Raw genomic sequence first — 65,562 nt, 5'->3', positions numbered from 1 at the left:
ACACATAGAGACACACAGAGACACACAGAGACACACAGTGACACACACAGACACACACAGACACACAGAGACACACTTAGACACACACACAGTGACACACACAGAGACACACTGAGACACACACAGAGACACACAGAGACGCACACACACAGTGACACACAGTGGCACACACACAGAGTGACACACAGTGACACACACAGAGACACACACACAGAGACACACACAGTAACACACAGTGACACACACAGTGACACACAGAGACACAGAGACACTCACAGAGACACAGAGTGACACACAGAGACACACAGTGACACACACAGTGGCACACAGACACACACAGTGACACACAGTGGCACACACACAGAGACACACACAGTGACACAAAGATCCAGAGACACACACAGTGACACACACAGTGACACACACACAATGACACACAGTGGCACACAGTGGCACACAGACACACACACAGTGACACACAGTGGCACACACACAGAGACACACACAGTGACACACACAGTGACACACACACACAATGACACACAGTGGCACACAGTGGCACACACACAGAGACACACACAGAGAGACACACAGAGACACACACAGACACACACACAGAGACACACACAGAGACACACACAGAGACACACACACAGAGACACACACACAGTGATACACACACAGAGACACACACAGAGACACACACACAGTGACACACACACAGTGACACACACACACAGTGACACACACACACAGAGACACACACACAGAGACACACACAGAGACACACACGGTGACACACACAGACACACACACACAGAGACACACACAGATACACACACACACACAGAGACACACACAGAGACACACACACAGAGACACACACACAGTGACACACACACAGAGAGACACACACAGAGAGACACACACACAGAGACACACACAGAGACACACACAGAGACACACACAGTGACACACACACAGTGACACACACAGAAACACACAGAGACACACACAGAGACACACACAGTGACACACACAGACACACACACAGAGACACACACAGACACACACACACACAGAGACACACAGAGACACACACAGTGACACACACACAGTGACACACACACAGACACACACAGAGACACACACAGTGACACACACACAGAGACACACACACAGAGACACACACAGACACACACACAGAGACACACACAGAGACACACAGTGACACACACACACAGACACACACTTAGACACACACAGAGAGACACACAGAGACACACACAGAGACACACACAGAAACACACAGTGACACACACAGTGACACACACACAGAGACACACACAGAGACACATACACAGAGACACACTGAGACACACAGAGACACACACAGAGACACAGAGACACACACAGAGACACACACAGTGACACACACACAGAGACACACACACAGAGACACAGAGACACACACAGTGACACACTGAGACACACACAGTGACACACAGTGACACACACAGTGACACACAGTGACACACACAGTGACACACACAGAGACACACACACAGAGACACACACTGAGACACACAGAGACACACAGAGACACACACAGAGACACACAGTGACACACACACAGTGACACATAGAGACACACAGTGACACACACAGAGACACACAGAGACACACACAGTGACACACACACAGTGACACACAGTGACACACACAGACACACAGAGACACAGTTAGACACACACACAGTGACACACACAGAGACACACAGAGACACACTGAGACACACACAGAGACACACAGAGACGCACACACACAGTGACACACAGTGGCACACACACACAGTGACACACAGTGACACACACAGAGACACACACACAGAGACACACTGTGGCACACAGACACACACACACAGTGACACACAGTGGCACACAGACACACACACAGTGACACACAGTGGCCCACACACAGAGACACACACAGAGACACACACAGTAACACACAGTGACACACACAGTGACACACAGAGACACACTGAGACACTCACAGAGAAACAGAGTGACACACAGAGACACACACACAGTGACACACACAGAGACACACACATAGAGACACACACTGAGACACACACAGAGACACACAGAGACACACACAGAGACACACAGTGACACACACACAGTGACACATAGAGACACACAGAGACACACAGAGACACACAGTGACACACACAGACACACACAGACACACAGAGACACACTTAGACACACACACAGTGACACACACAGAGACACACTGAGACACACACAGAGACACACAGAGACGCACACACACAGTGACACACAGTGGCACACACACAGAGTGACACACAGTGACACACACAGAGACACACACACAGAGACACACACAGTAACACACAGTGACACACACAGTGACACACAGAGACACAGAGACACTCACAGAGACACAGAGTGACACACAGAGACACACAGTGACACACACAGTGGCACACAGACACACACAGTGACACACAGTGGCACACACACAGAGACACACACAGTGACACAAAGATCCAGAGACACACACAGTGACACACACAGTGACACACACACAATGACACACAGTGGCACACAGTGGCACACAGACACACACACAGTGACACACAGTGGCACACACACAGAGACACACACAGTGACACACACAGTGACACACACACACAATGACACACAGTGGCACACAGTGGCACACACACAGAGACACACACAGTGACACACACAGTGACACACAGTGACACACACAGAGACACACACAGTGACACACACAGTGACACACACACACAATGACACACAGTGGCACACAGTGGCACGCAGACACACACACACAGAGACACTGAGACACACACAGACACACACACAGAGACGCACACACAGTGACACACAGTGGCACAAAGACAGAGACACACACAGTGACACACACAGAGAGACACACAGAGACACACACAGTGACACACACAGAGACACAGAGACACACAGAGACACACACACAGAGACACACACAGTGACACACAGACACACAGTGACACACAGTGACACACACAGTGACACAAACAGTGACACACAGTGGCAAACACAGTGGCACACAGTGACACACACACACAGAGACACACACAGAGACACACACACAGTGACACACAGTGACACACACACAGTGTCACACACACAGAGACACACTTAGACACACACAGAGACACACAGAGACACACACAGTGACACACACACACAGTGTCACACAGTGGCACACACACAGTGATACACACAGTGACACACACAGAGACACACACACAGAGACACACTGAGACACACACAGTGGCACACACACAGTGACACACGCACAGTGACACACACAGACACACACACAGTAACACACAGACACACACACACAGTGACGCACACAGTGACGCACACAGTGACACACACACACACACACAGTGACACACAGTGACACACAGACACACACAGTGACACACAGTGGCACACAGACACACAGTGACACACACAGTGACACACACAGAGACACACAGAGACACAAACACAGTGACACACACACAGAGACACACACAGCACACAGTGACACACACACACAGACACACACACACAGAGACACACACAGCACACAGTGACACACACACACAGACACACAGTGACACACAGTGACACACAGACACACACAGTGGCACACAGACACACAGTGACACACACACAGACACACAGTGACACACAGACACACACAGTGAGACACACACAGTGACACACAAACACACAGACACACAGACACACACAGTGACACACACACAGTGGCATACAGACACACAGTGACACACAGACAGTGACACACACAGTGACACACAGACACACACAGTGGCATACAGACACACAAACAGAGGCACACAGATACACACAGTGACACACAGTGGCACACAGACACACAGTGACACACACAGTGACACACACACAGAGACACACACAGAGACACACACACAGAGACACACACACAGAGACACACACAGCACACAGTGACACACACACACAGACACACACACAGAGACACACACAGCACACAGTGACACACACACACAGACACACAGTGACACACAGTGACACACAGTGGCACACAGACACACAGTGACACACACAGTGACACACAGTGACACACACACACAGACACACAGTGACACACAGTGACACACAGACACACACAGTGAGACACACACAGTGACACACAAACACACAGACACACAGACACACACAGTGACACACACACAGTGACACACAAGAACACACAGTCGCATACAGACACACAGTGACACACAGACAGTGACACACACAGTGACACACAGACACACACAGTGGCATACAGACACACAAACACACAGACACACACAGTGACACACACACAGTGACACACAGACACACACAGTGGCAAACAGACACACAGTGACACACACACAGACACACACAGTAACACACAGACACACACAGTGGCAAACAGACACACAAACACACAGACACACACAGTGACACACACAGTGACACACAGACACACACAGTGGCAAACAGACACACAGTGACACACACACAGACACACACAGTGACACACAGACACACACAGTGTCACACACACAGTGAAACACACAGACACACGGTGACACACAGTGGCATACAAACACACAGTGACACACACAGTGACACACACACACAGTGACACACAGACACACACAGTGACACACAGACACACACAGTGACACACAGACACACACAGTGACACACACACAGTGACACACAGACACACACAGTGACACACACACACACAGACACACACAGTGACACACACACACAGACACACACACAGACACACACACAGTGACACACACACACAGACACACATACAGACACACAGTGACACACACAGTGACACACAGACACACACAGTGACACACACACACAGACACACACAGTGACACACACAGACACACACACACAGACACACACACAGTGACACACACACAGACACACATACACAGACACACAGTGACACACACACACAGACACACACACAGTGACACACACACAGACACACATACAGACACACAGTGACACACACAGACACACACACAGACACACACAGACACACACACACAGACACACAGTGACACACACAGTGACACACAGACACACACAGAGACACACACAGAGAGACACACAGTGACACACACAGTGACACACACACAGTGACACACAGACACACACAGTGACACACACACAGACACACACAGTGACACACACAGACACACACACACAGTGACACACACACACAGACACACATACAGACACACAGTGACACACACAGTGACACAAAGAGCCTCGCGCGCGTGCGCGCGAGGCACTCTGGGTAGAGCTGTCAGCATCAGCACCAGCGAGCAGCAACATCAGGAGGAGAGACGGGGTGAGACACACGGAGACACAGAGACACACACAGAGACACGGGGTGAGACACACGGAGACACAGAGACACACACAGAGACACACACAGAGACACGGGGTGAGACACACGGAGACACAGAGACACACACAGAGACACACACAGAGACACACAGAGACACGGGGTGAGACACACGGAGACACAGAGACACACACAGAGACACGGGGTGAGACACACGGAGACACAGAGACACACACAGAGACACGGGGTGAGACACACGGAGACACAGAGACACGGGGTGAGACACACGGAGACACAGAGACACACAGAGACACACAGAGACACGGGGTGAGACACACGGAGACACACACACAGAGACACACGGAGACACAGAGACACGGGGTGAGACACACGGAGACACAGAGACACACAGAGACACGGGGTGAGACACACGGAGACACACACACAGAGACACACAGAGACACGGGGTGAGACACACGGAGACACACACACAGAGACACACAGAGACACGGGGTGAGACACACGGAGACACACACACAGAGACACACAGAGACACGGGGTGAGACACACGGAGACACACACACAGAGACACACAGAGACACGGGGTGAGACACACGGAGACACACACACAGAGACACACAGAGACACGGGGTGAGACACACGGAGACAGACACGGGGTGAGACACACGGAGACACAGAGACACACGGAGACACAGAGACACACAGAGACACACACACAGAGACACACAGAGACAGAGAGACGGGGTGAGACACACGGAGACACACACACAGAGACACACACAGAGACACACAGAGACACACAGAGACAGAGAGACGGGGTGAGACACACGGAGGCACAGAGACACACAGAGACACGGAGTGAGACACACGGAGACACAGAGACACACAGAGACACGGGGTGAGACACACGGAGACACAGAGACAGAGACACACAGAGACACGGGGTGAGACACACGGAGACACAGAGACACACACAGAGACACACAGAGACACGGGGTGAGACACACGGAGACACAGAGACACGGGGTGAGACACACGGAGACACAGAGACACACACAGAGACACACAGAGACACGGGGTGAGACACACGGAGACACAGAGACACGGGGTGAGACACACGGAGACACAGAGACACACACAGAGACACACACACGGAGACACGGGGTGAGACACACACACAGAGACACACAGAGACACGGGGTGAGACACACGGAGACACAGAGACACACAGAGACACACACAGAGACACACAGAGACACGGGGTGAGACACACGGAGACACAGAGACACACAGAGACACGTGGTGAGACACACGGAGACACAGAGACACGGGGTGAGACACACGGAGACACAGAGACACACAGAGACACGGGGTGAGACACACGGAGACACAGAGACACACAGAGACACACAGAGACACGGGGTGAGACACACGGAGACACAGAGACACACAGAGACACACAGAGACACGGGGTGAGACACGGAGACACAGAGACACACAGAGACACACAGAGACACGGGGTGAGACACACAGAGACACGGGGTGAGACACACAGAGACACACAGAGACACGGGGTGAGACACACAGAGACACGGGGTGAGACACACAGAGACACACAGAGACACGGGATGAGACACACAGAGACACACAGAGACACACAGAGACAGAGAGACGGGGTGAGACACACGGAGACACACACACAGAGACACACACAGAGACACACAGAGACACACAGAGACAGAGAGACGGGGTGAGACACACGGAGGCACAGAGACACACAGAGACACGGGGTGAGACACTCGGAGACACAGAGACACACAGAGACACGGGGTGAGACACACGGAGACACAGAGACACACAGAGACACGGGGTGAGACACACAGAGACACAGATACACGGGGTGAGACACAGAGACACACAGAGACAGAGACATTTGGTGAGACACCCAGAGACACAGAGACACACAGAGACACACATAGACAGAGACACACAGAGACAGACACGGGGTGAGAGACACACAGAGACAGACACGGGGTGAGACACACAGAGACACAGAGACACACAGAGACACACAGAGACAGAGACACGGGGTGAGAGGCACAGAGACAGAGACAAAGAGACAGAGACACAGAGCCCCGGGGTGAGAGACAGAGACATAGAGACATAGACACAGAGACATAGAGACAGAGAGACACGGGGTGAGAGACACAGAGACATATACACAGAGACACAGAGACATAGAGACAGAGACACGGGGTGAGAGACACAGAGACATAGAGACAGAGACACAGAGACACGGGGTGAGAGACATAGAGACATAGACACAGAGACACAGAGACACGGGGTGAGAGACACAGAGACATAGAGACAGAGACACGGGGTGAGAGACACAGAGACAGAGACACAGAAACATAGAGACAGAGACACAGACACACAGAGACATAGAGACAGAGATACAGAGACACGGGATGAGAGACACAGACACAGACACAGAGACACACAGAGACACAGAGACACGGGGTGAGAGACACAAACACAGAGACATAGAGACAGAGACACGGGGTGAGAGACACAGAGACACGGGGTGAGAGACACACAGAGACAGAGACACACAGAGACAGAGACACGGGGTGAGAGACACAGAGACAAACAGAGAGACAGAGACAGGGGGTGAGAGACAGAGACACACAGAGACAGAGACACAGAGACACGGAGTGAGAAACACAGAGACACGGGGTGAGAGACACACAGAGACACACAGAGACAGAGACACGGGGTGAAAGACAGAGACAGAGACACAGAGACACGGGGTGAGAGACACAGACACACACAGAGACACGGGGTGAGAGACAGAGACAGAGACACGGGGTGAGAGACACAGACACGGGGTGAGAGACACGGAGACACAGAGACAGAGAGACAGAGACAGGGGGTGAGACACACAGAGACACAGAGACACGGGGTGAGAGACACAGAGACACGGAGTGAGAGACAGAGACACAGAGCCACGGGGTGAGAGACACAGAGACACAGAGACACACAGAGACAGAGAGACAGAGACACGGGGTGAGAGACACGGAGACACAGAGACAGAGAGACAGAGACACAGAGACACGGGGTGAGAGACAGATACACAGATACACACAGACACAGAGACACGGGGTGAGAGACACGGAGACACGGGGTGAGAGACACGGAGACACAGAGACAGAGAGACAGAGACACGGGGTGAGAGACACAGAGACACGGGGTGAGAGACACAGAGACACAGACGGGAGACACGGGTAGACACATGGAGACACGTGGAGACAGAGAGGCACAGGGAGACACAGGGAGACAGAGGGAGACAGAAGGAGACAGAAGGAGACACGGGAAGACAGTGGAGATGGCGATTCTGATGGTGATTCTGATGGTGCTGGTGATGGTGATGATGATGGTGGTTATGATGATGATGGTGGTGGTGGTGATGCTGGTGATGATGATGATGGTGGTGGTGATGATGATGATGGTGATGATGATGATGGTGGTGATGATGATGATGGTGGTGATGGTGGTGGTGATGATGATAGTGGTGTTGATGGAAATGGTGGTGATGATGGTGATGGTGGTGACGATGATGGTGATGATGATGGTGGTGATGGTGGTGGTTATGATGGTGATGGTGATGATGATGGTGATCGTGGTGATGATGATAGTGATGATGGTGATGATGCTGGTGATGATGATGATGGTGTTGATGGTGGTGGTTATGGTGATGATGATGATGGTGGTGATGGTGGTGATGGTGTTGATCATAGTGATGGTGATGATGCTGGTGATGATGATGGTGATGATGATGATGGTGTTGATGATGATGCAGATGATGATGGTAATGATGGTGATCATGGTGATGGTGATGATGATGGTGTTTCTGGTGGTGGTTATGGTGATGATGATGGTGTTGATGGTGATGGTGGTGATGGTGGTGATTATGGCGATGATGATGATGGTGGTGGTGATAATGGTGATCATGGTGATGGTGATGATGATGGTGTTGATGCTGGTGGTTATGGTGATGATGATGGTGATGATGATGATTTTTGTGATGATGATGATGATGGTGGTGATGGTGATGGTGGTGATGGTGGTGATTATGGCGATGATGATGATGTTGATGATGACGGTAGTGGTGATGATGGTGATCATAGTGATCATGGTGATGGTGATGATGCTGGTGGTTATGGTGATGATGGTGTTGATGCTGGTGGTTATGGTGATGATGGTGTTGATGATGATGGTGGTGGTGGTGATGATGATGATGGTGGTGATGATGATGATGGTGGTGGTGATGATGATAGTGGTGTTGATGGAAATGGTGGTGATGGTGGTGACGATGATGGTGATGATGATGGTGGTGATGGTGGTGGTGATGATGGTGATGGTGGTGGTGATGATGATGGTGGTGATGATGATAGTGATGATGGTGATGATGCTGGTGATGATGATGATGATGGTGTTGATGGTGGTGGTTATGGTGATGATGATGATGGTGGTGATGGTGGTGATGGTGTTGATCATAGTGATGGTGATGATGCTGGTGATGATGATGGTGATGATGATGATGGTGTTGATGGTGGTGGTTATGGTGATGATGATGATGATGGTGTTGATGATGATGCGGATGATGATGGTAATGATGGTGATCATGGTGATGGTGATGATGATGGTGTTTCTGGTGGTGGTTATGGTGATGATGATGGTGTTGATGGTGATGGTGGTGATGGTGGTGATTATGGCGATGATGATGATGGTGGTGGTGATGATGGTGATCATGGTGATGGTGATGATGATGGTGTTGATGCTGGTGGTTATGGTGATGATGATGGTGATGATGATGATTTTTGTGATGATGATGATGATGGTGGTGATGATGGTGTTGATGGTGATGGTGGTGATGGTGGTGATTATGGCGATGATGATGATGTTGATGATGACGGTAGTGGTGATGATGGTGATCATAGTGATCATGGTGATGGTGATGATGCTGGTGGTTATGGTGATGATGGTGTTGATGCTGGTGGTTATGGTGATGATGGTGTTGATGATGATGGTGGTGATGGTGTTGATGACGATGATGGTGATGATGATGATGGTGGTGATGGTGATGGTGGTGATGGTGGTGGTGATGATGCTGGTGATGATGATGATAATGGTGATCATGGTGATGGTGATGATGTTGATGGTGGTGGTTATGGTGATGATGATGATGGTGTTGATGATGATGATGATGGTAGTGATGGTGGTGATGGTGATGATGGTGTTGATGATGATGATGATCAGAATCAGAATCAGAAAGGGTTTTATTCGCCATGTAAGTTCACACCGACACGGAATTTACTTTGGCAGGATGGTACATACATTCAACATATAGGAATCTAAAATCTTAAATAAGTTTTAAACAAGTCTTACTATAATAAGGGTTAAAAGTCTAACACCAAGGGGCTGAAGTATATAAAATTAAATAAATATCGAATATAAAATAGCTTTAAGATATAATTTTAAAAATAAAAAATACAAATAGGGTAACATAGTTAATATTGGCAAGGTGTCGTTATGTAGATCAAATGTTAAAAACAGTGTTAGCCCTTGGCCTTGTTTAACAGGCCAGCAGCAGATGGGAAGAAACTGTTTTTTATGGCGTGAGGTTTTGTTCCTGATGGACCGAAGCCTTCTGCCGGAGTGGAGTAGCTGAAACAAAGAGTGTCCAGGGTGGGAGAAATCGGCCACAATCTTCCTCGCTCGCCTCATGGACCTTGTCGTGTGCAGGTCCTCGAGGGTTGGTAGATTGCAGGCAATCACCTTCTCAGCAGTGTGGATGATACGCTGCAGTCTGCTCTTGTCCTGGGCAGTGGCAGCAGCGTACCAGACGGTTATTGAGGAGGTGAGGATGGATTCAATGATCGCTGTATAGAATTGCACCATCATTGTCCACCATCATGATGATGGTGGTCATTGTGATGGTGATGATGGTGTTGATGGTGGTGGTTATGGTGATGGTGTTGATGATAATGGTGGTGATGGTGGTGATGGTGGTGATTATGGCGATGATGATGATGTTGATGATGATGATGGTGGTGTTTATGATGGTGATCATGGTGATAGTGATGATGCTGGTGGTTATGGTGATGATGGTGTTGATGATGGTAGTGATGGTGTTGATGATGGTGGTGATGGTGTTGATGACGATGATGGTGATGATGATGCTGATGATGATGATGGTTGTGATAGTGATGGTGGTGATGATGCTGGTGATGATGATAATGGTGATCATGGTGATGGTGATGATCTTGATGGTGGTGGTTATGGTGATGATGATGGTGTTGATGATGATGATGATGCTGGTGATGGTGGTGATGGTGATGATGGTGATGATGATGATGGTCATGGTGATGGTGATGATGATGATGGTGTTGATGGTGGTGGTTATGGTGATGATGATGGTGTTGATGATGATGGTGGTGATGGCGGTGATGGTGGTGATTATGGCGATGATGATGATGATGTTGATGATGATGGTGGTGGTGATGATGATGGTGATCATGGTGATCATGGTGATGGTGATGATGCTGGTGGTTATGGTGATGATGGTGTTGATGATGATGGTGGTGATGGTGTTGATGATGATGGTGTTGATGCTGGTGGTTATGGTGATGATGGTGTTGATTACGATGATGGTGATGATGATGCTGATGATGATGGTGGTGATGGTGATGGTGGTGGTGATGATGCTGGTGATGATGATGGTGATGATGATGGTGTTGATGATGATGGTGGTCATGGTGGTGGTGATGGTGATGATGATGATGGTGATGATGGTGTTGATGAGGGTGGTGATGGTGGTGATGGTGATGATGGTGGTGATGGTGATGATGGTGGTGATGATGGTGATCATGGTGATGGTAATGATGCTAGTGATGGTGTTGATGATGATGATGGTGGTGATGGAGGTGATGATGGTGGTGATGGTGATGATGGTGATGATGGTGGTGATGGTGGTGATGTTCACAGTTGGACAGCAGACACCATGGCTCATACATCTGGGGACAAAGTGAAGGTACGTGTCTCTGTCTGTGTGTCTCTGTCTGTGTGTCTCTGTCTGCGTGTCTCTGTGTGTCTCTGTCTGTTTGTCTCTGTGTGTCTCTGTCTGTGTGTGTCTGTCTGTATCTCTTTCTGTATGTCTCTGTCTGTGTGTCTCTGTGTGTCTCTGTCTGTGTGTCTCTGTGTGTCTCTGTGTGTCTGTGTGTCTCTGTCTGCGTATCTCTGTGTGTGTGTCTCTGTGTGTCTCTATCTGTGTGTCTCTGTGTGTCTCTGTCTGTGTCTCTGTCTGTGTGTCTCTGTGTGTCTCTGTCTGCGTGTGTTTGTCTGTGTGTCTCTGTCTGTCTCTGTCTGTGTGTTTCTGTCTGTGTGCCTCTGTCTGTCTCTGTCTGTGTTTCTGTCTGTGTCTCTGTGTGTCTCTGTCTGTGTGTCTCTGTCTGTGTGTCTCTGTCTGCTTGTCTCTGTCTGCGTGTCTCTGTCTGTGTGTCTCTGTCTGTGTGTCTCTGTCTGTCTCTATCTGTGTGTCTCTGTCTGTGTGTCTCTGTCTGTGTGTCTCTGTCTGTCTCTGTGTGTCTCTGTGTGTCTCTGTCTGTGTGTCTCTGTGTGTCTCTGTGTGTGTCTCTGTCTGCGTGTCTCTCTCTCTCTGTGTCTCTGTCTCTGTGTCTCAGTGTGTCTCTGTGTGTACACCAACGCTGTGTGCAAAAAATCCCAGTGGGATGCAAGTCAAACAACAACAACCACAAGAAAACTTAGATTAAAGCCATCAGTCTAACTCCGTACTACAACAAAACAAACAAGTCCAAGCCAAAAAACTTTTCCAAATCACCAAAAAATAAAGCCATAATTGCAACGTAACAGTGATCACAAGGACTGTGACCGAATTTTTACAATAAACTACATAAATAACACGTAACACCAAATCCCTAGAGCCATAGCTGGCTGCATGAGTTACTCCACAACAACAGAAGCATCGGTCGGAGTGTCAAATTTTTCAATGCACCTTGAAGATCAGCACGCTAAATCAAAATACGGATAATACTTTGCAGCGTCAACCGGAGCGAAACATTTTATTTTATTTTACGCCAATGAATAGCAGTGGCAGCTTGGGGTGTACAGCTCCTCTAGAGCAGTTTTGAGAGATCTCATTGGTAGCGATTCAAGTTGCAGTTTATTGGCAATAGCATTCCAGACCCTGGGGGCATCAATAGCAAAGGCCCTTCCTCCAGTTTTTGTACGGCAATAGGGAATGTGAAGCTGGTAAATGAGCGAAGACCTGAGGTCAAATTTGTTCTTTGAAACAGAGAGGAGATCCAGCAGGTAGTCTGCGGATTTTTTTGTAAGCACATCGTGAATAAATAAGATCTGGTGCACAAGCCGTCGAACATTAAGAGATGTTAAGTTTGACCCAATGTAGAGATCACAGTGGTGAGTCCTATATGGGCAGTTCAATGCAAATCTTAAGGCCGAGTGATAGATGGAATCAAGCTTCTTCAGTACAGTACTTGGGGCTGATTCATACACGATATCACAGCAATCAAGTAGAGGCAGTATGGCAGCTTTTATCAGTTCCAAACGGAACATTGGGGGGAAGCAGTGCTTGTGTCGATACAGAAAACCAATTTTTATTTTTGTCTTTTTACCAATATAATCAATGTGATCTTCAATATTCAGTTTTGAATCCAGGATGACCCCAAGATACTTATAGATCTTGACTTGCTCTATTTGACAATTTTTTAAGGAATGTAATTGGGGAAAAATAACTTCCTGCTTTAGTCCTGGTGAGAAGCATAGCACCTTGGTTTTGGAGGTATTCAGGACTAGTTTAAGAGCAACTAGCTGATGTTGTAGTTTGTGGAAATCACCCTGTAGCTTAGCAATCACGTAATCCGGAGAGTAGCCAGCAGCAATCAGTATCAGTCGACCCGTGGCACCTGCTGGGTCTGCCCCGTGACCTCCTGCCCGCGGGCGTTCGACACTTCACGTGGCCTCAAGGTGCACATAGCCTGGCACAAGCGTCGTGGTGACGTCACCGCCACTTAGTGGCGAATGGCGGTTGTTGTTGTTGTATCTGTGTGTCTGTAGCTGTCGGAGGGAACCTACCTGGGCTTTGCCAATTTGCCCAATCAAGTTCATCGCAAGTCTGTGAAGAAAGGATTTGAGTTCACACTCATGGTGGTTGGTGAGCCAACAACAACAACTGCCTTAGTCTGGCTCTGTGAGCCTCACTGATTAACACTGAACCCTGTGGGAGCCTTAGTCTGGCTCTGTGAGCCTCACTGATTAACACTGAACCCTGTGGGAGTCTTAGTCTGACTCTGTGAGTCTCACTGATTAACACTGAACCCTGTGGGAGCCTTAGTCTGGCTCTATGAGCCTCACTGATTAACACTGAACCCTCTGGGAGCCTTAGTCTGGCTCTGTGAGTCTCACTGATTAACACTGAACCCTGTGGGAGCCTTAGTCTGGCTCTATGAGCCTCACTGATTAACACTGAACCCTGTGGGAGTCTTAGTCTGGCTCTGTGAGCCTCACTGATTAACACTGAACCCTGTGGGAGCCTCAGTCTGGCTCTGTGAGCCTCACTGATTAACAGTGAACCCTGTGGGAGCCTTAGTCTGGCTCTGTGAGTCTCACTGATTAACACTGAACCCTGTGGGAGCCTCGGTCTGACTCTGTGAGCCTCACTGATTAACACTGAACCCTGTGGGAGCCTTAGTCTGGCTCTATGAGCCTCACTGATTAACACTGAACTCTGTGGGAGTCTTAGTCTGGCTCTATGAGCCTCACTGATTAACACTGAACCCTGTGGGAGCCTCGGTCTGGCTCTGTGAGTCTCAGTGATTAACACTGAACCCTGTGGGAGCCTTAGTCTGGCTCTGTGAGCCTCACTGATTAACACTGAACCCTGTGGGAGCCTCAGTCTGGCTCTGTGAGTCTCACTGATTAACACTGAACCCTGTGGGAGCCTCAGTCTGGCTCTGTGAGCCTCACTGATTAACACTGAACCCTGTGGGAGCTTCAGTCTGGCTCTGTGAGCCTCATTAATTTATGATGATGTAGATGCTGATGATGGTGATGATGTTGCCTCACTGATTAACACTGACTCTATGAGCCTCACTGATTAACACTGAACCCTGTGGGAGCCTTAGTCTGGCTCTATGAGTCTCACTGATTAACACTGAACCCTGTGGGAGCCTCGGTCTGACTCTGTGAGCCTCACTGATTAACACTGAACCCTGTGGGAGCCTTAGTCTGGCTCTGTGAGCCTCACTGATTAACACTGAACCCTGTGGGAGCCTCGGTCTGACTCTGTGAGTCTCCCTGATTAACACTGAACCCTGTGGGAGCCTTAGTCTGACTCTGTGAGTCTCACTGATTAACACTGAACCCTGTGGGAGCCTTAGTCTGGCTCTGTGAGTCTCACTGATTAACATTGAACCCTGTGGGAGCCTCAGTCTGACTCTGTGAGTCTCCCTGATTAACACTGAACCCTGTGGGAGCCTCAGTCTGACTCTGTGAGTCTCCCTGATTAACACTGAACCCTGTGGGAGTCTTAGTCTGGCTCTATGAGCCTCACTGATTAACACTGAACCCTGTGGGAGCCTCGGTCTGGCTCTGTGAGTCTCAGTGATTAACACTGAACCCTGTGGGAGCCTTAGTCTGGCTCTGTGAGCCTCACTGATTAACACTGAACCCTGTGGGAGCCTTAGTCTGACTCTATGAGCCTCACTGATTAACACTGAACCCTGTGGGAGCCTTAGTCTGGCTCTATGAGTCTCACTGATTAACACTGAACCCTGTGGGAGCCTCAGTCTGGCTCTGTGAGTCTCACTGATTAACACTGAACCCTGTGGGAGCCTTAGTCTGGCTCTGTGAGTCTCACTGATTAACATTGAACCCTGTGGGAGCCTCAGTCTGACTCTGTGAGTCTCCCTGATTAACACTGAACCCTGTGGGAGCCTCAGTCTGACTCTGTGAGTCTCCCTGATTAACACTGAACCCTGTGGGAGCCTTAGTCTGACTCTGTGAGTCTCACTGATTAACACTGAACCCTGTGGGAGCCTTAGTCTGGCTCTGTGAGCCTCACTGATTAACATTGAACCCTGTGGGAGCCTCAGTCTGACTCTGTGAGTCTCCCTGATTAACACTGAACCCTGTGGGAGCCTTAGTCTGACTCTGTGAGTCTCACTGATTAACACTGAACCCTGTGGGAGCCTTAGTCTGGCTCTGTGAGCCTCACTGATTAACACTGAACTCTGTGGGAGTCTTAGTCTGGCTCTGTGAGTCTCACTGATTAACACTGAACCCTGTGGGAGTCTTAGTCTGGCTCTGTGAGCCTCACTGATTAACACTGAACCCTGTGGGAGCCTTAGTCTGGCTCTATGAGCCTCACTGATTAACACTGAACCCTGTGGGAGCCTCGGTCTGACTCTGTGAGTCTCCCTGATTAACACTGAACCCTGTGGGAGCCTTAGTCTGACTCTGTGAGTCTCACTGATTAACACTGAACCCTGTGGGAGCCTTAGTCTGGCTCTATGAGCCTCACTGATTAACACTGAACCCTGTGGGAGCCTCGGTCTGACTCTGTGAGTCTCCCTGATTAACACTGAACCCTGTGGGAGCCTTAGTCTGACTCTGTGAGTCTCACTGATTAACACTGAACCCTGTGGGAGCCTTAGTCTGGCTCTGTGAGTCTCACTGATTAACATTGAACCCTGTGGGAGCCTCAGTCTGACTCTGTGAGTCTCCCTGATTAACACTGAACCCTGTGGGAGCCTCAGTCTGACTCTGTGAGTCTCCCTGATTAACACTGAACCCTGTGGGAGCCTTAGTCTGACTCTGTGAGTCTCACTGATTAACACTGAACCCTGTGGGAGCCTTAGTCTGGCTCTGTGAGCCTCACTGATTAACACTGAACCCTGTGGGAGCCTTAGTCTGGCTCTGTGAGCCTCACTGATTAACATTGAACCCTGTGGGAGCCTTAGTCTGACTCTGTGAGTCTCACTGATTAACACTGAACCCTGTGGGAGCCTTAGTCTGGCTCTGTGAGCCTCACTGATTAACACTGAACCCTGTGGGAGTCTTAGTCTGGCTCTGTGAGCCTCACTGATTAACACTGAATCCTGTGGGAGCCTTAGTCTGGCTCTATGAGCCTCACTGATTAACACTGAACCCTGTGGGAGCCTTAGTCTGGCTCTGTGAGTCTCACTGATTAACACTGAACCCTGTGGGAGCCTTAGTCTGGCTCTGTGAGTCTCACTGATTAACACTGAACCCTGTGGGAGCCTTAGTCTGGCTCTGTGAGTCTCACTGATTAACACTGAACCCTGTGGGAGCCTTAGTCTGGCTCTGTGAGTCTCACTGATTAATACTGGACCCTGTGGGAGCCTTAGTCTGGCTCTATGAGTCGCACTGATTAACACTGAACCCTGTGGGAGCCTTAGTCTGGCTCTGTGAGCCTCACTGATTAACACTGAACCCTGTGGGAGCCTCGGTCTGGCTCTGTGAGTCTCACTGATTAACACTGAACCCTGTGGGAGCCTTAGTCTGGCTCTGTGAGCCTCACTGATTAACACTGAACCCTGTGGGAGCCTTAGTCTGACTCTGTGAGTCTCACTGATTAACACTGAACCCTGTGGGAGCCTTAGTCTGGCTCTGTGAGTCTCCCTGATTAACACTGAACCCTGTGGGAGCCTTAGTCTGACTCTGTGAGTCTCCCTGACTAACACTGCACCCTGTGGGAGCCTTAGTCTGACTCTGTGAGCCTCACTGATTAACACTGAACCGTGTGGGAGCCTTAGTCTGGCTCTGTGAGTCTCACTGATTAACACTGAACCCTGTGGGAGCCTTAGTCTGGCTCTGTGAGTCTCACTGATTAACACTGAACCCTGTGGGAGCCTTAGTCTGGCTCTATGAGTCTCAGTGATTAACACTGAACCCTGTGGGAGCCTTAGTCTGGCTCTGTGAGTCTCACTGATTAACACTGAACCCTGTGGGAGCCTTAGTCTGGCTCTGTGAGCCTCACTGATTAACACTGAACCCTGTGGGAGCCTCAGTCTGGCTCTGTGAGTCTCACTGATTAACACTGAACCCTGTGGGAGCCTTAGTCTGGCTCTGTGAGTCTCACTGATTAACACTGAACCCTGTGGGAGCCTTAGTCTGGCTCTGTGAGTCTCACTGATTAACACTGAACCCTGTGGGAGCCTCAGTCTGGCTCTGTGAGCCTCACTGATTAACACTGAACCCTGTGGGAGCCTCAGTCTGGCTCTGTGAGCCTCATGAATGTATGATGATGTAGATGCTGATGATGGTGATGATGTTGTTGACGATGTAGGTGAGTCTGGCCTGGGCAAGTCGACTCTCATCGACAGCCTCTTCCTCACTGACCTCTACCCAGAGAGACTCATCCTAGGGGCGGCCGGTGAGAGAAGTCCTCACGGGTACCACGTGGGTGTGAGGGTCACACACAGCGTGGTGGGTGTAGTGGGTGGGTGTAGTGGGTGGGTGTAGTGGGTGGGTGTGGTGGGTAGGTGTAGTGGGTGGGTGTGAGGGTCACACACAGCGTGGTGGGTGTAGTGGGTGGGTGTAGTGGGTGGGTGTAGTGGGTGGGTGTGGTGGGTAGGTGTAGTGGGTGGGTGTGAGGGTCACACACAGCGTGGTGGGTGTAGTGGGTGGGTGTAGTGGGTGGGTGTCAGGGTCACACACAGCGTGGTGGGTGTAGTGGGTGGGTGTAGTGGGTGGGTGTAGTGGGTGGGTGTGAGGGACACACACAGCGTGGTGGGTGTAGTGGGTGGGTGTAGTGGGTGGGTGTCAGGGACACACACAGCGTGGTGGGTGTAGTGGGTGGGTGTAGTGGGTGGGTGTCAGGGTCACACACAGCGTGGTGGGTGTAGTGGGTGGGTGTCAGGGACACACACAGCGTGGTGGGTGTAGTGGGTGGGTGTAGTGGGTGGGTGTGGTGGGTAGGTGTAGTGGGTGGGTGTAGTGGGTGGGTGTGGTGGGTAGGTGTAGTGGGTGGGTGTGAGGGTCACACACAGCGTGGTGGGTGTAGTGGGTGGGTGTAGTGGGTGGGTGTAGTGGGTGGGTGTCAGGGTCACACACAGCGTGGTGGGTGTAGTTGGTGGGTGTAGTGGGTGGGTGTCAGGGTCACACACAGCGTGGTGGGTGGAGTGCGTGGGTGTAGTGGGTGGGTGTCAGGGACACACACAGCGTGGTGGGTGTAGTGGGTGGGTGTGAGGGTCACACACAGCGTGGTGGGTATAGTGGGTGGGTGTAGTGGGTGGGTGTGAGGGACACACACAGCGTGGTGGGTGTAGTGGGTGGGTGTAGTGGGTGGGTGTCAGGGACACACACAGCGTGGTGGGTGTAGTGGGTGGGTGTCAGGGACACACACAGCGTGGTGGGTGTAGTGGGTGGGTGTCAGGGTCACACACAGCGTGGTGGGTGTAGTGGGTGGGTGTCAGGGTCACACACAGCGTGGTGGGTGTAGTGGGTGGGTGTCAGGGACACACACAGCGTGGTGGGTGTAGTGGGTGGGTGTAGTGGGTGGGTGTCAGGGTCACACACAGCGTGGTGGGTGTAGTGGGTGGGTGTCAGGGACACACACAGCGTGGTGGGTGTAGTGGGTGGGTGTAGTGGGTGGGTGTAGTGGGTGGGTGTAGTGGGTAGGTGTAGTGGGTTGGTGGGTGAGCCGGTGAGTGAAGGAGCAGGTGGGTGAATGGGTGAGTGAGCGGTTGGGTGAGTAAGTGAGCGGGTGAGTGAGTAAGTGAGCGGTTGGGTGAGTAAGTGAGCATGTGAGTGAGCGGTTGGGTAAGTGAGCAGGTGAGTGAGTAAGTGAGCGGGTGAGTGAGTAAGTGAGCGGGTGAGTGAGTAAGTGAGCGGGTGAGTGAGCAGTTGGGTGAGTAAGTGAGCAGGTGAGTGAGCGGTTGGGTAAGTGAGCAGGTGAGTGAGTAAGTGAGCGGGTGAGTGAGTAAGTGAGCGGCTGAGTGAATGGGTGAGTGAGTGAGCGGGTGAGTGAGCGGTTAGTTGAGTGAGCGGTGGGGTGAGCGAGCAGGTGAGTGAGTGAGCGGGTGAGTGAGCGGTGTGTGTGTGTGGGTGAGCGTATGGGTGAACGGTGTGTGTGTGCATGTGTGTGTGAGTGTGTGGGTGTGTGGGTGCGTGGGTGTGTGTGTGTGTGTGTGCGTGTGAGTGTGTGGGTGTGTGGTTGCGTGGGTGTGTGTGTGTGGGGGTGTGAGTGTGTGGGTGTGTGGGTGCGTGGGTGTGTGTGTGTGGGGGTGTGTGTGTGTCAGAGCGGCTGAATCGCACCGTAGCGATCGAGGCCACAACGGTGGACATTGAGGAGCGGGGGGTGAAGCTTCGCCTCACCGTGGTGGACACTCCGGGATACGGAGACTCACTCGACAGCTCCTCCTGGTGCGCTCACCACTCACTCACCACTCACTCGCTCACCCACCCACTCACTCACGCACCCACTCACTCACCCACCCACTCACTCACCCCCCCAATCACCCACTCACCCACCCACTCACTCACTCACCAACCCACTCACTCACTCACTCACCCACCCACTCACCCACCCACTCTCTCACCCACCCACCCACTCACTCACCCACCCACTCACCCACCCACTCACTCACTCACCCACCCACTCACTCACCCCCCCAATCACCCGCTCACCCACCCACTCACTCACTCACCAACCCACTCACTCACCACTCACTCACTCACCCACCCACTCACCCACCCACTCTCTCACCCACCCACCCACTCACTCACTCACCCACCCACTCACCCACCCACCCACCCACTCACTCACTCACCCACCCACTCACTCACCCACTCACTCACTCACCCACTCACTCACTCACTCACCCACCCACTCACCCACTCAGTCACCCACCCACCCACCCACTCACCCACCCACTCACCCACCCACCCACTCACTCACTCACCCACCCACCCACTCACTTACTCACCCACCCACCCACTCACCCACTCACTTACCCACCCACCCACCCACTCACTCACTTACTCACCCACCCTCTCACTCACTCACTCACTCACCCACTTACTCACCCACCCTCTCACTCACTCACTCACCCACCCACTCACCCACCCACTCACTCACCCACCCACTCACTCACCCCCCCAATCACCCACTCACCCACCCTCTCACTCACTCACTCACCAACCCACTCACTCACCACTCACTCACTCACCCACCCACTCACCCACCCACTCTCTCACCCACCCACCCACTCACTCACTCACCCACCCACTCACCCACCCACCCACCCACCCACCCACTCACTCACTCACCCACTCACTCACTCACCCACTCACTCACTCACCCACCCACTCACTCACCCACTCACTCACTCACCCACTCACTCACTCACTCACCCACCCACCCACTCACCCACTCACCCACCCACTCACCCACTCACTCACCCACCCACCCACCCACTCACCCACCCACTCACCCACCCACCCACCCACTCACTCACTCACCCACCCACTCACTCACTCACTCACCCATCCACCCACTCACCCACTCACTCACCCACTCACCCACCCACTCACTCACTTACTCACCCACCTTCTCACTCACTCACTCACCCACTTACTCACCCACCCTCTCACTCACTCACTCACCCACTCACTCACTCACCCACTCACTCACTCACCCACTCACCCACTCACTCACCCACTCACTCACCCAGTCACTCACTCACTCACTCACCCACTCACTCACCCAACCTCTCACTCACCCACTCACCCACTCACTCACTCACTCACCCACCCACTCACCCACCCACTCACTCACTCACTCACCCACCCTCTCATTCACCCACCCACTCACCCACTCACTCACTCACCCACCCCCTCTCACTCACCCACTCACCCACTCACTCACTCACTCACCCACCCACTCACCCTCTCACTCACCCACCCACTCACCCTCTCACTCACTCACCCACTCACCCACTCACCCACCCACTCACTTACTCACCCACCCTCTCACTCACTCACCCACTCACTCACCCACTCACTCACCCACTCACTCACTCACTTACCCAGTCACTCACCCACTCACTCACCCACTCACTCACCCACCCTCTCACTCACCCACTCACTCACTCACTCACCCACTCACTCACTCACTCACCCACCCACCCACCCACTCACTCACTCACTCACCCACTCACTCACTCACCCACTCACCCACACACTCACTCACTCAACCACTCACCCACTCATTCACTCACTCACCCACTCACTCACCCACTCACTCACCCACCCTCTCACTCACCCACTCACTCGCTCACCCACTCACCCACTCACCCTCTCACTCACCCACCCACTGACTCACTCACCCACGCACCCACCCTCTCACTCACCCACTCACTCACTCACCCACTCACCCACTCACCCTCTCACTCACCCACCCACTGACTCACTCACCCACCCTCTCACTCACCCTCCCACTCACTCACCCAACCTCTCACTCACCCACTCACCCACTCACTCACTCACCCACCCACTCACCCACCCACTCACTCACCCACCCACTCACCCTCTCACTCACTCACCCACTCACCCACTCACCCCACCCACTCACTTACTCACCCACCCACTCACTCACTCACCCACCCACCCACCCACTCACCCACCCACCCACTCACTCACTCACCCACCCACTCACTCACCCACTCACTCACCCACCCACTCACCCACTCACTCGCCCACCTACCCACTCACTCACTTACTCACCCACCCTCTCACTCACTCACCCACTCACTCACCCACTCACCCACACACTCACTCACTCACTCACCCACTCACCCACTCACTCACCCACTCACTCACTCACTTACCCAGTCACTCACCCACTCACTCACCCACTCACTCACCCACCCTCTCACTCACCCACTCACTCACTCACTCACCCACTCACTCACTCACTCACCCACCCACCCACCCACCCACTCACTCACTCACTCACCCACTCACTCACTCACCCACTCACCCACACACTCACTCACTCACCCACTCACCCACTCATTCACTCACTCACCCACTCACTCACCCACTCACTCACCCACCCTCTCACTCACCCACTCACTCGCTCACCCACTCACCCACTCACCCTCTCACTCACCCACCCACTGACTCACTCACCCACGCACCCACCCTCTCACTCACCCACTCACTCACTCACCCACTCACCCACTCACCCTCTCACTCACCCACCCACTGACTCACTCACCCACCCTCTCACTCACCCTCCCACTCACTCACCCACCCTCTCACTCACCCACTCACTCACCCACTCACCCATTCACCCTCTCACCCACCCACTCACCCTCTCACTCACTCACCCACTCACCCACCCACTCACTTACTCACCCACCCACTCACTCACTCACCCACCCACCCACCCACTCACTCACCCACCCACCCACCCACTCACCCACCCACCCACCCACTCACTCACTCACTCACCCACCCCACTCACTCACCCACTCACTCACCCACCCACTCACCCACTCACTCACTCACTCACCCACCCACTCACTCACCCACTCACTCGCCCACCCACTCACCACTCACTCGCCCACCTACCCACTCACTCACTTACTCACCCACCCTCTCACTCACTCACTCACCCACTCACTCACCCACTCACCCACACACTCACTCACTCACTCACCCACTCACCCACTCACTCACCCACTCACTCACCCACCCTCTCACTCACCCACTCACTCACTCACTCACCCACCCACCCACTCACTCACTCACTCACCCACTCACTCACTCACCCACTCACCCACACACTCACTCACTCACCCACTCACCCACTCATTCACTCACTCACCCAGTCACTCACCCACTCACTCACCCACTCACTCACCCACCCTCTCACTCACCCACTCACTCGCTCACCCACTCACCCACTCACCCTCTCACTCACCCACCCACTGACTCACTCACCCACGCACCCACCCTCTCACTCACCCACTCACTCACTCACCCACTCACCCACTCACCCTCTCACTCACCCACCCACTGACTCACTCACCCACCCTCTCACTCACCCTCCCACTCACTCACCCACCCTCTCACTCACCCACTCACTCACCCACTCACCCATTCACCCTCTCACTCACCCACCCACTGACTCACTCACCCACCGTCTCACTCACCCTCCCACTCACTCACCCACCCGCTCACTCACCCACTCACCCATTCACCCTCTCACTCACCCACCCACTGACTCACTCACCCATCGTCTCACTCACCCTCCCACTCACTCACCCACCCTCTCACTCACCCTCCACTCACTCACCCACCCACTCACTCACCACTCACTCACCCACTCACCCTCCCACTTACTCACCCACCCACCACTCACCACTCACTCACCCACTCACCCACCCACTCACCACCCACTCACCCACCCACTCACACACCCACTCACCCACCCACTCACCACCCACCCACTCACCAACCACTCACCCAACCACTCACTCACTCACTCACCCACTCACTCACCCACTCACTCACCCACTCGCCCTCCCACTCACCACCCACTCACTCACCCACTCACCCACCCACTCACTCACCCACCCACTCACTCACCCTCCCACTCACTCACCCACCCACTCACCCACCCTCTCACTCACCACTCACTCACTCACCCACTCACCCACTCACCCTCTCACTCACCCACCCACTGACTCACTCACCCACCCTCTCACTCACCCTCCCACTCACTCACCCACCCTCTCACTCACCCTCCCACTCACTCACCCACCCACTCACTCACCACTCACTCACCCACTCACCCTCCCACTTACTCACCCACCCACTCACTCACCACTCACTCACCCACTCACCCACCCACTCACCCACCCACTCACCCACCCACTCACCACCCACTCACCCACCCACTCACCACCCACTCACCCACCCACTCACCCCCACACCACACTCACCCACCACTCCTCACTCACCCCCACTCACCCCACTCCACCACCACCCACCACCTCACCCACACCACCCACCCACCCACTCACTCACCCACCCACTCACTCACCCACACTCACCTCACCCTCCCACTCACTCACCCACCCACTCACCCACCCTCTCACTCACCACTCACTCACTCACCCACTCACCCACTCACCCTCTCACTCACCCACCCACTGACTCACTCACCCACCCTCTCGCTCACCCTCCCACTCACTCACCCACCCACTCACTCACCCACTCACCCACCCACTCACTCACTCACTCACCCACCCACCCACTCACCCACCCTTTCACTCACCCACTCACTCACTCACCCACTCACTCACCCACTCACCCTCCCACTCACTCACTCACCCACTCACGCACCCCTTGACTCATCCACCCACCCACTCACCCACCCACTGACTCACCCACTCACCCACTCACTCACCACTCACTCACTCACCTACTCACCCACTCACTCACCCACTCACCCACCTACTGACTCACCCACCCACCCACCCACCCACTCAACCACCCACTGACTCACCCACTCACCCACTCACTCACCCACCCACTCACTCACCCACCCACCCACTCACCACTCACCCACCCACCCACCCTCTCACCCACCCACTCACTCACCACCCACTCACCCACTCACCCACCCTCTCACTCACCCACTCACTCACTCACTCACCCACTCACTCACCCACTCACCCTCCCACTCACTCACCCACCCACTCACTCACCTACTCACCCACTCACTCACCCACTCACCCACCCACTGACTCACCCACGCACCCACCCACTCACCCACCCACTGACTCACCCACTCACCCACTCACTCACCACTCACTCATTCACCTACTCACCCACTCACTCACCCACTCACCCACCCACTGACTCACCCACCCACCCACCCACTCACCCACCCACTGACTCACCCACTCACCCACTCACTCACCACTCACTTACTCACCCACCCACTCACTCACCCACTCACTCCCTCACCACTCACTCACTCACCCACTCACTCACCCACCCACCCACTCACCACTCACCCACCCACCCACCCTCTCACCCACCCACTCACTCACCACCCACTCACCCACTCACCCACCCTCTCACTCACCCACTCACTCACTCACCCACTCACTCACCCACTCACCCTCCCACTCACTTACTCACTCACCCACTCACTCACCTACTCACCCACTCACTCACCCACCCACTGACTCACCCACGCACCCACCCACTCACCCACCCACTCACCCACCCACTGACTCACCCACTCACCCACTCACTCACCACTCACTCACTCACCTACTCACCCACTCACTCACCCACTCACCCACCCACTGACTCACCCACCCAACCACCCACTCACCCACTCACTGACTCACCCACTCACTCACCACTCACTCACTCACTCACCCACCCACTCACTCACCCACTCACTCACTCACTCACCCACCCACCCACTCACCACTCACCCACCCACCCACCCTCTCCCCACCCACTCACTCACCACTCACTCACCCACTCACTCACCACCCACCCCGTCACAAGGTTTGGCTACTTCCTCCGCTATCTGAGGTTTTGCAATCGCCACTCACACACTGTGGGTATGGTGATCGTTGTTGTGTGGAGGTTATTGTTGTGGTTGTTTTTGTTATGATTGTTATGATTGCTGTTATGATTGTTGTTGTTGTGGTTATGATTGTTGTGGTTGTAATTGTTGTTGTGGTTGTTGTTGTTGTGTCCCCAGCTTCGAGTCGATCCTGAGCTACATCGACGCGCAGTATGAGCGCTACCTGCGGGACGAGAGCGGCCTGAACCGCAGGCACCTCGTGGACTACAGAGTGCACTGCTGCTTCTACTTTGTATCACCACACGGACACGGGTGACTACTCACGTGTGTGTGTAGTGTGTGTGTGTAGTGTGTGTGTGTGTAGTGTGTGTGTGGTGTGTGTGTGTAGTGTGTGTGTAGTGTGTGTAGTGTGTGTGTGTAGTGTGTAGTGTGTGTCTCGTGGACTACAGAGTGCACTGCTGCTTCTACTTTGTATCACCACACGGACACGGGTGACTACTCACGTGTGTGTGTAGTGTGTGTGTGTAGGTGTGTGTGTAGTGTGTGTAGTGTGTGTGTGTAGTGTGTGTGTAGTGTGTGTGTGTAGTGTGTGTGTGTAGTGTGTGTGTAGTGTGTGTGTGTGTAGTGTGTGTGTGTAGTGTGTGTGTGTGTAGTGTGTGTGTGTAGTGTGTGTGTGTAGTGTGTGTAGTGTGTGTGTGTAGGTGTGTGTGTAGTGTGTGTGTGTAGTGTGTGTGTGTAGTGTGTCTGTGTGTGTGTCTCGTGGACTACAGAGTGCACTGCTGCTTCTACTTTGTATCACCACACGGACACGGGTGACTACTCACGTGTGTGTGTAGTGTGTGTGTGTAGGTGTGTGTGTAGTGTGTGTAGTGTGTGTGTGTAGTGTGTGTGTAGTGTGTGTGTGTGTAGTGTGTGTGTGTAGTGTGTGTGTGTCTCGTGGACTACAGAGTGCACTGCTGCTTCTACTTTGTATCACCACACGGACACGGGTGACTACTCACGTGTGTGTGTAGTGTGTGTGTGTAGTGTGTGTAGTGTGTGTGTAGTGTGTGTAGTGTGTGTGTGTAGTGTGTGTGTGTCTCGTGGACTACAGAGTGCACTGCTGCTTCTACTTTGTATCACCACACGGACACGGGTGACTACTCACGTGTGTGTAGTGTGTGTGTGTAGGTGTGTGTGTAGTGTGTGTGTAGGTGTGTGTGTAGTGTGTGTAGTGTGTGTGTGTAGTGTGTGTGTGTCTCGTGGACTACAGAGTGCACTGCTGCTTCTACTTTGTATCACCACACGGACACGGGTGACTACTCACGTGTGTGTGTAGTGTGTGTGTGTAGGTGTGTGTGTAGTGTGTGTAGTGTGTGTGTAGTGTGTGTGTGTCTCGTGGACTACAGAGTGCACTGCTGCTTCTACTTTGTATCACCACACGGACACGGGTGACTACTCACGTGTGTGTGTAGTGTGTGTGTGTGTAGTGTGTGTGTAGTGTGTGTGTAGTGTGTGTGTGTGTAGTGTGTGTAGTGTGTGTGTAGTGTGTGTGTGTCTCGTGGACTACAGAGTGCACTGCTGCTTCTACTTTGTATCACCACACGGACACGGGTGACTACTCACGTGTGTGTGTAGTGTGTGTGTGTAGGTGTGTGTAGTGTGTGTGTGTGTAGTGTGTGTGTGTAGGTGTGTGTGTGTGTAGTGTGTGTGTGGTGTGTGTGTGTAGTGTGTGTGTAGTGTGTGTGTGTGTAGGTGTGTGTGTAGTGTGTGTGTAGTGTGTGTGTAGTGTGTGTGTGTAGTGTGTGTGTGTAGTGTGTGTGTGTCTCGTGGACTACAGAGTGCACTGCTGCTTCTACTTTGTATCACCACACGGACACGGGTGACTACTCACGTGTGTGTAGTGTGTGTAGTGTGTGTGTGTAGTGTGTGTAGTGTGTGTGTAGTGTGTGTGTGTAGTGTGTGTGTAGTGTGTGTGTGTGTAGTGTGTGTGTAGTGTGTGTAGTGTGTGTGTAGTGTGTAGGTGTGTGTGTAGTGTGTGTAGTGTGTGTGTGTAGTGTGTGTGTAGGTGTGTGTGTAGTGTGTGTGTGTGTAGTGTGTGTAGTGTGTGTAGTGTGTGTGTGTAGGTGTGTGTAGTGTGTGTGTGTGTGTGTAGTGTGTGTGTAGTGTGTGTAGTGTGTGTAGTGTGTGTGTGTGTGTAGTGTGTGTAGTGTGTGTAGTGTGTGTAGTGTGTGTAGTGTGTGTGTAGTGTGTGTAGTGTGTGTGTAGTGTGTAGGTGTGTGTGTAGTGTGTGTAGTGTGTGTGTAGTGTGTGTGTGTAGTGTGTGTGTGTAGTGTGTGTGTAGTGTGTAGTGTGTGTAGTGTGTGTAGTGTGTGTGTAGTGTGTGTAGTGTGTGTGTGTAGTGTGTGTGTAGTGTGTAGGTGTGTGTGTAGTGTGTGTGTAGTGTGTGTGTGTGTAGTGTGTGTGTGTAGTGTGTAGTGTGTGTAGTGTGTGTAGTGTGTGTAGTGTGTGTGTAGTGTGTGTAGTGTGTGTGTGTAGTGTGTGTGTAGTGTGTAGGTGTGTGTGTAGTTGTGTGTGTAGTGTGTGTAGTGTGTGTGTGTAGTGTGTGTGTAGTGTGTGTAGTGTGTGTAGTGTGTGTGTGTAGTGTGTGTGTGTCTCGTGGACTACAGAGTGCACTGCTGCTTCTACTTTGTATCACCACACGGACACGGGTGACTACTCACGTGTGTGTAGTGTGTGTGTGTAGGTGTGTGTGTAGTGTGTGTGTGTGTAGTGTGTGTGTGTAGTGTGTGTGTGTAGTGTGTGTAGTGTGTGTGTAGTGTGTAGGTGTGTGTAGGTGTGTGTGTGTAGGTGTGTGTGTAGTGTGTGTGTGTAGGTGTGTGTAGGTGTGTGTGTAGTGTGTGTGTGTGTAGGTGTGTGTGTATGTGTGTGTGTGTAGGTGTGTGTGTAGTGTGTGTGTAGTGTGTGTGTAGTGTGTAGTGTGTGTAGGTGTGTGTGTGTGTAGGTGTGTGTGTGTAGTGTGTGTGTGTGTGTAGTGTGTGTGTGTAGTGTGTGTGTAGTGTGTGTGTGTAGTGTGTGTGTGTAGTGTGTGTAGTGTGTGTGTGTGTAGTGTGTGTGTGTAGTGTGTGTGTAGTGTGTGTGTAGTGTGTGTGTGTAGTGTGTGTGTGTAGTGTGTGTGTGTAGTGTGTGTAGTGTGTGTGTGTGTGTAGTGTGTGTGTGTAGGTGTGTGTAGTGTGTGTGTAGTGTGTGTGTAGTGTGTGTGTAGTGTGTGTGTAGTGTGTGTGTGTAGTGTGTGTAGTGTGTGTAGTGTGTGTGTAGTGTGTGTGTAGTGTGTGTGTGTAGTGTGTGTGTGTAGTGTGTGTAGTGTGTGTGTGTAGTGTGTGTGTGTAGTGTGTGTAGTGTGTGTAGTGTGTGTGTAGTGTGTGTGTAGTGTGTGTGTAGTGTGTGTGTGTAGTGTGTGTGTGTAGTGTGTGTAGTGTGTGTGTGTAGTGTGTGTGTGGTGTGTGTGTGTAGTGTGTGTGTAGTGTGTGTGTGTGTAGGTGTGTGTGTAGTGTGTGTGTAGTGTGTGTGTAGTGTGTGTGTAGGTGTGTGTAGTGTGTGTGTGTGTGTAGTGTGTGTGTGTAGGTGTGTGTGTAGTGTGTGTGTGTAGTGTGTGTAGTGTGTGTGTGTAGTGTGTGTGTGTAGTGTGTGTAGTGTGTGTGTGTAGTGTGTGTGTGTGTAGTGTGTGTAGTGTGTGTGTGTGTAGTGTGTGTGTAGTGTGTGTAGTGTGTGTGTAGTGTGTAGGTGTGTGTGTAGTGTGTGTAGTGTGTGTGTGTAGTGTGTGTGTAGGTGTGTGTGTAGTGTGTGTGTGTGTAGTGTGTGTAGTGTGTGTAGTGTGTGTGTGTAGGTGTGTGTAGTGTGTGTGTGTGTGTGTAGTGTGTGTGTAGTGTGTGTAGTGTGTGTAGTGTGTGTGTGTGTGTAGTGTGTGTAGTGTGTGTAGTGTGTGTAGTGTGTGTAGTGTGTGTGTAGTGTGTGTAGTGTGTGTGTAGTGTGTAGGTGTGTGTGTAGTGTGTGTAGTGTGTGTGTAGTGTGTGTGTGTAGTGTGTGTGTGTAGTGTGTGTGTAGTGTGTAGTGTGTGTAGTGTGTGTAGTGTGTGTGTAGTGTGTGTAGTGTGTGTGTGTAGTGTGTGTGTAGTGTGTAGGTGTGTGTGTAGTGTGTGTGTAGTGTGTGTGTGTGTAGTGTGTGTGTGTAGTGTGTAGTGTGTGTAGTGTGTGTAGTGTGTGTAGTGTGTGTGTAGTGTGTGTAGTGTGTGTGTGTAGTGTGTGTGTAGTGTGTAGGTGTGTGTGTAGTTGTGTGTGTAGTGTGTGTAGTGTGTGTGTGTAGTGTGTGTGTAGTGTGTGTAGTGTGTGTAGTGTGTGTGTGTAGTGTGTGTGTGTCTCGTGGACTACAGAGTGCACTGCTGCTTCTACTTTGTATCACCACACGGACACGGGTGACTACTCACGTGTGTGTAGTGTGTGTGTGTAGGTGTGTGTGTAGTGTGTGTGTGTGTAGTGTGTGTGTGTAGTGTGTGTGTGTAGTGTGTGTAGTGTGTGTGTAGTGTGTAGGTGTGTGTAGGTGTGTGTGTGTAGGTGTGTGTGTAGTGTGTGTGTGTAGGTGTGTGTAGGTGTGTGTGTAGTGTGTGTGTGTGTAGGTGTGTGTGTATGTGTGTGTGTGTAGGTGTGTGTGTAGTGTGTGTGTAGTGTGTGTGTAGTGTGTAGTGTGTGTAGGTGTGTGTGTGTGTAGGTGTGTGTGTGTAGTGTGTGTGTGTGTGTAGTGTGTGTGTGTAGTGTGTGTGTAGTGTGTGTGTGTAGTGTGTGTGTGTAGTGTGTGTAGTGTGTGTGTGTGTAGTGTGTGTGTGTAGTGTGTGTGTAGTGTGTGTGTAGTGTGTGTGTGTAGTGTGTGTGTGTAGTGTGTGTGTGTAGTGTGTGTAGTGTGTGTGTGTGTGTAGTGTGTGTGTGTAGGTGTGTGTAGTGTGTGTGTAGTGTGTGTGTAGTGTGTGTGTAGTGTGTGTGTAGTGTGTGTGTGTAGTGTGTGTAGTGTGTGTAGTGTGTGTGTAGTGTGTGTGTAGTGTGTGTGTGTAGTGTGTGTGTGTAGTGTGTGTAGTGTGTGTGTGTAGTGTGTGTGTGTAGTGTGTGTAGTGTGTGTAGTGTGTGTGTAGTGTGTGTGTAGTGTGTGTGTGTAGTGTGTGTGTGTAGTGTGTGTAGTGTGTGTGTGTAGGTGTGTGTGTAGTGTGTGTGTAGTGTGTGTGTGTAGATGTGTGTAGTGTGTGTGTGTGTAGTGTGTGTGTAGGTGTGTGTGTAGTGTGTGTGTGTAGTGTGTGTAGTGTGTGTGTGTAGTGTGTGTGTGTAGTGTGTGTGTAGTGTGTGTGTGTGTAGTGTGTGTGTGTAGTGTGTGTGTGTAGTGTGTGTGTAGGTGTGTGTGTAGTGTGTGTAGTGTGTGTGTAGTGTGTAGGTGTGTGTGTAGGTGTGTGTGTGTAGGTGTGTGTGTAGTGTGTGTGTGTAGGTGTGTGTGTAGTGTGTGTAGTGTGTGTGTGTAGTGTGTGTAGTGTGTGTGTAGTGTGTAGGTGTGTGTGTGTAGTGTGTGTGTGTAGGTGTGTGTGTAGTGTGTGTGTGTAGGTGTGTGTGTAGTGTGTGTGTGTAGTGTGTGTAGTGTGTGTGTGTAGTGTGTGTGTGTAGGTGTGTGTAGGTGTGTGTGTGTAGTGTGTGTGTGTAGGTGTGTGTGTAGTGTGTGTGTGTAGGTGTGTGTGTAGTGTGTGTGTGTAGTGTGTGTAGTGTGTGTGTGTAGTGTGTGTGTGTAGGTGTGTGTAGGTGTGTGTGTGTAGGTGTGTGTGTAGGTGTGTGTGTAGTGTGTGTGTGTAGTGTGTGTGTGTAGGTGTGTGTAGTGTGTGTGTGTAGTGTGTGTAGTGTGTGTGTGTGTAGTGTGTGTGTGTAGGTGTGTGTGTGTAGGTGTGTGTGTAGTGTGTGTGTGTAGGTGTGTGTGTGTAGGTGTGTGTGTAGTGTGTGTGTGTAGTGTGTGTGTAGTGTGTAGTGTGTGTAGTGTGTGTGTGTAGGTGTGTGTGTGTAGGTGTGTGTAGTGTGTGTGTGTGTGTCTCGTGGACTACAGAGTGCACTGCTGCTTCTACTTTGTATCACCACACGGACACGGGTGACTACTCACGTGTGTGTGTAGTGTGTGTGTGTAGTGTGTAGGTGTGTGTGTGTGTGTGTAGTGTGTGTAGTGTGTGTGTGTGTGTAGTGTGTGTAGTGTGTGTGTGTAGGTGTGTGTAGTGTGTGTGTGTAGTGTGTGTAGGTGTGTGTGTGTAGTGTGTGTGTGTAGGTGTGTGTAGGTGTGTGTGTGTAGTGTGTGTGTGTAGTGTGTGTGTAGGTGTGTGTGTAGTGTGTGTAGTGTGTGTGTGTAGTGTGTGTGTGTTGGTGTGTGTGTAGGTGTGTGTGTGTAGTGTGTGTGTAGATGTGTGTAGTGTGTGTGTGTAGTGTGTGTGTGTAGTGTGTGTGTGTTGGTGTGTGTGTGTAGTGTGTGTGTAGTGTGTGTGTGTAGGTGTGTGTGTGTGTGTAGTGTGTGTAGTGTGTGTGTAGTGTGTGTGTAGTGTGTGTGTAGTGTGTGTGTGTAGGTGTGTGTGTGTAGGTGTGTGTGTAGTGTGTGTGTAGTGTGTGTGTGTAGGTGTGTGTAGTGTGTGTGTGTGTAGTGTGTGTGTGTGTAGTGTGTGTGTGTAGTGTGTGTGTAGTGTGTGTGTAGTGTGTGTAGTGTGTGTGTGTGTAGTGTGTGTGTGTAGTGTGTGTGTAGTGTGTGTGTAGGTGTGTGTAGTGTGTGTGTAGTGTGTGTGTGTGTAGTGTGTGTGTGTGTAGTGTGTGTGTAGTGTGTGTGTAGTGTGTGTGTGTAGGTGTGTGTGTGTGTGTGTAGTGTGTGTGTGTAGTGTGTGTGTAGTGTGTGTGTAGTGTGTGTGTAGTGTGTGTGTGTGTAGTGTGTGTGTGTAGTGTGTGTGTAGTGTGTGTGTAGGTGTGTGTAGTGTGTGTGTAGTGTGTGTGTGTGTAGTGTGTGTGTGTGTAGTGTGTGTGTGTAGTGTGTGTAGTGTGTGTGTGTAGTGTGTGTGTAGTGTGTGTGTAGTGTGTGTGTGTCTCGTGGACTACAGAGTGCACTGCTGCTTCTACTTTGTGTCACCACACGGACACGGGTGACTCTTTACACACTACTCACACACACACACTAGTCACGTGTGTGTGTGTAGTGTGTGTGTGTAGTGTGTGTGTGTAGGTGTGTGTGTGTAGGTGTGTGTGTAGTGTGTGTGTGTAGGTGTGTGTGTGTAGGTGTGTGTGTGTAGTGTGGTCAAGGCCTATGACCTGGTCAAGGCCTATGATACCATCAGTAGGCCTGGGCTCTGGGTTGTTCTTCGTGCTTTTGGAGTCCCTGACCCTCTGCTCACGATCATTAAGGACCTTCATGATGGTGAGCGGGCCCGGGTAAAACTACGTGGCCGGGAGTCAGAGCCATTCCCTGTACACCTTGGGGTGCGGCAGGGATGTCCTCTGGCTCCCACATTATTTAACATCTATTTTGACCACGTAGTTCGTGAAGCCTTCAATAGCTGTACCGGGGGAATCTCCATATGGTACAGATATAATGGGAGGCTAATCGATGCCCGGGTGCGGTCAAGGGATGGCTCCCTATTGCTCAACCACGTTATGTATGCTGATGATTTGGTAATAGCTGCTCAGTCAGAGGAGTTGGAGACGCTGCTGCTGAGACTGGAGCGTGCCACTAAGAGGTGGGGCCTTACCATCAGCCCCACCAAAACTAAGCACCTGCCTGGGTATTTTGTACCATCGGACACTCCACCCCCACAACTCCCAATCGGTGATGGGGCAGTTGTGGAGAGAGTGGAGAGTTTCCCATACTGTAGGTGTGTGTTCGTGGGTGTACGTGTGTAGGTATGTGTAGGTGTGTAGGTGTGTGTGTAGGTGTGTGTGTAGGTGAGTAGGTGTGTGTGTGTGTACGTGTGTAGGTGTGTGTGTACGTGTGTAGGTGTGTGTGTGTAGGTGTGTGTGTAGGTGAGTAGGTGTGTGTGTGTGTGTACGTGTGTAGGTGTGTGTGTACGTGTGTAGGTGTGTGTGTGTGTGTACGTGTGTAGGTGTCTGGGATGTTGAGTTCCTCAAAGCTCTGAGCTGCAAAGTGATGATGGTGGTGATGATGGTGGTAATGGTGGTGGTGGTGATGATGGTGGTGATGGTAATGGTGGTGGTGGTTGTGATGATCAGGTTAAAGCTACTGGATGTAGAGTTTCTCAAGGCTCTCAGCTGCAAAGTGAACGTGGTGGTGATGATTTTGATGGTGGTGATGGTGGTGGTGATAGTGGTGGTGGTGGTGGTGATGATGGTGGTGGTGGTAATGGTGGTGGTGGTGGTGGTGATGATGGTGATGATGGTAGTGATGATGGTGATGATGGTGGTGATGGTGATGATGGTAGTGATGGTGGTGATGATGTTGGTGGTGATCAGGTTAAAGCTACTGGACGTAGAGTTTCTCAAGGCTCTGAGCTGCAAAGTGAACGTGGTTCCGGTCATCGCCAAGGCCGACTCCCTCACCATGAAGGAGCGCGAGAGACTCAAGAAGAGGGTGAGTAGCGGGGGGAGGGGTGAGGAGGGGAGTTAAGAACGGGTGAGGAGGAGAGAGACAGGGGACCCCACCCCCGTATTTGTTTGTGTGTATGGGCGTGTGTCTGTGTGCGAGGGGCTGGTAACCCCTCCACCATCAATTAGTTACCACTAAACTACGACTAAAAAATATAACTAATAAGCTTGTGGCGGAGGCCCCGGGGGGCCAGGCGTCTATGACGTCTCCTGGCCAAACCCCATTTGGCGGAGCCAGGAGATTGAATCTCTACCCTCGGGGCTCCTCCAGAAACAACAAAAAGCCACTTCGTGTGGCCACGTGGAATGTTCGAACACTCACTGCGGAGGAGAGGCTGCCACTCCTCTGTCGGGAGCTGGACCGGTACCGCCTGTATCTCTGTGGCATTCAGGAGGTCTGGTGGACCGGTTCTGGCTCCTGCCACCATGAGGGGTGGACAGTCCTCTACTCGGGGCAGCAGACTGCCAAACAACACGGTGTGGCTCTTCTGAATAAAATAATGAAGGGGGCGTGGGAGCGTGGTGGTGAGGTGTGGGAAGCTGTAAGCCCCAGGCTACTTTGGGCTCGCCTTCCCATCAATCAGAGGCGAGGAGTGATGGTCGTGGTTACTTATGCCCCCACCAAAGACGAACATCCGTGGAGGGATGCAGGCAAGTCCGATGAGTCAGATGCCTTCTATGACCTCCTGTCACAGGTGCTGGCTAAAGTGGCCCCTCGGGATAGAGTCATCTTATTGGATGACTTCAATGCCCGAGTTGGTCATGATGCTGGCACCTGGTCTGGAGTGATTGGAAGGCATTGGTGAGATTAGCTCAATAACAACGGTAGGAGGCTGCTAGACGTTTGTGCAGCCCATGGGCTTGTAATTACCAACACATTCCAGCATCGGCGCATCCACACAACATCATGGATGCATGCCGGGTCCAAGCAAGAACATCTGCTGGACTACATAGTGACGGACCAGCGGATGCGAGCCCATGTCCTTGACACCAGGACCTACCGTGGAGCTGATCTGCCCTCTGACCATCGACTAGTCATCTGTAAGATGCGCCTGCCATTCTTCCACTCCGGTGGTGGTTGTACACCCAGGACCCCATTCAAACCTAAGGTGGCCTGGTCTCAACTAGCTGATGAAAGTTGCAAGCCGGGAGTCGGAGCCATTCCCTGTTCACCGTGGGGTGCGACAGGGATGTCCTCTGGCTCCAACATTATTTAACATCTATTTCGACCACGTAGTTCGTGAAGCCTTCAGTAGCTGTACCGGAGGAATTTCCATCTGGTACAGATACAATGGGAGGCTGGCAGTCAAGGGATGGCTCCCTATTGGTCAACCATGTTACGTATGCCGATGACCTGGTAATTGCTGCTCACTCAGAGGAGGAGTTGGAGACGCTGCTGCTGAAACTGGAGCGTGCTACTAAGAGATGGGGCCTTACCATCAGCCCTACAAAAACTAAGCACCTGCCTGGGTATTTTGTACCATCGGACACTCCACCCCCACAACTCCCAATCGGTGATGGGGCAGTTGTGGAGAGAGTGGAGAGTTTCCCATACCTGGGCAGTGTGCTTATGACTGGCTCCAGTTTAACAGCAGAGGTCTCACTCCGAATCAGTCGAGCGGCAATATCTTTTCATCGGTTGCATAACGCTGTGTGGAACCTACCTGGTCTGTCGCTCCGCACTATGCTTCAGGTCTTCTCGGCCACGGTCATTCCCTCCCTTCTCTACGCTTGCGAAACGTGGACCCCCCTAATGGAACATCTTCGCCGGTTAGAAACATTTAGGCTGGCCTGCCTACGATCCATCCTGGGTTTAACCAGACTGGATTGTGTGAGGAGCTCACAAATCCTTGAAAGATCTGGGCAGGGTCCCATCGGTGAGCTCCTCCGGCAGGCAAGGCTGCGATGGCTGGGTCATGTAGCCCGCATGCCCAGCCACCGCATGCCGAAACAGCTTTTGTTTGGCCGGATTGAGGGGGCTAAGCGGGCGTGGCACGGGCTAGAGAAGAGATGGAGTGATGTGGTACAGGAGGACGTGGAGCTGAGTGGACTTGACGATGACTGGTACCAGCGGTGTCAAGATCGGCCTCTGTGGAGGAGGCTCGTGAAGGATGCTACTGGGCAGTTGGAGGCAGTCGCCCTCCAACAACAACGGAGGACGGAGGAGCGACGCTCAGAACAACGAGCGGAGCGCCGGGTGGCTAAAGCACAGCAGGTTGGCACAGTAGGGGGCACAGGTGGTGCATCAGCCAGTCATCTCAGTCAGTCGACCCGTGGCACCTGGGTCTGCCCCGTGACCTCCTGCCAGCGGGCGTTCGACACTTCACGTGGCCTCAGGGTGCACATAGCCTGGCACAAGCGTCGTGGTGACGTCACCGCCACTTAGTGGCGAATGGCGGTTGTTGTTGTTGTTGTTGTCTCTGTGTGTCTGTATGTGTGTGTCTCTGTGTGTGTGTCACTGTGTGTGTGTCACTTCAATAGCTGTACCGGGGGAATCTCCATATGGTACAGATATAATGGGAGGCTAATCGATGCCCGGGTGCGGTCAAGGGATGGCTCCCTATTGCTCAACCACGTTATGTATGCTGATGATTTGGTAATAGCTGCTCAGTCAGAGGAGGAGTTGGAGACGCTGCTGCTGAGACTGGAGCGTGCCACTAAGAGGTGGGGCCTTACCATCAGCCCCACCAAAACTAAGCACCTGCCTGGGTATTTTGTACCATTGGACACTCCACCCCCACAACTCCCAATCGGTGATGGGGCAGTTGTGGAGAGAGTGGAGAGTTTCCCATACCTGGGCAGTGTGCTTATGACTGGCTCCAGTTTAACAGCAGAGGTCTCACTCCGAATCAGTCGAGCGGCAATATCTTTTCATCAGTTGCGTAATGTTGTGTGGAAGCTACCTGGTCTGTCGCTCCGCACTAAGCTTCAGGTCTTCTCGGCCACGGTCATTCCCTCCCTTCTCTACGCTTGCGAAACGTGGACCCCCCTAATGGAACATCTTCGCCGGTTAGAAACATTTAGGCTGGCCTGCCTACGATCCATCCTGGGTTTAACCAGACTGGATTGTGTGAGGAGCTCACAAATCCTTGAAAGATCTGGGCAGGGTCCCATCGGTGAGCTCCTCCGGCAGGCAAGGCTGCGATGGCTGGGTCATGTAGCCCGCATGCCCAGCCACCGCATGCCGAAACAACTTTTGTTCGGCCGGATTGAGGGGGCTAAGCGGGCGTGGCACGGGCTAGAGAAGAGATGGAGTGATGTGGTACAGGAGGACGTGGAGCTGAGTGGACTTGCCGATGACTGGTACCAGCGGTGTCAAGATCGGCCTCTGTGGAGGAGGCTCGTGAAGGATGCTACTGGGCAGTTGGAGGTAGTCGCCCTCCAACAACAACGGAGGGCGGAGGAGCGACGCTCAGAACAACGAGCGGAGCGCCGGGTGGCTAAAGCACAGCAGGTTGGCACAGTAGGGGGCACAGGTGGTGCATCAGCCAGTCATCTCAGTCAGTCGACCCGTGGCACCTGGGTCTGCCCCGTGACCTCCTGCCAGCGGGCGTTCGACACTTCACGTGGCCTCAGGGTGCACATAGCCTGGCACAAGCGTCGTGGTGACGTCACCGCCACTTAGTGGCGAATGGCGGTTGTTGTTGTGTCACTGTGTGTGTGTGTCTGTGTGTGTGTCTCTGTGTGTGTGTCACTGTGTGTGTCTCTGTGTGTCTGTGTGTGTGTGTCTCTGTGTGTGTGTCACTGTGTGTGTCACTGTGTGTGTCTCTGTGTCTCTGTGTGTGTCTCTGTGTGTGTGTGTCTGTGTGTGTGTCTCTGTGTGTGTCACTGTGTCTCTGTGTCTGTGTGTCACTGTGTGTGTCACTGTGTGTCTGTGTGTGTCTCTGTGTTTCTGTGTGTGTGTCTGTGTGTATGTGTCTCTCTGTGTGTGTGTGTCACTGTGTGTGTGTCTCTGTGTCTTTGTGTGTGTCTCTGTGTCTTTGTGTGTCTCTGTGTGTGTGTCACTGTGTGTGTCACTGTGTGTGTCTCTGTGTCTCTGTGTGTGTGTGTCACTGTGTGTGTGTGTCACTGTGTGTCTCTGTGTGTGTCACTGTGTGTGTGTCACTGTGTGTGTGTCTCTGTGTGTCTGTGTGTGTGTGTCTCTGTGTGTGTGTCACTGTATGTGTCACTGTGTGTGTCTCTGTGTGTGTGTGTCTGTGTGTGTGTCTGTGTGTGTGTAGGTGATGAAGGAGATGGAGGATCACGGCATCAAGATCTATCAGCTGCCTGACGCGGAGTCGGACGAGGAGGAGGCCTTCAGGGAGCAGCTCCGCCTCGTTAAGGTAGCCCCAGTAGCATCATCATCATCATCAGTATCATCATCACTAGTAGCGTCATCATCATCATCAGTATCATCATCACTAGTAGCATCATCATCAGTATCATCATCACTAGTAGCATCATCATCAGTATCATCATCACTAGTAGTATCATCATCATCATCAGTATCATCATCACTAGTAGCATCATCATCGTAGCATCATCATCAGCATCAGTATCATCATCACTGGTAGCATCATCATCATCAGTATCATCATCATCATCATTAGTAGCATCATCATCATCAGTATCATCACTAGTAGCATCATCATCACTAGTAGCATCATCAGCATCATCATCATCACTAGTAGCATCATCAGTATCATCATCACTAGTAGCATCATCAGCATCATCATCATCACTAGTAGCATCATCAGTATCATCATCACTAGTAGCATCATCATCAGTATCATCATCATCATCAGTATCATCATCATCACTAGTAGCATCATCATCAGTATCATCATCATCATCACTAGTAGCATCATCACTAGTAGCATCATCACTAGTAGCATCATCAGTATCATCATCATCACTAGTAGCATCATCACTATTAGCATCATCATCAGCAGTAGCATCATCAGTATCATCATCATCACTAGTAGCATCATCACTAGTAGCATCATCAGTATCATCATCACTAGTAGCATCATCATCAGCAGTAGCATCATCATCATCAGTATCATCATCAGCATCATCATCATTACTAGTAGCATCAGCATCATCAGTATCATCAGTAGCATCATCATCACTAGTAGCATCATCATCACTACTAGCATCATAATCATAATCAGCATCACTAGTAGCATCATCATCATCACTAGTAGCATCATCATCACTTGTAGCATCATCAGCATCATCATTAGCAGTAGCATCATCATCAGCAGTAGCATCATCAGCATCATCATCATCATCAGCAGCAGCAGTAGCATCATCATCACTAGTAGCATCATCAGCATCATCATCAGCAGTAGCATCATCATCAATAGTAGCATCATCAGCATCATCATCATCAGTAGCATCATCATCACTAGTAGCATCATCAGCAGTAGCATCATCATCACTAGTAGCATAATGAGCATCATCAGCAGCAGTAGCATCATCATCACTAGTAGCATCATCAGCATCATCATCAGCAGTAGCATCATCATCACTAGTAGCATCATCAGCATCATCAGCAGCAGTAGCATCATCATCACTAGTAGCATCATCATCTTCACTAGTAGCATCATCAGCAGCAGTAGCATCATCATCACTAGTAGCATCATCATCATCATCACTAGTAGCATCATCATCATCATCACTAGTAGCATCATCATCATCAGCAGTAGCATCATCATCACTAGTAGCATCATCATCATCACTAGTAGCATCATCATCATCATCACTAGTAGCATCGTCATCACTAGTAGCATCGTCAGCATCATCATCAGCAGTAGCATCATCATCACTAGTAGCATCATCAGCATCGTCAGCATCATCATCATCAGCAGTAGCATCACCATCACTAGTAGCATCATCAGCATCATCAGCAGTAGCATCATCAGCAGCAGTAGCATCATCATCACTAGTAGCATCGTCAGCATCATCAGCAGCAGTACCATCATCATCATCACTAGTAGCATCATCAGCAGTAGCATCATCATCAGCAGTAGCATCATCATCACTAGTAGCCTCATCAGCATCATCATCAGCAGTAGCATCAGCAGCAGCAGTAGCATCATCATCACTAGTAGCATCATCAGCATCATCAGCAGTAGCATCATCAGCATCATCAGCAGTAGCATCATCAGCATCATCAGCAGTAGCATCATCGTCAGCAGTAGCATCATCGTCAGCAGTAGCATCATCATCAGCAGTAGCATCATCAGCAGTAGCATCATCGTCAGCAGTAGCATCATCATCAGCAGTAGCATCATCATCAGCAGTAGCATCATCATCAGCAGTAGCAGCAGTAACAGCAGCAGCATCATCAGTGGTAAATGAGTGGTGAGCATGTGGTGAGTGTGTGGTGAGCAGGAGAGCGTGGTGAGTGTGTGGTGAGCGTGTGGTGAGTGTGTGGTGAGCGTGGTGAGTGAGTGGTGAGTGAGTGGTGAGTGAGTGGTGAGCACGAGAGCGTGGTGAGTGTGTGGTGAGTGTGTGGTGAGTGAGTGGTGAGTATGTGGTGAGCGTGTGGTGAGCAGGATAGCGTGGTGAGTGAGTGGTGAGTGTGGTAAGTGAGTGGTGAGTGAGTGGTGAGTGTGTGGTGAGCAGGAGAGCGTGGTGAGTGAGTGGTGAGTGTGGTGAGTGAGTGGTGAGTATGTGGTGAGCGTGTGGTGAGCAGGATAGCGTGGTGAGTGAGTGGTGAGTGTGGTGAGTGAGTGGTGAGTGAGTGGTGAGTGTGTGGTGAGCAGGAGAGCGTGGTGAGTGAGTGGTGAGTGAGTTTGTGGAGAGTGAATGGTGAGTGAGTAGTGAGTGGTGAGTGAGTGAGTGGTGAGTGAGTGGTGAGTGTGGTGAGTGAGTGGTGAGTGTGTGGTGAGCAGGAGAGCGTGGTGAGTGAGTGGTGAGTGTGGTGAGTGTGGTGAGTGAGTGGTGAGTGTGTGGTGAGCAGGATAGCGTGGTGAGTGAGTGGTGAGTGTGGTGAGTGAGTGGTGAGTGAGTGGTGAGTGTGTGGTGAGCAGGAGAGCGTGGTGAGTGAGTGGTGAGTGAGTTTGTGGAGAGTGAGTGGTGAGTGAGTAGTGAGTGGTGAGTGTGGTGAGTGAGTGGTGAGTGTGTGGTGAGCAGGAGAGCGTGGTGAGTGAGTGGTGAGTGTGGTGAGTGAGTGGTGAGTGAGTGGTGAGTGTGTGGTGAGCAGGAGAGCGTGGTGAGTGAGTGGTGAGTGAGTTTGTGGAGAGTGAATGGTGAGTGAGTAGTGAGTGGTGAGTGAGTGGTGAGTGAGTGGTGAGTGTGGTGAGTGAGTGGTGAGTATGTGGTGAGCGTGTGGTGAGCAGGATAGCGTGGTGAGTGAGTGGTGAGTGTGGTGAGTGAGTGGTGAGTGTGTGGTGAGCAGGAGAGCGTGGTGAGTGAGTGGTGAGTGTGGTGAGTGTGGTGAGTGAGTGGTGAGTGTGTGGTGAGCAGGAGAGCGTGGTGAGTGAGTGGTGAGTGTGGTGAGTGAGTGGTGAGTGAGTGGTGAGTGTGTGGTGAGCAGGATAGCGTGGTGAGTGAGTGGTGAGTGAGTGGTGAGTGAGTGGTGAGTGTGTGGTGAGCAGGAGAGCGTGGTGAGTGAGTGGTGAGTGTGGTGAGTGAGTGGTGAGTGAGTGGTGAGTGTGTGGTGAGCAGGAGAGCGTGGTGAGTGAGTGGTGAGTGAGTTTGTGGAGAGTGAATGGTGAGTGAGTAGTGAGTGGTGAGTGAGTGGTGAGTGAGTGGTGAGTGAGTGGTGAGTGTGGTGAGTGAGTGGTGAGTGTGTGGTGAGCAGGAGAGCGTGGTGAGTGAGTGGTGAGTGAGTTTGTGGAGAGTGAATGGTGAGTGAGTAGTGAGTGGTGAGTGAGTGAGTGGTGAGTGAGTGGTGAGTGTGGTGAGTGAGTGGTGAGTGTGTGGTGAGCAGGAGAGCGTGGTGAGTGAGTGGTGAGTGTGGTGAGTGTGGTGAGTGAGTGGTGAGTGTGTGGTGAGCAGGAGAGCGTGGTGAGTGAGTGGTGAGTGTGGTGAGTGTGGTGAGTGAGTGGTGAGTGTGTGGTGAGCAGGAGAGCGTGGTGAGTGAGTGGTGAGTGTGGTGAGTGAGTGGTGAGTGAGTGGTGAGTGTGTGGTGAGCAGGAGAGCGTGGTGAGTGAGTGGTGAGTGTGGTGAGTGAGTGGTGAGTGTGTGGTGAGCAGGATAGCGTGGTGAGTGAGTGGTGAGTGTGGTGAGTGAGTGGTGAGTGTGTGGTGAGCAGGATAGCGTGGTGAGTGAGTGGTGAGTGTGGTGAGTGAGTGGTGAGTGTGTGGTGAGCAGGAGAGCGTGCCGTTCGCCGTGGTGGGCTCCACGTGTCTGTGCGAGGTGAGGGGAGGACGGAAAGTTCGCGGGCCGCCTCTACCCCTGGGGAGTCGTGGAGGTGGAGAACGCAGAACATAACGACTTCCTGAAGCTTCGCACCATGCTGGTGTACGCTCACCACTCACCACTCGCTCACCACTCACTCACCACTCACTCACCACTCACTCACCACTCACCACTCACTCACCACTCACTCACCACGCTCTCCTGCTCACCACACACTCACCACACACCACTCACTCACTCATTCATTCACTCACTCACCACTCACTCACCACTCACCACTCACTCACCACTCACTCACCACTCACTCACCACTCACTCACCACTCACTCACCACTCACTCACCACTCACTCACCCACTTACTCACTCACCACTCACTCATTCATGCATTCAATCACCACTCACTCACTCACTCACCACTCACCACTTACACACTCACTCACCACTCACTGACCACTCACTCATTCATTCACTCGCTCACCACTCACTCACCACTCACTCACCACTCACTCATCAATCACCACTCACTCACCACTCACTCAACACTCACTCAACACTCACTCACCACTCACTCACCACTAACTCACCACTCACCACTCACTCACTCACCACTCACTCACCACTCACTCACCAATCACCACTCACTCACCACTCACTCATTCACTCACTCACCACTCACTCACCACTCACTCACCACTCACTCACTTACTCACTCATTCATTCACCACTCACTCACTCACCACTCACTCACCACTCACTCACCACTCACTCATTCATTCACTCACTCACCACTCACTCACCACTCACTCACCACTCACTCACCACTCACTCACCCACTTACTCACTCACCACTCACTCATTCATGCATTCAATCACCACTCACTCACTCACCACTCACCACTTACACACTCACTCACCACTCACTGACCACTCACTCATTCATTCACTCACCACTCACTCACCATTCACTCACCACTCACTCACCAATCACCACTCACTCACCACTCAATCACTCACTCACTTACTCACTCATTTATTCACTCGCTCACCACTCACTCACCACTCACTCACCACTCACTCATCAATCACCACTCACTCACCACTCACTCAACACTCACTCAACACTCACTCACCACTCACTCACCACTAACTCACCACTCACCACTCACTCACTCACCACTCACTCACCACTCACTCACCACTCACTCACCAATCACCACTCACTCACCACTCACTCACTCACTCACTTACTCACTCATTCATTCACTCGCTCACCACTCACTCACCACTCACTCACCACTCACTCATCAATCACCACTCACTCACCACTCACTCAACACTCACTCAACACTCACTCACCACTCACTCACCACTAACTCACCACTCACCACTCACTCACTCACCACTCACTCACCACTCACTCACCACTCACTCACCAATCACCACTCACTCACCACTCACTCATTCACTCACTCACCACTCACTCACCACTCACTCACCACTCACTCACTTACTCACTCATTCATTCACCACTCACTCACTCACCACTCACTCACCACTCACTCATTCATTCACTCACTCACCACTCACTCACCACTCACTCACCACTTACACACTCACTCACCACTCACTGACCACTCACTCATTCATTCATTCACTCACCACTCACTCACCACTCACTCACCACTCACTCACCACTCACTCACTCACTCATTCATTCACTCACCACTCACTCACTCACCACTCACTCACTTACTCACTCATTCATTCACCACTCACTCACCCACTTACTCACCCACTTACTCAGAACTCACCACTCACTCACCACTCACTTACTCATTCATTCACCACTCACTCACTCACCACTCACTCACCACTCACTCACCACTCACTCACCACTCATTCACCCACTTACTCACTCACCACTCATTCATTCATTCAATCACCGCTCACTCACTCACCACTCACTCACCACTTACACACTCACTCACCACTCACTCACCACTCACTAACCACATACTCACCACTCACCACTCGCTCACCACTCACTCACCACTCACTCACCACTCACTCATTCATTCATTCACTCACCACTCACTCACCACATACTCACCACTCACCACTCACTCACTCACCACTAACTCACCACTCACTCACCACTCACTCACTCACCACTCACTCACTCACCACTCACCACTCACTCACCACTCATTCATTCACTCACCACTCATTCATTCACTCACCACTCACTCACCACTCACTCACCACATACTCACAACTCACTCACCACTCACTCACCACTCATTCATTCACTCACCACTCACTCACTCACCACTCACTCACCACACACTCACCACTCACTCACCACTCACTCACTCACCACTCACTCACCACTCACTCACCACTCACTCAACACTCACTCACTCACCACTAACTCACCAGTCACTCACCACTCACCACTCACTCACTCAACACTCACTCACTCACCACTCACTCACCACTAACTCACCACTCACTCACCACTCACTCACTCACCACTCACTCACCACTCACTCACCACTCACTCAACACTCACTCACTCACTCACCACTCACTCACCACTAACTCACCACTCACTCACTCACTCACCACTCACTCACCACACACTCACCACTCACCATTCACTCACTCACCACTCACTCACCACTCACTCACCACTCACTCACCACACACTCACTCACTCACCACTCACTCACCACTCACTCACCACTCACCTCACCACACCACTCACCACACACTCACTCACCACTCACTTCCACTCACCACTCACTCACCACTCACTCACTCCTCACTCACTCACCACTCACTCACCACTCATTCATTCACTCACCACTCACCACTCACTCACCAATCACTCACCACATACTCACAACTCACTCACCACTCACTCACCACTCATTCATTCACTCACCACTCACAACTCACTCACTCACCACTCACTCACCACACACTCACCACTCACTCACCACTCACTCACCACTAACTCACCAGTCACTCACCACTCACCACTCACTCACTCACCACTCACTCAACACTCACTCACTCACCACTCACTCACCACTAACTCACCACTCACCACTCACATCACTCACCACTAACTCACCACTCACTCAACACTCCACTCACTCACCACTAACTCACCACTCACTCACTCACCACTCACTCACCACTCACTCACCACACACTCACCACTCACCATTCACTCACTCACCACTCACTCACCACTCACTCACCACTCACCACTCACTCACTCACCACTCACTCACCACACACTCACTCACTCACCACTCACTCACCACTCACTCACCACACACTCACAACACACTCACTCACCACTCACTCACTCACCACTCACTCACCACTCACTCACCACTCACTCACCACTCACCACACACTCACTCACCACTCACTCACTCACCACTCACTCACCACTCACTCACTCACCACTCACTCACCACTCACCACACACTCACTCACCACTCACTCACCACTCACCACACACTCACTCACCACTCACTCACCACTCACTCCTCACTCACTCACCACTCACCACTCCCTCACTCACTCAACACTCACTCACCATGCTGGTGTACACTCACCACTCACCACTCAATCACCACTCACTCACCACTCACCACTCACTCATTCATTCACTCACCACTCACTCACCACTCACCACTCACTCACCACTCACCACTCACCACTCACTCACCAGTCACTCACCACTCACTTTCACTCACCACTCACTCACTCACCACTCACTCACCACACACTCACTCACCACTCACTCGCCACTCACTCACCACTCACTCACCCACTTACTCACTCACCACTCACTCATTCATTCACTCACTCACCACTCACTCACCACTCACTCACCACTTACACACTCACTCACCACTCACTGACCACTCACTCATTCATTCACTCACCACTCACTCACCACTCACTCACCACTCACTCACCACTCACTCACCACTCACTCACTCATTCATTCACTCACCACTCACTCATTCATTCACCACTCACTCACCCACTTACTCACCCACTTACTCAGAACTCACCACTCACTCACCACTCACTTACTCATTCATTCACCACTCACTCACTCACTCACCACTCACTCACCACTCACTCACCACTCACTCACCACTCACTCACCCACTTACTCACTCACCACTCACTCATTCATTCATTCAATCACCACTCACTCACTCACCACTCACTCATCACTTACACACTCACTCACCACTCACTCACCACTCACTAACCACATACTCACCACTCACCACTCGCTCACCACTCACTCACCACTCCACTCATTCATTCATTCACTCACCACTCACTCACCACATACTCACCACTCACTCACTCACCACTAACTCACCACTCACTCACCACTCACCACTCACTCACTCACCACTCACTCACTCACCACTCACTCACCACTCACTCACCACTCATTCATTCACTCACCACTCACTCACCACTCACTCACCACATACTCACAACTCACTCACCACTCACTCACCACTCATTCATTCACTCACCACTCACTCACCACTCACTCACCACACACTCACCACTCACTCACCACTCACTCACTCACCACTCACTCACCACTCACTCACCACTCACTCAACACTCACTCACTCACCACTAACTCACCAGTCACTCACCACTCACCACTCACTCACTCAACACTCACTCACTCACCACTCACTCACCACTAACTCACCACTCACTCACCACTCACTCACTCACCACTCACTCACCACTCACTCACCACTCACTCAACACTCACCACTAACTCACCACTCACTCACTCACTCACCACTCACTCACCACTCACCACTCACTCACCACACACTCACCACTCACCATTCACTCACTCACCACTCACTCACTCACCACTCACTCACCACTCACTCACCACACACCACACACTCACTCACCACTCACTCACCACTCACTCACTCCTCACTCACTCACCACTCACTCACCACTCATTCATTCACTCACCACTCACCACTCACTCACCAATCACTCACCACATACTCACAACTCACTCACCACTCACTCACCACTCATTCACTCACCACTCACCACTCACTCACTCACCACTCACTCACCACACACTCACCACTCACTCACCACTCACTCACCACTAACTCACCAGTCACTCACCACTCACTCACTCACCACTCACTCAACACTCACTCACTCACCACTCACTCACCACTAACTCACCACTCACTCACCACTCACCACTCACTCACTCACCACTCACTCACCACTCACTCACCACTAACTCACTCACTCACCACTCACTCACCACTCACTCACTCACCACACACTCACCACTCACTCACCACTCACTCACCACACACTCACCACTCACCATTCACTCACTCACCACTCACTCACCACTCACTCACCACTCACCACTCACTCACCACACACTCACTCACTCACCACTCACTCACCACTCACTCACCACTCACCACACACTCACAACACACTCACTCACCACTCACTCACTCACCACTCACTCACTTACTCACCACTCACTCACCACTCACCACACACTCACTCACCACTCACTCACTCACCACTCACTCACCACTCACTCACTCACTCACCACTCACTCACCACTCACCACACACTCACTCACCACTCACTCACCACTCACCACACACTCACTCACCACTCACTCACCACTCACTCCTCACTCACTCACCACTCACTCACCACTCACTCACTCACCACTCACTCACCATGCTGGTGTACACTCACCACTCACCACTCAATCACCACTCACTCACCACTCACTCATTCATTCACTCACACTCACGGAATCACCATCTTCACCACTCACTCACCACTCACTCACATCCACTCACTCACCACTCACTCTTCACTCACCATCACTCACTCACACCACTCACTCACCACTCACTCACCACTCACCACTCACTCACTCACTCACTCACCACTCACTCACCACCACTCACTCACCACTCACTCACCACTCACCACTCACTCACCACACACTCACCACACACTCACTTACCACTCACTCACTCACTCACCACTCACTCACCACACTCACCACACACTCACCACACACTCACCACTCACTCACTCACCACTCACTCACTCACTCACCACTCACTCACCACTCACCACACACTCACTCACCACTCACTCACCACTCACCACACACTCACTCACCACTCACTCACCACTCACTCACTCACCACTCACTCACCACTCCCTCACTCACTCACCACTCACTCACCATGCTGGTGTACACTCACCACTCACCACTCACTCACCACTCACTCACCACTCACCACTCACTCATTCATTCACTCACTCACCACTCACTCACCACTCACTCACTCACCACTCACTCACCACTCACTCACCACTCACTCACCATGCTGCTGTACACTTACCACTCACTCACCACTCACCACTCACTCACCACTCACTCACCACTCACCACTCACTCACCACTCACTCACTCACCACTCACTCACCACTCACCCACCATGCTGGTGTTCGCTCACCACTCGCTCGCTCACCGCTCACTCACCACATACTCACCACACACTCATTCATTCACTTGCCCAGCCATTCACTAACCTTCTCACTCACCTTCTCACACACTCACTTACCCATCAATCATTCAACACATACTCACCGCATACTCACCACCTACACACGCATTAATTCACTCACTCAAAACTCCCTCACCCACTCAATCATTCAATCACTCACCCACCCACTCACCTACTCACTCACCTACTCACCCACTCACTTACCCATGACTCATTCACCTGCTCACCCGTCCATTCACTAACCCACTCACTCACCACATATTCACCACCCACTCACCTGCTCACTCACTCGCTCACCCAGCCACTTACTCAGCTACCCACTCACTCACCCACCCACCCAGCCACTCACTCACCCACCCAGTCACTCACCCACCCACTCACTCACCCACTCACTCACTCACCCACCCACCCAGCCACTCACTCATCCACCCAGCCACCCACTCACCCACATAGCCACTCACTCACCCACTCACTCATCCACCCAGCCACTCACTCACCCAGCCACTCACTCACCCACCCACTCACCCACATAGCCACTCACTCAACAACAACCGCCATTCGCCACTAAGTGGCGGTGACGTCACCACGACGCTTGTGCCAGGCCATGTGCACCTTGAGGCCACGTGAAGTGTCGAACGCCCGCTGGCAGGAGGTCACGGGGCAGACCCAGCAGGTGCCACGGGTCGACTGACTGAGATGACTGAGATGACTGGCTGATGCACCACCTGTGCCCCCTACTGTGCCAACTTGCTGTGCTTCAGCCACCCGGCGCTCCGCTCGTTGTTGTGAGCGTTGCTCCTCCGCCCTTCGTTGTTGTTGGAGGGCGACTGCCTCCAACTGCCCAGTAGCAGCGTCTTTCACGAGCCTCCTCCACAGAGGCCGATCTTGACACCGCTGGTACCAGTCATCGGCAAGTCCACTCAGCTCCACGTCCTCCTGTACCACGTCACTCCATCTCTTCTCTAGCCCGTGCCGTGCCCGTTTAGCCCCCTTGATCCGACCGAACAAAAGCTGTTTCGGCATGCGGTGGCTGGGCATGCGGGCTACATGACCCAGCCAACGCAGCCTTGCCTGCCGGAGGAGCTCACCGATGGGACCTTGCCCAGATCTTTCAAAGATTTGTGAGCTCCTCACACAATCCAGCCTGGTTAAACTCAGGATGGATCGTAGGCAGGCTAGCCTAAATGTTTCTAACCGGCGAAGATGTTCCATTAGGGGGTCCACGTTTCGCAAGCGTAGAGAAGGGAGGCAATGACCGTGGCCGAGAAGACCTGAAGATTAGTGCGGAGCGACAGACCAGGTAGCTTCCACACAGCGTTATGCAACCGATGAAAAGATATTGCCGCTCGACTGATTCGGAGTGAGACCTCTGCTGTTAAAATGGAGCTGGTCATAAGCACACTGCCCAGTATGGGAAACTCTCCACTCGCTCCACAACTGCCCCATCACCGATTGGGAGTTGTGGGGGTGGAGTGTCCGATGGTACAAATACCCAGGCAGGTGCTTAGTATTGGTGGGGCTGATGGTAAGGCTCCATCTCTTAGTGGCACGCTCCAGTTTCAGCAGCAGCGTCTCCAACTCATCCTCTGAATGAGCAGCTATTACCAAATCATCGGCATACATAACGTGGTTGAGCAATAGGGAGCCATCCCTTGACCGCACCCGGGCATCGATCAGCCTCCCATTATATCTGTACCAAATGCAGATTCCCCCGGTGCAGCTATTGAAGGGTTCACTAACTACGTGGTCAAAATAGATGTTAAATAATGTGGGAGCCAGAGGACATCCCTGTCGCACCCCGAGGTGTACAGGGAATGGCTCTGACTCCCGGCCACATAGTTTGACCCGGGCCCGCTCACCATCATGAAGGTCCTTAATGATCGTGAGCAGAGGGTCAGGGACTCCAAAAGCATGAAGAACAACCCAGAGCCCAGGCCTACTGATGGTATCATAGACCTTGACCAGGTCAATAAAGCAGAGATGTAGGTCTTGTTGGAATTCCCTACACTTCTGCTGTAGCAGACGGACAGAAAATATGGCATCTGTGCATGACCGCCCTTTCCTGAAACCGCATTGGGGCTCCGCAAGCCTCTTCTCAGCGTGCCTGGCAAGGCGATGTTGAATAATCCTTGCCAGGACCTTTCCCGGCACACTGAGGAGTGAGATGCCCCTGTAGTTGTTACAGTCTGTGCGGTCCCCCTTCTTAAAGAGGGGGACCACCAGGGCATCCTTCCAATCCTGCGGCACCCATCCAGTGGTCCAGACTGTTGTTATGATGTCATATAGGGCAGTCTGTGCACAAACGCCACCCTCCCTCAGCATTTCGCTTGGGAGATCATCTCTGCCCGGTGACTTTCCTGGTCTCAGACTCCGGATCGCCTTCAGTACTTCCTCAACAGATGGCACCTCAGCCAGCCACTCACAGGGGTGACTTCTTCCAATATTTGAGGCACTGCAGCCTCAGCAGGGTCATCCCCACTTTGTGCCACAATGTTTTCCAGGCTGAGGGATTTCCCCTCCCCCAGGACCTCACAGAAATGCTCAGCAAATCTGCAAACCTGTTCCTGGGGGTCGGAGATTGGATCACCGTTTTTCCCCCTAATGATGGTAATAGGTGTGGTGCTGCAGGTTACTTTTTTGATGGAGTTAAATAGAGATTTGTGATCGCGGGCCACTGAGGCAGACTCCATCTCCTCAGCAACCCGCGACCACCACCCATCCTTGCAGCGCCTCACGGCTCTCCGAACCTCCTAGCAAAGGCTGCGGTAAGCCTCATTCTCTGACGTGGGATTCTGTAGCCGATGACAGTCGGCCTATCGCTTTTTCTCAACCATCCTGAACACCTCCTCTGTCAGCCAGGGTCTCTGGGGAGGTCTGGACCGCATACCCAAAGCAGCCATTGCAGCTGCATGAGTCAGTCCTAAACCTCGCCCATTTACCCTCGACATCAGGAGGAGTGGGGGACGATGCCAACCTCAGCCGCAAGCGATGATGAAATTCTTGCTTGCAACTTTCATCAGACAAAAGAGACCAGGCCACTTTAGGTTGGAATGGGGTCCTGGGTATACACCCACCACCGGAGTGGAAGAATGGCAGGCGCATCTTACAGATGACTAGTCGATGGTAAGAGGGCAGATCAGCTCCACGGTAGGTCCTGGTGTCAAGGACATGGCCTCGCATCCACTGGTCCGTCACTATGTAGTCCAGCAGATGTTCTTGCTTGGACCCGGCATGTATCCATGATGTTGTGTGGATGCGCCGATGCCGGAACAGCGTGTTGGTAATTACAATTCCATGGGCTGCACAAAAATCTAGCAGCCTCCTACCGTTGTTATTGAGCTGATCTGACCCATGCCCTCTAATCACTCAAGACCAGGTGCCAGCATCATGACCAACTCGGTCATTGAAGTCACCCAACAAGATGACTATCCCAAGGGGCCACTTTAGCCAGCACCTGTGACAGGTCATAGAAGGCATCTGACTTATCGGCTTTGCCTGCATCCCTCCACGGATGTTTGTCTTCGGTGGGGGCATAAGTAACCACGACCACCACTCCTCGCCTCCGATTGATGGGAAGGCGAGCCCAAAGTAGCCTGGGGCTTACAGCTTCCCACACCTCACCGCCACGCTCCCACGCCCCCATCATTATTTTGTTCAAAAGAAGAGCCACACCCTGTTGTTTGGCAGTCTCCTGCCCCGAGTAGAGGACTGTCCACCCCTCATGGTGGCAGGAGCCAGAACCAGTCCACCGGACCTCCTGAATGCCACAGAGATCCAGGCGGTACCGGTCCAGCTCCCGACAGAGGAGTGGCAGCCTCTCCTCCGCAGTGAGCGTTCGAACATTCCACGTGGCCACACGAAGTGGCTTTTCGTTGTTTCTGGAGGAGCTCCGAGGGTAGAGATTCAATCTCCTGGCTCTGCCAATTTGGGTTTGGCCAGGAGACGTCATAGACACCTGTCCCCTCGGCGCCTCCGGCACAAGCTTGTAAATTAGATTTTTAAGTCGTGGTTTCGTGGCAAATTTTTGAAGGTGGAGGGGTTACCAGCCCCTCGCACCCGTCCAGAGCCACTCACTCACTCTCAAGTCACCCAATCTTCTCCCCTTGGCTCCTCCCCCCTCTTCGCCCCGCCCCCCTCTTCGCCCCGCCACAGCACGCACATGCAGGACCTGCAGGAAGTGACGCACGAGCTACTGTACGAGTCGTTCCGCTCCGAGTGCCTCCGTCACGCCTCCGACTCCGCCCCCGGCTCCGCCCCCGGCTCCGCCTCCGCCGCCTCCCACGCCGCGCGAGGCCTCGTGCTGCCCCTCGCCCTACTGTACACAACTCGTTTTGTGCACTGTACACACTGTACACCTACGCACTGTACAAACTGCTCTCTATCGATCTGTACTGTAATCGGTAAAGTAATCCCTGGCTCTCGACTGTTGTCTGCAATGTAATCCTTGGCTCTTTAATGTAATCTTTAATGTAATCAATTAAGTAATCCTACCACGATGTAATCTGTAAAGTAATCCCTGGCTCGCGCGATGTAATCTTTAAAGCAATCCCTTGCTCTTATGATGTTATTTGTAAAGTAATCCATGACTCTCACGATGTTATTTGTAAAGTAATCCCTGGCTCACGTGATGTAATCTGTAAAGTAATCCCTGGCTCACGCGATGTTATCTGTAAAGTAATCCCTGGCTCACGCGATGTAATCTGTTAAGTAATCCACGGCTCACGTGATGATATCTGTAAAGTAATCCCTGGCTCACGCGATGTAATCTGTAAAGTAATCCCCGGCTCCTCTGCCCCAGGTCGGATCGTTCTGGAGACGATGCCATCTTGAAGGAAAAAGAGGCTGAGGTGAACCTGGGGAGTGTCCCACTGAGTCCCTGTCCCTGTGTCTGTCTGTGTCTGTGTCCCTGTGTGTCTGTCTGTGTCCCTGTGTGTGTGTCTGTCTGTGTGTGTCTGTGTCCCTGTGTGTGTGTGTCCCGCTGAGTCCCTGTCGCTGTGTCTGTCTGTGTGTCTATGTCCCTGTGTCCCTGTGTGTCTGTGTGTCTCTGTGTGTGTGTCTGTGTGTGTCTATGTGTGTCTGTGTGTGTCTCTGTGTGTGTCTGTGTGTGTGTGTGTCTGTGTGTGTGTGTCTCTGTGTGTCTGTGTGTGTCTGTGTGTGTGTGTCCCTGTGTGTGTGTGTCCCTGTGTGTCTGTGTGTGTGTCTCTGTGTGTGTCTGTGTGTGTCCTTGTCCCTGTGTGTGTGTGTACCTGTGTCCCTGTCCCTGTGTGTCCCTGTCCCTGTGTGTCTGTGTGTCCCTGTCTATGTGTGTGTGTCTCTGTGTGTGTGTCCCTGTGTCTCTGTGTGTCTATGTCTGTGTTTGTGTCTGTGTGTGTCTATGTCCCTGTGTCCCTGTGTCCCTGTGTGTCTGTGTGTCCCTGTCCCTGTGTGTGTCCCTGTCTGTGTCTGTCTGTGTGTCTGTGTCTCTGTCTGTGTGTGTCTATGTCTGTGTCTGTCTGTGTCTCTGTCTCTGTGTGTGTCTGTGTGTGTCTCTGTCTGTGTCTGTCTGTGTGTCTCTGTGTCTCTGTCTGTGTGTGTCTGTGTGTGTCTGTGTGTGTCTCTGTCTCTGTGTCCCCCTTAGTCTGTGTCTCTGTGTCTCTGTGTATCCCTGTCTGTGTGTGTCTCTGTGTGTCTGTGTCTCCGTGTCTCCGTGTCTGTGTGTCTCTGTGTGTCTCTCTGTGTGTCTCTCTGTGTGTCTCTGTCTGTGTCTCTGTCTCTCCCTGTCTCCCTTAGTCTCTGTCTCTGTGTGTCCCTGTCTCCCTTAGTCTCTGTCTCTGTGTCCCCCTTAGCCCCTGTCCCTGTGTCTGTGTGTCTCTGTGTCACTGTGTGTCTGTGTGTCTCAGTGTCACTGTGTGTCTGTGTCTCTGTCCCTGTGTGTCTGTGTGTCTGTGTTTCTGTGTGTCCCTGTGTGTCCCTGTGTCTGTGTTTTTGTGTCTCTGTGTGTGTCTGTGTGTGTCTGCGTGTCTCTGTGTCTCTGTGTATCTGTGTCTCTGTGTGTGTGTCTGTGTGTGTCTCTGTGTCTGTCTGTGTGTCTCTGTGTGTCTGTGTGTGTCTCTGTCTGTGTGTCTCTGTCTGTGTGTCTCTGTCTGTGTGTGTCTATGTCTGTGTCTGTCTGTCTGTGTGTCTCTGTCTGTGTGTGTCTCTGTCTGTGTCTGTCTGTGTGTCTCTGTCTGTGTGTCTCTGTCTGTGTGTCTCTGTCTGTGTGTGTCTCTGTCTCTGTATCCCCCTTAGTCTGTGTCTCTGTCTCTGTGTCTCTGTGTGTGTTTCTGTGTGTCTGTGTCTCTGTGTCTGTGTGTGTCTCTGTGTGTGTCTGTGTGTGTGTGTCTCTGTGTGTCTGTGTGTGTCTGTGTCTGTGTGTGTGTCCCTGTGTGTGTGTCCCTGTGTGTCTGTGTGTGTGTCTCTGTGTGTGTCTGTGTGTCTGTGTGTCTCTGTGTGTGTCTGTGTCTGTCCTTGTCCCTGTGTGTGTGTGTACCTGTGTCCCTGTCCCTGTGTGTCCCTGTCCCTGTGTGTCTGTGTGTCCCTGTCTCTGTGTGTGTGTGTCTGTGTGTGTGTCCCTGTGTCTCTGTGTGTCTATGTCTGTGTGTGTGTCTGTGTGTGTCTATGTCCCTGTGTCCCTGTGTGTCTGTGTGTCCCTGTCCCTGTGTGTGTCCCTGTCTGTGTCTGTCTGTGTGTCTGTGTCTCTGTCTGTGTGTGTCTATGTCTGTGTCTGTCTGTGTGTCTCTGTCTCTGTGTGTGTGTCCCTGTGTCTCTGTGTGTCTATGTCTGTGTGTGTGTCTGTGTGTGTCTATGTCCCTGTATCCCTGTGTGTCTGTGTGTCCCTGTCCCTGTGTGTGTCCCTGTCTGTGTCTGTCTGTGTGTCTGTGTCTCTGTCTGTGTGTGTCTATGTCTGTGTCTGTCTGTGTGTCTCTGTCTCTGTGTGTGTCTGTGTGTGTCTCTGTCTGTGTCTGTCTGTGTGTCTCTGTGTCTCTGTCTGTGTGTGTCTGTGTGTGTCTGTGTGTGTCTCTGTCTCTGTGTCCCCCTTAGTCTGTGTCTCTGTGTCTCTGTGTATCCCTGTCTGTGTGTGTCTCTGTGTGTCTGTGTCTCCGTGTCTGTGTCTCTGTGTGTCTCTGTGTGTCTCTCTGTGTGTCTGTGTGTCTCTGTCTGTGTCTCTGTCTCTCCCTGTCTCCCTTAGTCTCTGTCTCTGTGTCCCCCTTAGCCCCTGTCCCTGTGTCTGTGTGTCTCTGTGTCACTGTGTGTCTGTGTGTCTCAGTGTCACTGTGTGTCTGTGTCTCTGTCCCTGTGTGTCTGTGTGTCTGTGTTTCTGTGTGTCCCTGTGGCTGTGTTTTTGTGTCTCTGTGTGTGTCTGTGTGTGTCTGTGTGTGTCTGCGTGTCTGTGTGTCTGTGTCTCTGTGTGTGTCTGTGTGTGTCTCTGTGTGTCTCTGTCTCTGTGTGTCTCTGTGTGTCTCTGTCTCTGTGTGTCTCTGTGTCTCTGTGTGTGCCTCTCTGTCTGTCTCTGTGTGTCTCTGTCTCTGTGTGTGTCTGTGTGTGTCTCTGTCTGTGTCTGTCTGTGTGTCTCTGTCTGTGTGTCTCTGTCTGTGTGTGTCTCTGTCTCTGTATCCCCCTTAGTCTGTGTCTCTGTCTCTGTGTGTGTTTCTGTGTGTCTGTGTCTCTGTGTCTGTGTGTGTCTCTGTGTGTGTCTGTGTGTGTGTGTCTCTGTGTGTCTGTGTGTGTCTGTGTGTGTGTCCCTGTGTGTGTGTCCCTGTGTGTCTGTGTGTGTGTCTCTGTGTGTGTCTGTGTGTCTGTGTGTCTCTGTGTGTGTCTGTGTGTGTCCTTGTCCCTGTGTGTGTGTGTACCTGTGTCCCTGTCCCTGTGTGTCCCTGTCCCTGTGTGTCTGTGTGTCCCTGTCTCTGTGTGTGTGTCCCTGTGTCTCTGTGTGTCTATGTCTGTGTGTGTGTCTGTGTGTGTCTATGTCCCTGTATCCCTGTGTGTCTGTGTGTCCCTGTCCCTGTGTGTGTCCCTGTCTGTGTCTGTCTGTGTGTCTGTGTCTCTGTCTGTGTGTGTCTATGTCTGTGTCTGTCTGTGTGTCTCTGTCTCTGTGTGTGTCTGTGTGTGTCTCTGTCTGTGTCTGTCTGTGTGTCTCTGTGTCTCTGTCTGTGTGTGTCTGTGTGTGTCTGTGTGTGTCTCTGTCTCTGTGTCCCCCTTAGTCTGTGTCTCTGTGTCTCTGTGTATCCCTGTCTGTGTGTGTCTCTGTGTGTCTGTGTCTCCGTGTCTGTGTCTCTGTGTGTCTCTGTGTGTCTCTCTGTGTGTCTGTGTGTCTCTGTCTGTGTCTCTGTGTCTCTGTCTCTCCCTGTCTCCCTTAGTCTCTGTCTCTGTGTCCCCCTTAGCCCCTGTCCCTGTGTCTGTGTGTCTCAGTGTCACTGTGTGTCTGTGTCTCTGTCCCTGTGTGTCTGTGTGTCTGTGTTTCTGTGTGTCCCTGTGTGTCCCTGTGGCTGTGTTTTTGTGTCTCTGTGTGTGTCTGTGTGTGTCTGCGTGTCTGTGTGTCTGTGTCTCTGTGTGTGTCTGTGTGTGTCTCTGTGTGTCTCTGTCTCTGTGTGTCTCTGTGTGTCTCTATCTCTGTGTGTCTCTGTGTCTCTGTGTGTGCCTCTCTGTCTGTCTCTGTGTGTCTCTGTGTCTCTGTGTGTCTCTGTGTCGCTGTGTGTGTCTCTGTCCCTGTGTCTCTGTGTGTGTCTCTGTGTGTCTCTGTGTGTGTATGTGCATGTCTCTGTTTGTCTCTGTGTGTCTCTGTCTCTGTGTGTCCCTGCCTGTGTCTCTGTCCCTGTGTCTCTGTCTATGTCTCTGTGTGTCCCTGTCTGTGTCTCTGTCTCTGTGTGTCTCTGTCTCTGTGTGTCTCTGTGTGTCTCTGTCTCTGTGTGTCTCTGTGTGTGCCTCTCTGTGTGTGCCTCTGTGTGTGTGTCTCTGTGTGTCTCTGTGTCTGTCTGTGTGTCTCTGTGTGTCCCTGTCTGTGTCTGTCCCTGTGTCTCTGTCTATGTCTCTGTGTGTCCCTGTCTGTGTCTCTGTCTCTGTGTGTCTCTGTCTCTGTGTGTCTCTGTATGTCTCTTTGTGTCTCTGTGTGTCTCTGTGTGTGCCTCTCTGTGTCTCTGTGTGTCTCTGTGTCTGTGTCTCTGTGTGTCTCTGTGTCTGCGTGTGTCTGTGTGTCTCTGTGTCTCTGTCTGTGTGTGTGTCTCTGTGTCTGTGTCTCTGTGTGTGTCTCTGTGTGTCTCTGTGTGTGTGTCTCTGTGTCTCTGTCTGTGTGTGTGTCTCTGTGTGTGTCTCTGTCTCTGTGTGTCTCTGTGTCTGTGTCTCTGTGTGTCTCTGTGTGTCTCTGTCTCTGTGTGTCTCTGTGTGTCCCTGTCTTTGTGTGTCTCTGTCTCTATGTGTCTCTGTCTCTGTGTGTCTCTGTGTCTGTGTCTCTGTGTCTGTGTCTCTGTGTCTCTGTGTGTCCCTGTCTCTATGTCTGTGTCTCTGTGTGTATATGTGTCTGTGTCTCTGTGTGTCTCTGTGTGTCTCTGTCCCTGTGTGTCTGTGTGTCTCTTTGTCTGTGTGTCCCTGTGTGTCTGTGTCTCTGTGTCTGTGTCTCTGTGTGTCCCTGTCTGTGTGTCTCTGTCTCTCTGTGTCTCTGTGTGTCTCTGTCTCTGTGTCTCTGTGTGTCTCTGTCTGTGTCTGTGTGTGTCTGTGTGTCTCTGTCTCTGTGTGTGTCTCTGTGTGTCTGTGTCTTTGTGTCTGTGTGTCTCTGTGTCTGTGTCTCTGTGTGTGCCTGTGTCTCTGTGTGTCTCTGTCTGTGTGTCTCTGTGTCTGTGTCTATGTGTGTCCCTGTCTGTGTGTATCTCTGTCTCTGTGTGTCTTTGTCACTGTGTGTCTCTGTGTGTCCCTGTGTGTCCCTGTGTGTCTCTGTCTGTCTGTGTGTCTCTGTGTGTCTCTGTCTCTGTGTGTCTCTGTATGTCTCTGTCCCTGTGTGTCCCTGTGTCTCTGTCTGTGTCTCTGTGTATCTGTGTCTCTGTGTGTCTCTGTGTGTGTCTCTGTGTGTCTCTGTGTGTCTCTCTCTGTGTGTCTCTCTGTGTCTGTGTGTCTCTGTGTGTTTCTCTGTGTGTCTCTGTGTGTGTCTGTATGTCTCTATGTGTCTCTGTATGTCTCTATGTGTCTCTATGTGTCTCTGTGTGTCTCTATGTGTCTCTATCTATCTCTGTGTGTCTTTGTGTGTCTCTATCTATCTCTATGTGTCTCTATGTGTCTCTGTGTGTCTCTGTGTATCTCTGTGTCTCTATGTGTCTCTGTGTGTCTCTGTGTGTCTCTATGTGTCTCTGTGTCTCTATCTATCTCTGTGTGTCTCTATGTGTCTGTATGTCTCTGTGTGTCTCTGTGTGTCTCTGTGTATCTCTATGTGTCTCTATCTATCTCTGTGTGTCTTTGTGTGTCTCTATCTATCTCTGTGTGTCTCTATGTGTCTCTGTGTGTCTCTGTGTATCTCTGTGTCTCTATGTGTCTCTGTGTGTCTCTGTGTGTCTCTGTGTCTCTATGTGTCTCTGTGTGTCTCTGTGTATCTCTGTGTCTCTATGTGTCTCTATGTGTCTCTGTGTGTCTCTGTGTATCTATGTGTCTCTGTGTGTCTCTGTGTGTCTCTGTGTATCTCTATGTGTCTCTATGTGTCTCTATCTATCTCTGTGTGTCTTTGTGTGTCTCTATCTATCTCTGTGTGTCTCTATGTGTCTCTGTGTATCTATGTGTCTCTGTGTGTCTCTGTGTGTCTCTGTGTGTCTCTGTGTGTCTCTATGCGTCTCTGTGTATCTATCTATCTCTGTGTGTCTCTATGTGTCTCTGTGTGTCTCTGTGTATCTCTGTGTCTTCTCTAATCTGTCTCCTTGTGTCTCCGTGTCTCAGCTCAAGAGAATGCAGGAGAAGTTGGCTCGGATGCAAGCTCAGATGAACAAACAGAACCTGTCTGGAAACTAACGTCACCAACATCATCAGTATCATCACCACCAACATCATCAACATCATCATCACCATCATCACCACCAACATCGTCACAATCATCGTCACCATCATCACTAACATCACCACCAACATCATCACCAACATCATCACCAACATCATCACCATCATCACCACCAACATCATCACCAACATCGTCACCAACATCGTCACAATCATCGTCACCATCATCATCACCATCATCATCACCAACATAATCACCAACATCGTCACAATCATCGTCACCATCATCATCACCAACATCATCACCAACATCATCACCAACATCACCACCAACATCGCCACCAACATCACCACCAACATCATTACCAACATCATTACCAACATCACCACCAACATCATCACCATCATCATTACCAACATCATTACCAACATCATCACCAACATCATCACCAACATCACCACCAACATCATTACCAACATCATTACCAACATCATCACCACCAACATCACCAATATCACCACCAACATCACCACCAACATCATCACCATCATCATCACCACCAACATCATCCTCACCGTCATCACCAACATCATCACCACCAACATCATCACCATCATCTGCAGCATCACCAACAACAACATAATCAGCAAAATCATCAGCAGCAGCATCATCATCAGCAACATCATCATCAGCATCATCACTGATCCTCACTGTGCCAACACTGTCCTGTAACCCTCACAGCCTCTCCCCGTGTCTCCCTCCCCCCCGTGTCTCCCTCCTCCCCGTGTCTCACTCCCCGTGTCTCTCTCTCCCCGTGTCTCTCTCTCCCCGTGTGTCTCTCTCCCCGTGTCTCACTCCCCGTGACTCTCTCTCCCCGTGTCTCACTCCCCGTGTCTCTCTCCCCGTGTCTCTCCCTCCCCGTGTCTCCCTCCCCGTGCCTCCCTCCCCCCCGTCTCCCTCCCCGTGTCTCTCTCCCCGTGTCTCTCTCCCCGTGTCTCCCTCCCCGTGACTCTCTCTCCCCGTGTCTCACTCCCCGTGTCTCTCTCCCCGTGTCTCTCTCCCCGTGTCTCCCTCCCCGTGACTCTCTCTCCCCGTGTCTCACTCCCCGTGTCTCCCTCCCCGTGCCTCCCTCCCCCCCGTCTCCCTCCCCGTGTCTCTCTCCCCGTGTCTCTCTCCCCGTGTCTCCCTCCCCCCCCGTGTCTCTCCCCCCCGTGTCTCCCTCCTCCCCGTGTCTCCCTCCCCCCGTGTCTCCCTCCTCCCCGTGTCTCCCTCCCCCCGTGTCTCCCTCCTCCCCGTGTCTCTCTCCTCCCCGTGTCTCTCCCTCCCCGTGTCTCTCCCCGTGTCTCCCTCCCCCCCGTGTCTCTCCCTCCCCGTGTCTCCCTCCCCCCCGTGTCTCTCTCCCCGTGTCTCTCTCCCCGTGTCTCTCTCCCCGTGCCTCTCCCCCCCGTGTCTCTCCCCCCGTGTCTCCCTCCTCCCCGTGTCTCTCTCCTCCCCGTGTCTCTCCCTCCCCCCCCGTGTCTCTCTCCCCGTGTCTCTCCCCCCGTGTCTCCCTCCTCCCCGTGTCTCCCTCCCCCCGTGTCTCCCTCCCCCCCGTGTCTCTCTCCTCCCCGTGTCTCTCTCCCCCCCGTGTCTCTCTCCCCGTGTCTCTCTCCTCCCCGTGTCTCCCCCCCGTGTCTCCCTCCTCCCCGTGTCTCCCTCCCCCCGTGTCTCCCTCCCCCCCGTGTCTCTCTCCCCGTGTCTCCCTCCTCCCCGTGTCTCCCTCCCCCCGTGTCTCCCTCCTCCCCGTGTCTCCCTCCCCCCGTGTCACCCTCCTCCCCGTGTCTCTCTCCCCGTGTCTCTCTCCCCGTGTCTCTCCCTCCCCCCCGTGTCTCTCCCCCCGTGTCTCCCTCCTCCCCGTGTCTCTCTCCTCCCCGTGTCTCTCCCTCCCCCCCCGTGTCTCTCTCCCCGTGTCTCTCCCCCCGTGTCTCCCTCCTCCCCGTGTCTCCCTCCCCCCGTGTCTCCCTCCCCCCCGTGTCTCTCCTCCCCGTGTCTCTCTCCCCCCCCGTGTCTCTCTCCCCGTGTCTCTCTCCCCCCCCGTGTCTCCCTCCCCGTGTCTCCCTCCTCCCCGTGTCTCTCTCCTCCCCGTGTCTCTCCCTCCCCCCGTGTCTCCCTCCTCCCCGTGTCTCTCTCCTCCCCGTGTCTCTCCCTCCCCGTGTCTCTCTCCCCCCCGTGTCTCTCTCTCCCCGTGTCTCTCTCTCTCCCCGTGTCTCTCCCCGTGTCTCTCCCCGTGTCTCCCTCCCCCCCGTGTCTCTCCCTCCCCGTGTCTCCCTCCCCCCCGTGTCTCTCTCCCCGTGTCTCCCTCCTCCCCGTGTCTCCCTCCCCCCGTGTCTCCCCGTGTCTCTCTCCCCGTGTCTCCCTCCTCCCCGTGTCTCCCTCCCCCCGTGTCTCCCTCCCCGTGTCTCTCTCCTCCCCGTGTCTCTCCCTCCCCCCCGTGTCTCTCCCCCCGTGTCTCCCTCCCCCCCGTGTCTCTCCCCCCGTGTCTCCCTCCTCCCCGTGTCTCCCTCCCCCCGTGTCTCCCTCCTCCCCGTGTCTCTGTCCTCCCCGTGTCTCTCTCCCCCCCGTGTCTCTCTCCCCGTGTCTCCTCCCCGTGTCTCTCTCCGTCCGCTAGAGGTGATCGCTATTTATTGACGCAAGGAACCCGCTGTGCTGCTCCTGCTAGGACCCCCAACATCCCCAGCCGTAGCACGGAGACCGTGGCCCTGGAAGTAGCTGTCACAGAGCTACTTTCGAGTGACTGCTGAGAACCCCCTGAAAGAGACACCCAGACCCAGGGCTAGAACCCAGACTCTGAGTGTCTCTGACACAGCCACTGTGAACCCCCTGAAAGAGACACCCAGACCCAGGGCTAGATCCCAGCGTCTCAGTGTCTGTGACACGGCCACTGTGAACCCCCTGAGAGAGACACCCAGACCCAGGGCTAGAACCCAGACTCTGAGTGTCTCTGACACGGCCATTGTGAACCCCCTGTGAGAGAGAGACACCCAGACCCAGGGCTTGAACCCAGCGTCTCAGTGTCTGTGACACGGCCATTGTGAACCCCCTGAGAGACACCCAGACCCAGGGCTTGAACCCAGACTCTCAGTGTCTCTGACACGGCCATCGTGAACCCCTAAGCTCGTCGTTGGTAGTGTTAAGACGTTTGCTCCTGTCTTGTGGAGTCGTGTGGCTTGGTACTAATCATCAATTTAGCCCTAACCCGAACATTAACCACTACCACTACCCCCTATCACTACCCCCTATCACTACCCCCTATCACTCTCCCCTATCACTACCCCCTATCACTACCCCCTATCACTACCCCCTATCACTACCCCCTATCACTACCCCCTATCACTACCCCCTATCTCTACCCCCTATCACTACCCCCTATCACTATCACTACCCCCTATCACTACCCCCTATCACTATCACTACCCCCTATCACTACCCCCTATCACTACCCCCTATCAGTACCCCTATCACTACCCCCTATCACTACCCCCTATCACTATCACTACCCCCTATCACTACCCCCTATTACTACCCCCTATCACTACCCCCTATCACTACCCCCTATCACTACCCCCTATCACTACCCCCTATCACTACCCCCTATCACTACCCCCTATCACTACCCCCTATCACTACCCCCTATCACTACCCCCTATCACTACCCCCTATCTCTACCCCCTATCACTACCCCCTATCA

General features: G+C 52.3%; 1 protein-coding gene and 1 pseudogene across 1 annotated transcript; both read left to right on the top strand.

The window, feature by feature from the left end:
- The first annotated feature begins 5,388 nt into the window (after positions 1-5,388).
- Positions 5,389-61,936, top strand: LOC116937530 (septin-2-like; annotated as a pseudogene).
- Positions 40,344-44,130, top strand: LOC142923259 (uncharacterized). The gene is made up of 2 exons (XM_076064284.1): positions 40,344-43,458; positions 43,562-44,130. The coding sequence occupies exon 1, from the start codon at positions 41,266-41,268 to the stop codon at positions 42,175-42,177; it is 912 nt and encodes a 303-aa protein (XP_075920399.1). The 5' UTR covers positions 40,344-41,265; the 3' UTR covers positions 42,178-43,458; positions 43,562-44,130.
- Positions 61,937-65,562: the final 3,626 nt, after the last annotated feature.

Source organism: Petromyzon marinus, unplaced genomic scaffold (genome assembly GCF_048934315.1).
Source record: "Petromyzon marinus isolate PM22_M1 ecotype Great Lakes invasive population unplaced genomic scaffold, UKy_Petmar_22M1.pri1.0 PM_Scaffold_37, whole genome shotgun sequence".
Classification (NCBI taxonomy): domain Eukaryota; kingdom Metazoa; phylum Chordata; class Hyperoartia; order Petromyzontiformes; family Petromyzontidae; genus Petromyzon; species Petromyzon marinus.
Note: the sequence above shows the minus strand (reverse complement) of the source record. Positions and strands in the feature narration are given on the sequence as shown.

Excerpts from the sequence above, each read along its gene's own strand:
- LOC142923259 (XM_076064284.1), top strand. The coding sequence starts at position 41,266 with ATGAGCATCATCAGCAGCAGTAGCATCATCATCACTAGTAGCATCATC.